Source organism: Thunnus albacares, chromosome 7 (genome assembly GCF_914725855.1).
Source record: "Thunnus albacares chromosome 7, fThuAlb1.1, whole genome shotgun sequence".
In the NCBI taxonomy this organism is placed as follows: Eukaryota; Metazoa; Chordata; class Actinopteri; order Scombriformes; family Scombridae; genus Thunnus; species Thunnus albacares.
In genome coordinates this window covers 19,874,961-19,947,049 of record NC_058112.1, presented here as the reverse complement: position 1 = coordinate 19,947,049, position 72,089 = coordinate 19,874,961, and the positions used below count along the sequence as shown (strand labels likewise).

Genomic DNA, 72,089 nt, shown 5'->3' with positions numbered 1-72,089 from the left:
CTGCTCCAGGGACAATATGGGTTTGAGAAATGAGAGGTGGAAGCCACTGCGTTGCCAGCCACATCCATAATTGGCAAACCGAACACGATGAGAATGAACTCTGGGCTTGGCTCGTCTTTGTTGTAATTAAGATGAAATTCACCAATCATTTAAACTCACAAATGGAGGTTTGACAGGAGGCCAAGAGCCCATTGAAATACCATTGGCTTGCAGTTTAGGTATTTATCTGCCTCTGCAGAACTGGGGAGCCAGTATTTATGTTTCTTCAATACTGTTCAGGATTCCAGTAAATGTTTGAGTGAAGGTCAAATGGTGATACATCAGAAAAAGCAGAAAACATGTACGCTACAATCAAATCGGAAACTAGATGCAGAAGATATCACAAATTAACCTATTTGTGCAGCTGTACGAATCTATGTTAGATAAGTGTCTTCCTGCATTGTACATGTGAAAGAGAAGCTCATTTGCAGAATATATTATTTATCGTCTCTTGAGCAGTTTCAGTTTCCATATAGTTATAGTGTGAAAATCAACGTTTAAGATGCAAAGATCCACAGGAAACAAATCTGTTGAATATCCTGAAAAATGTTTACTTCAGTCTTGTTTTTTTCCTGTTGCATCTCCTCATCTCTCTGTGGATTTGATTCATAAGCATGTCATGTTAGATTCAGGCAGAGTTTGGGAGCTAATGAGTTGAAACAGACCCAGAGACTTGGTGTTCACAATAGCCAGTGGGAGCCACACTGAAAATTGTGTGTTCTCAGCTCTGCTCATCCTTTCTTCAATGCCTGTGTGTGAATCTCACATGGTCATGAGCGGAGCGTATAAACAGAGCTTTAATCAGGGAATTGTTTGGGGAGAGTTCTTTTAATCTGTGATTATAACACCAGATCAATGAGGATTCCTGCTCTGAGCCGTGCCAGTGATAAAACGGCGGATTTACATCAAATATTCATCGCCAGCCTTCCCAGAGGATTCACCACCACAGACAACCGCTGACTTTTATTCTATACAGAGCAGATGGAAAACCAAACCACCAAGTGAATTCTCTGTAAAGACCGAGCTGCTCCAAATTGGGTCTTATGTAAGGAAAGTTGCAAACTGCGGTAATTATCTACAAAGTGCTGCTTTATGTTTTGAGAAAACAGAACTTTTGAAAAAAAGCACTCATACCATCCTCCCCCCGGTAACCAACATTAGGATGGCGAGTCATCGACATGTTAAACATGGTTACACAACAGTACTGTACAGTCAGTGAAAGAAGTCTCCTGAGCCCCTGTGATGCCTTGTCATCAGAAAGTGTTTGGTCTTTACTTCATTATTCCCTCTAAAGAACTGAGGCATAACTTAAGAGTGGACACAGTCTGTGTTGTGCAACAGCGCAATTAATAATAAATGTTCGCTGTATTACTAAAGTCAAACAATAAAAAAGTTTCAGGGATTAGAGCGCTGGAAGTTTCTTGCTAGTCCTTCATGTGCTATCAGCAAATTGCAACTTGTAGCTTTAGATTCAAATGTTTTAAATGATGTAGTAATTTTACATATAAAATTATGCAACAATGAGAAGAACACTTGTTTCACTTATTGGCTATATTCACTAATTCTTCATTATTTACAAGTTATTAATGCATCAAACTGCACCTTTTTTTCCTGAATGACTTTCTCATAATTCCCACAAAGACACATTATTAATATAGAAGCACAACTGGGTGCTAAAATAAGGGCCTTGAAGCCATGTGCCCATTTATAACAAAACAGAAGTTAGAGGAAGCAACACAAGCTCATAGCAATGCAAGCTAGTTTAATCTTTTTTAATGTTTGATGGTATTTGCTTGAAAGCGAAAGCAACAAGTACATAATTATCTGTCTAATTAAGCTGCCAAAACACAAGCACAGTGCTGGAGCACCTCTGAAACAGTGAGTGCACCATTCATTAGCATGTGCTATAAGCTTATTAATCATCTAACAGCCAATTAGCACACTGTTACCATTTGCAGTGGGTGTGTAAATAAATTCCTGGGTTAATTTCTTCCTCTGATAATAAAGGGAACATTATGAAAATTAGCTCTGTGACTATGTAAATGATCTATGTCGTTAATTGCATAGCGGCGATAGATGTTTGCCATGAACCGGGTTGGTGATGCAACAAATATTTCCCGGGCTGTTAGAGAAATTAAACGAGTAGCTGCTGATTCCCTGGAGGAATCCACAAGCTACAATAATGACATTTACCCAGCCCTCTGGCACACTGATAATGACAATGTCGCTGCTTGGCAGCAGGCCAGTGGGAGGTGAGGGCGATGGTGTGGGGCTGGCAATCATCTCCGAGAAAGACAGCACGGACACACACGCACACAAATTATGCACACACACTGGCCACAGTGGCAGAAAAACAGTGCGCTTTAAGGACTAAATCAGCTCTTGTATCACCCACTGGTAATTAATAATAATTGCTTTCTAATAAGGGCCATGCCATTAGCAAATTACCTCTCTACTGAAATGCAACCGCAGCAGAACATTCTGTTATTGGAAATAGAATCTAATGGGATTCACTTGACCAAAATAAACACACACACACACACACACTGAATTCATTGAAAACAACTGATGACCACTCACCGCTAATGGAATTAGATGCATAATGCATTATGGCTGTCAAAATAATGTCATCACTTGTACAGACGATGCTGAATCACTGACAGCAGGCAGGAGAAGAGATGAGGGATTTCACTGTTTATGTTTTACAGTGAGAGATGTTTGGATGTTAGAAAAACACAAAAGGAAGGTGGGCTCTGTTTCCTTTTGCTTTACCCCCTACCTCCCAACCACTCCCCCCACCCCCAGTGTTCTGGCCTTTCAAAAAATGCCTCAAGCTGGTCTTAATCATGCATGTGACAGAGGAGGAAATGGGGGCCAGTGCAGACAGACGGATGAATGGAGCATTTGCTTTCGGGTGGCTTCCATAAAACAGCCTTCCATGCAATACTGCCCCTGTACTGCTGACAATGTCTGGCTACTGGCTGTGCAGCTCAGACACTTTAGCAAATACACTCAGCACAGCCAGACGGATAAAGTTAGGCCAATGCCAACAAAAAACTGAGTATGAATCCACCCTAAAACCAGGAGTACATAACTAGTAAACTCTGTCTTTTTTTAAAACTTGTTAAGCATGAGTATTCACAGTCATGCTTGTTGTTATGTGGTGATTTTGTTGGTTATAAAAGGATGAGGGTTATTGATATTATAATATTACATTTAGCTGTATTGGACCACAGCTTTCTTGTCATATTATGTAAGTGATCATTTAGAGTCAGTGTTTATTCGTCAACTGCTTAGCTTTAAATTCTAGGTGCAAATTCCTCCCTCCCTCTACGGCCCAATCAATTAACACACGGGTAATACCAGGCCTATTAGAGCCAGCCAAAACCTTCCCAGCCCTGTCATCTGCTGTTGGAACAATTGCTTAATATAACACCAGACTCAAAGGAGCACTTACCGGGACCCAATCTTCTGGAATCAATATCAACAGCCAGGCTATATTGTTTCAAACAAGGAAACAGTGGGGGGATGAGAGAGAGAGGCAGAGAGATGGGAGGTGGGTCAATACGAGTGCTTGGGTTTAAGAGACGCTGGCTCAGCCATAAAAAACACGTTGTGCCCTAAAGTGCTGCTGTTCTCTGACATGGATATAAGCACCACTTCCTGGGCAGAGGGGAGGGCAGAGAGTCTACGTGTTGTTGAGGTCTGAGAAAGGACGCCCTTATGACCAGGCCTCTCCATGACTATGAGAAAAGCCACAAGGTTTAACCTCTGAGCAGAAACACAACAGCTAAAGGGCAGCGGCCCGCAGGGAGACGCTGTGCGACCGTCTACAGCTTTTGTCACCAGCTCTGTGGGACACCGGAGGGGAGTGGCAGCAGCCGTGGCATTTAGGGTCAGGGAAGATTTCATTTTCTTGATGATAATTCTTCAGGAGCTGTCCATCAAAGTTGATGAAAATTCAAATTGTACTGCAAGCAGATGATTAGAAAGGCATTTGCCATCCATATAACACAAATGTCACAGCCTCGCTAGCATAACAATGACAGGGCAGAGCCACCCAGCCGAGCTAATGGAGAGCATTTTTCTAGTAAGTGAAGCTGTCGCCTCTCTGGGGCCTGTCAATGTCAGAGCCGCATGGATCGCATCATTTCCTGTGCCAGCAGGGTGAGCTGGCTGGGGACACCACAAGGTATCGATCTGTCTGTAATCACACAAGCAGTTTGGGCTTCAGAAAAACTTCATCCTGAAGTGCTCAGTGCTTATCCAATTTCTTTGCACAGTGCAGGAGAGGAGTGAAGGAAGGAGGGACAGAGATACGGTGTCAGTGATCTTTACCACAGCCCTGAAACTGAAGAACAGATAGATATCGACAGCATGCTGTCTATCATCAACACTGGGAGCCTGACTCTGCCCCTGTATGACCCAGTGGAAACACTTGTGTGAGACCTCATCACCACTGAATCCTTTAGCGTACGGTCCAATAATAATCCCTCACAGTTTTCTGCTGCAAGATCAGTTTGGCTCAATCAGATAAGTGCAGGAATAGTACCTGATGCCAAAATATGTTAGTCATCTAGAGAGCATCAGAGAAGGCCAGTAAATAAAAACCAACTGAGGAATGAGATTCTGAGTCTCCTGTTTCCAAAGAAAGACATATCTTGTGTAAGTGTGCTTGTGCATTTCTGTTAAAAAAAGATCAGAGTAGCTGAGGGGATTCGACAAAACTGAATAAGACGGTGAATTAAAATAACTGATTATGTTTTTTGATGAAGGGGGAATTTGAATATTTGTCTATTTTAGAAGCAGAAGAGGCGGTTTTGACTAACAACAAACGGGTGAATGATCACACCTGCATCTTTGGATGAAGACTCAGTGGACAGAAAAAGGAGTGTGAGAGTGAGGAAGCAGGTGAAGAGGAGGTGTGAACCATGGCGTCCTCCCAGGAGGGGTGTGATCATTTCTGCCTCTCATCTCACTTCTCTTTGATGTATTCACATGAAAGTATCACCAACTCAGACTCAGAATCTCAAGATGAAGGTTTAAATGTTTGCAAAGTGATTGTGAAATTTAAGGGAACATCTTGTTTTACATCACTATATTAGTAATGTGCTGTATACGCTGTATATAAGATCAGATAAGATAAATTCACGTTATAGCAGCACAGAGACAGACTGAGAGGTACGAAAAACAGATACAGAACATTGAGTGAAATAAAAAAGAATTAAAACAAGAGATTAAAGAAATTAAAGAAGCCACGTAAAAAAAGCAATATAAAACATATACATCACAATACCATAGACTATATAAGTTAATTGTGCAAATACTTGTGTGAACTATACGTATTGTATAGTATAAGGATATATGTATAGGTATAAATAATAAGAACAATATACATAATATATACATTATATATATGTGCGTGTGTGTGTGTGTGTGTGTGTGTGTGTATGTGTGTGTGTATGCAGTACAAGTGATATTCACACACAATACTATGAAGTATATATCATACAATTTGTGGAGAATCTGTATGAAAAGGACTTGATTATGGATCTGATTGTGGTCATGCCAGTAAAGCCCTTTGAATTTGAACAGTATGAACATTTTGGAGAGTGAATAAAAAAAGAAATATGATTCCCATCATATTGAATTTTCCCTGTGCATAAAATCCAACAATGTGTTTTCATTCAACAGTGTATTTATAGCAACCTAGGAAAACAAAGGAAGTCTGCAAATGTTTGTGGAGAAACATTCAAATGATGAATTTGAGTGAATATTTACTCTGTTGCTTCAACATATTGGTGCAGGCGCAGATGTGCAGAGGACAGACAGAGAGAGCTGTCTGCTGCTGCACGGCCTGCTATCAAACAGCACACCATGACTTCTTCCAGCTTCCAGCACGCTACCTGCATACGTCCCTCCCAGTTGCCATGGTAATAGAGACTGGCGTAAGTAGTGACGGGCCAACCACAGACATCAGAGCGACTCTTAAGCAGAAACATCAGACGGCTGCTGGCGGAGGTGATTTATTAAGCCCGTGTTCAAAGCCCATCTGAACCATAACAAGCCTATAAGCATGCAACGGATCGAATACATTAAACTGGTTGAGAAAGCCCTTTCCCTCTTCATTATGGCGTTCATATTACATTCCGCCATGCAAGAAAGGCTGAATGAAAGAACAAACAATCATCTGAATAAAAAGATACTGGAGTGTGCTGAAAATCAGGCTCACAATCTTATTTGGAGCATATCATGTTTATGCACAGAGTGAGCCATAATTTGCTTCTAAATAATTGACTTCTCCAGTGTTAAGATCTCAGGAGACCCTTTGGGTTTATTCACTGAATGGCCTTTGCAGCATGCACAGCATATTAGCCTTTCAAAAATGTCTTGTCAGGCCTGACATCAGGCTGTTCGCAGAGGCTCTTCTCCTCCACGCATTTTCCCCGAATAATAACCTTCAACTAACCTTTAAACCACAGTGAATAATTTCAATCCTATTTTCATATCAATGGCTGAGTCAAGCCAGGCAATTATCTTTTATCCTTATAGCTACTTTGCTGTCAGTGGAGAGAATAATAAAGTTTTCCCTTGTGAGGAGCTGGAGAAGGAAGAGAAGAGAGGGAGCCAAAAAAAGCGGAGCAAGATGCTGGAGATGCTATCTAAAGACATTAATGCAGCGATGAATTATTCAGTAATGACTACAAGATCTGTCATATAAAAAAAAGCTCTGCTAACATCTGCACTGTGTTCTGAGGGGGCTGAGCAGAGCAGGGCATTGACGCCAGAACGCCTCTGAAGATAAACATGACAAATTGGCAGATCATCTGTTCAATTAGGATAGCAGAGCAGGTGTGCCGGTGAGGTGCCTGTGCCACAAGATGACACACTTACTAAGCCAAACCAGAGGCATGATGGGAAATACCTTGTTTGTGTGACAGTGATTTAGAGCGATGCACCAGAAGGATACCCCAAGAAAAAAAAAAAAGGATATTCCCCTTGGTACTCATTAAAATTCGACTGCAGACGGCACCCTGCCCCCTCTCCCCCTCCGTTTCATCGCTTCATCCTTCTGCTTTTGGCTCCTCAACTGCCTGACTGGACCTTCCAGGATCATTTCTTATTAATCCATAAAACATACCGCACTGGTGATTGGATTGAAGGGTGCACTGGAGCAGCAAAACAGGAGATATGGAAAAAAAATATCACACATTTCGGCGAGCAAGCAGGCAGGTGGGGGGTGGGGGGTGGGGGGGGCAGAGCAGAGAGGAGAATAAGTGGTGAACAGGGAATGGTGTGAGAGAGATGATGTTGAGGGGGGGTGGAGGCGGGGAACCAAAGGAGGGAGAGGAGGTATAGAGAGAGGAGGGGGAGGGGGTGCAAGCAAGAAACATGTTTTGAAATATTAATCCGTGGTTCTGGCTGTGGGCTGGTGCACAGAGATGAAAAAAAAAGCAGGAGAACCTTTGAAGCGAGGGAATGTTCCCTGCGCTTGTGAAGCAGGCGGCCATGTTAGTGGAGAACAACTGGGGCAGGTGCAATGTGTTCCCCTCACATCTGAGAGCCCTTGTATCCACTCTACCCCATACAGCTTACTGGTGCAGAGCGTATTTAGAGTGCTCCCTTTTCCCAGTCCTGACACAAATGAGATGAGTGTGGTACAGTCTCTTAATCCCCTGTGCCTTGTAAAGCCTTTGAAAGGAATACTTACTGCGGCATAAACTATCGTTCACAGTTTTAAAGCAAGCACAGGCTCTGCGCTCTGAGGGGAAGACAACTTCCTGCGTGCAGCATCCAGTGGTTGTAGCATCATTGGATTTAGGTGAGGAGGGAAAGTGTGTAACAGGATATCACAGGATCTTATTGAACCTTAATGACCTGCTGAAGCCCTGCTGAGGGACTAATGGATTCAGCACTCTGTTGTGACTGCCCCGTGTGCCCCGTTATAACCACAGCCCACTTACTCACAGCTCTGTGTGGCTGAGCGGCCAGCCAGCCGCATCACCTCTCTGCCATCTCTCGGTAGCATCACACATGATCTCACTCCCCCCTGCTCTCCACACACACGCAGCAGCCACAACCACAGCACACATGCAACAGTGTGAAGTCGTCTGCAGTGGCAAAAAAGTGAAGGCTCATTAAACATGTAAGAAAAAACTCATTTAGGTGGATAACTTAATATGCAATCCTCGATTTTACCACGGCAAACTCGTATGCTATGAAGACAATAGGCCTACATTAAAACACTTTGAAAAATCACATTGGGAAAAGTCATCATCATTAAAGCGCACTCAGGCTAAGTATCTTAGATGAATTATGCTCCCTGCATCAAAAGACAGCAGGAATAACATTGAGAGTGTGTCCTTTCCTCTTCTATTCTCTGGCAGCACCCTGCTGGGAAACTTGAAATTACCCTCTGTCTGGCTATTCTCCACTAATAATAATGATAAAGTTTTTTCTCCCTAATTATGCAAAGAACTCTCAATTAGCATAACTCGTCCTCTGTGTCAGTACAAACAGTAGAACACCCTGCGGGCCCATGATGGTTTCATTCTCTGCCTGTTTTTCTTTTTCTCTGCCTGTTATTTCTTTTTTTTCTGACTTCCTCTTGTGAGTTAATGAAGATGTATGTTAATAAAGATAGCTGTGGTAGTTGTTGGTGGTGTTAGTGCAGGTGTAAAAAGGAGCTGGGAGGTGACGCTGTGTTTAGTATGCTGCCCTCTGCAGGACCCCCAGAGGGGCTGCAGCGCTGTGAAAGCTAGGCCTGCAGTGACACTCTCTCCCCCTCTCACACAGCCTGCAGCAAAGATTAAAGATGTATGTTTAGGGCAGATCAAATAGAATGCAGAATCTACAGGCCTACAGAGAGAAAACAACACATTAAAAAAGGTTTTAAATAAAACCATACACACTGTACGCTCCAGGCTTTGTCTGAGCCTGGAGTCGTGCAGGCTGATAATGTCCATCAAGCCAGCCATCATCAAAAGAGGGCGTCCTGAAAAACCAAAGCTTTTGCTTATGATTTGTGCGGTTTAAGGACAATGCCATCCTGAGGGAAAACCATGAAAGAAGCTGTGAACAAATGATGCCTGGCACAGGATTCTCTTCATGTAAATGAGTGTATAATGAGAGTGCATTACAACTCCTTACAGACACAGATAAGAGTCGCCTGGGACCCAAAGGTGTCATATATAGTTTTTTTTGTAATGCAGAAAAGTGTGAGGAGAAAATAAGACGTTAAAAACTGAGGAACACAGGCGGGGAAGTGTGTACTATGTACTGCTGAGTGCTGATGAAAGTGCCTGTAAGTCCTTAAGGGTTTTGCAGTAAACACTACAAACAGACAATCCCCAGAGAGCCCCATCACCCCCCTCCTCTTCTTCCTCCTCCCTGTCTCTGAGGAAGTGCTCTTTGAGAGGGAACACCATTAAGACCACACCGAGGGTGGAGACCCAGCATTTCTTTAAAAAAACAGAATCAAACCAGATGCCAGCAACCCTTGAATAGATCCACCAGTTCTGCTGACTTGCACTCTATCAAGTATCCTCAACACTAGAAAAAGTCACAGCTGAAGGTGTGAAGTGGACACCCAGCCACCACATGACACAGCGATATCCAATCAGTGAACAACTTTTTGACACATCAGCAGCACTCCAGAGGGCCTGTGCCGACTCAAGTGTCCACATTCCTGCTCAGTGGGCGCTCGTCCCAACCAGGAACACACACGCACACACACACACACACACATACACACACACACACACACACTCACAGAAACTGACACATGCATGTACAATGCGCAGGCTGGAGCACTGTTTCCTGTGAGAAGTGGAGATGAAAGGTCACATTATGGTGTCAGATTAGACATGGCTTTGAGTCCGGCCCTCTCGTAGCTCGGTCAGACACATTAGAGGGACATGTTTTCACATCGCCTCATTTGAGGTGTGCTTGTGAGCCTCATGAAATCCTCTCCCCTCCTTACATCCCACTTCCACCGCCTCAGGCACTTACAGAGAAAGAAAAGCGAGAGTGAGAAAGAGAAAGAGAGAAAGTGTGTGTATGAGAGTGTGTCTGTGTGTGTGTGTGTGTGTGAGAGAGAGAGAGAAAGAGAAAGAGAGAGAGGATTTCACGAATGCCTTCATCATTTAAACGGCTGTGCTGTCGCTGGAGCGCAGCATGAATAATTCAGTGAGACTGCTCCTTCTTCAAACAGACAAATAGAACAGGATTACGCCTCCACAAAGCAAACGGTAAACACCACAATCAAAACAACAGAATTAATTAGGTAATTAGGGAGACAAAATAAATGTGAAATAATGATAAACTCTTCTGAGACCACAGCTGCAACTCTGTTACAGTATGCAAATATGCAGATTCAAGAGTTCAGAATACATTACTAGCTCGGAGGATTGTTTGGAATGAATGGCATTGGCAACCATTTTTTAAAACGATGAGATTCAACACATAATCCACATCCAAGCACACGGCTGAGGAGGAATTTCAAAAGTGTATTTGCAAGACAGCTTTGCACAAATCTATATGAAGCCAATCAATCAATGATGGTGAATATTCAAAGCCTTTTTTTTCAGGAGAACATCAGCAAAGAATGTGCTGCTTAGCCTACTAAATGTTTATGTTAGCTAAAACCACTGGGCAAAATGGACTCACGGTCTTATTAATGCTTGTGTTTGAAAGTTGAAAGAGTTTATAAATCTCATCTGTCAAGAATATATTTGTATATACACACTGACACCGTTGAGTAGGAAAAAAACCAGACAGCGGGGGGCTTACATAATTGAAGAATGAACAGCAATCCAGCTCAAGGATTTGTAGTTCATTTGCAGTCTAGAGTTAAGAAGGCATTTATCTCCTTCTCATTCCAGCTGGAGTATTTCACTGCTCTATAGCCGATTAAAAGTGTAAGCAAAGAGAATCCTTCTCATCTTGGAGAAATCCAACCAGAACAAGTGACAAAAGCGTGCAGAGTGGTAGGCCTACAGAGAATTTTGTTTGCCTTGTGATCTGGAAAGGTCAGGGCTAAACCTTCTGCTAGCAGCAATTAATGTCTTCCACTCATGGTGCAGGAAGTGGAGTGATCATCAGCCGACATCCTCGGCTTTCATCGCATGACAGAGCCTGGCACGGGTAGGGGGTGGGGGGGCTTAGGTGAATATGAGCTATCCATTTCAAGCAATATTTAAATCACATTTCCAATTTGTAGCCCTTGAACAGCAGTTTAGAACGGGATGAGGAGGTTGAGGCTTAATGACAGCTTCTCCGGGGTTTATTGAAAGTGATGAATGCTCAGAAGAGGGGATTGCTCAATGTGAATTCATGAATCTGAAAGAGATGATTTAAGCAGAGATCAATTTGAAAGTCCTACAGCTCAACACTGATGTGACGTTTCAAGGGCACAAAAAATACTGAGCACGACCAAGTGAAGAAAAAAAAAAGAAAAAAAGACGTCCCTTCAACAGCCTGAAAAGCTCTTTTGCCGCTGGAACAAATTAGCTCTCTAAATCTGATAATGCTTCCATCCAAACCAGTTTCATCAGCAATATCAGGGCAAGGGGGACACTACATGACACACTAGAGTGGAGAGACACTGTGCAGATACTGTGCAGCCTAATCTACCCGCTGTATATGGTGCTGCAGCATGTAAGAGGATGAAAAACAAGCCTTGATGTCCACCAAAGCAGCAGGGGTCAGAAAAATAAGGAACAATCAGTAGCTGTTATGCCTCAGTATGAGTACAAATTTACCGCCAAGCTGCCTCTAAACTGCTGGGACTATTAGCCATCACTGAATGCAAACCCCTGAAGACAGCATTAAAGGCTCTACAAGACAGACTGGCATACAGTGTTGCTATCAAAGGACCACAGAAACAGATCCCCCGTGTCGGAGGAAAGAAAATACATCACTAATAAATGAACATGAGATACAAAGAAAAGGGAAAATCTGGGACAAAAAGAACTAGGCGAACACATTTCGTGTGAATCCGGGAGTCAAATGGAATAGCGAATGAGGAGCTGCTACTGCTGTCCTGCAGGGGCAGGGCGGCTGTTTTTCTACAGCACATCCCCGTCTCTGCCAGCACTCACTCATTTACTGATCTCATTAATATCCCTACTCTGAGGAGGAGAGAGACAGCAGCCGTGAAACAGCCTCCCCCATCTCCTCCTCCCTCCATCCTCCATGTGCCTGTTCCACTGGGTCCCCCCTCCTTCTCCTCTCATCTCCGCCTCTCTGTAGTTCAGTAATTGGGCTCAGCTCATTGTTATTCAAAACCCTGTAGAACCAATTAGCTGCAGACCTCCTGACCCTGGGTTGCTATGTAATGGTGCAAGCTAAAGACTCTAAGTGAGGAAGCCAAGAGCAAAGGTTTTAAATTCCTTTAGTTCCTGATTAATAATCCTGTCAGGGCGATCAGAGACATTAAAGAGAGACTCTGGTTCGGCTCCTGCTTTTATGGCTTCTCCCTCATTTCTAGGCTGTCCATTAAAGCTTAATGATGCCGGGGGTCGCTCTCTCTCCTCTATCTTGTCAGATAAATGTACAGTTAACAGGATAATGAGGAATCCTGATCCTCCAGCAATCTGGGACAAAGCAGCCCTGTGACCCCGCTGGGAAGAAGTAGGGCAGCAGGGGAAGGATGGACAGCAGAAGCATGTGGTGGCGTGGATGGTGGACCAAGATGTCCGGCTGCCCTGGAGGACAGAGATGAAAGAGACGGGGTGGATAAAACCCGGGGTGGAAGGCAGAGATGAGAGGGATGCAGATAACACCTCATGCAACATAGATGAAGAGACTGAAGGTATAGAAGAGAAGTGGTGGAAGCTGCCTAAACAGCCTGGTGCTACATGTGAGTTTTCTAGAAGGGATACAACGATGCTGCACATGTTCAAAAATGTATTAATTTTGCATAGCAGACAAACATGCCACACACTGAGGCTGTATTTTAATACTAAACAGCTCTCGGTTTAAAGGTTTAAAGTAACATTCAACATTTAAAGAAATACACTTATTCGCTTTATTGCAGAGAATTAGATGGTAAGATTGATACTGGTCATAAATGCCAGTCAAATATGAAGCTATAGCTAGCAGTTAACTTAGCTTAGCATAAAAACAGGAAACCGGAAAACAGCTAGCCTGGCTCTGTCCAAAAGTAACAAAATACATCTTCTAGCAGCACAAACGGCTTTGGAAAGAGCCCAGCTAGCTGTTTCCCCCTGTTTGTGGTCTTTATGCTAAGCTAAGCTAAATCCCTGCTAGCTTTAGTGCCATATTTGACACATAATCTTCTCATCGAATTCTTTTTCCCCAAAATGCCAAAACTCTAAAGTACACTGCTGAACTATCTTTCATGGTAATTCAGTTAAAGTCAGAGCTATTTGTAACCCAAAATGTATCTATTTTAAGCTTGTCAACTGTCTTTCTAGTAGTTAGATTCTGTTTTATAGAGCGAATAATTGTATTAAATCCTCACGAGGCACAAAATCCAAATCTGTCCATATAAGGCCACCGCCTTGTCTTGTTTGTGAATCATGTCTGTAGGCAATTACAATTTTTGAACCACGAGGGCCAGAGGATGCCAAGCTAACACCTGTTTTCTAAAACCTGTTTGGGAAAAGTTGTGGTGTTTGCATTCCTAGCGCTGAAGTGCTTATTTGGTTCAGTTCTTCAGGCTTGGCCGAGAGTTGTGGGAGGATTCACATGCGATGCTGTAAACACTGGCTGCTTCAAGCCTTCAGACACTGATGCATTGCCTCCCAGGCTGCTATAAATCCTTTTACAACAAACTCCATAAAGCTCTTTGGTGCCTAAATATTTATGGTTGCCTGAATTTCCCTTGAGGGTTGTTTTCTGTCAAAGTACCAACAGCACTAAGTCATGTGGAGCGACTCCAGACATCTTATCTGGGAGTCAGGGTAAAGGGCCTGGTGGTCTGGACATCTCCACTAGAAGAAGAACACACAGGGAGGAAGAGCCATTAATGAGTGCTTCTCCCTCCATCACTTCTCCTCACCGCCTTGCTCTGTTAGTGGACTCAATTGACCCAGCAAACAAACATGCCGCCACATGACCTCTGCTGACCAGACAGACAAACAAACAAAGTTTTCCGTGTCAGAACTACCAAGCCCGCTGTCTGTCAGGGACCACAAAGCAGTCAATGTAGGACAAACATGCTGGAAATATCAATGGACAGAAGACAATAACGGACATGGCGGGCTGTAACTCGACCTGGCTGCTGTGTGACTCATGGATCAGGAGGTCAAACCGTGTTATCATGTCAGTACACACAATCACTGTGTGGATATGAGACAGTAGCAGAGACACTGAGTAAATACAGGTGTGCTGAAGGTGAATTTCATAGGTGCATGCCTTCCTTCCTGAAACGTGTTATTTTGCCCATCGCAGTGGCGCTGTCATCTGCTAAACACGGAGGCTCCTTGAAACAAGTGTCTCTAAAAAAGCAGCAGCGGGCCTGATGAGTCCTCAAGCATCCTCCCAGTGCTGTGATTACTGACGTTTACCCTCTTTAATATGTGTAATTCCCATTTTCTCTGATTCATGAGTAAGAGCCCTCAGGGGGACCACACTAAGTGGCAGTCTGCCAAAGCCCTCCTGTAGGAGAGACTCTAAGTCACTTCTCCCTGAGCAGTTACATACAGCGTGATGCTTACAGGTTGTCTCATTCTACCTTTATTATTGTTATTAGCATCTTGGAGCAATGATGATAGCTTGATTATACAATGTGTAATGTTGTGTGCTTCACATGCAGGTGTGACATAGTTTTAGTTCATGACTGCACAGCTATAAAAGGCACTGAAAAATAGTAACATGATGTATCACAAACATTGGCTAATGTATCACAAAGTGCTACTAACTGTATGTCAGAGTCCATATAATGACCAGTGCTTAGCAAAGCCAGCGTAACTGACCACAGAGGACACTAACATGGGTATCTTTCTAATCTATCTTCCAATACAGTCGTATGCAGAGACTCAGTGTCATAAACACCTACGCAATTCAGTGCAAACCAATGCAACATCCCTGTACAAATATTTGTGAGGCTTGTAATGTTGGGTTTTTGTTGAGACTATGTCAGAGATGTGTTTCAACTGAGCTAAACATTTTCTTCCCCTTGGGCTAAAAATAAAAAAAAAATAAATAAAAAAAGAAGAAGAAAAAAAACATGCCCTCCAGTTTCTGTGTGGGCTCAACCACCAAGGTGTTGACTCTGGTCATTTCTGAGGCTGCTGTGTTTGTTTTTGCAATATTAAATGCATTATAATGTAAGTGTTCATATAATTCTGTCCACACGCCTCCCGTTATTGACTCTTGATGATGGCAGTGTTGGAAGAAGTACTCAGATCTTTTACTTAAGTAAAAGCAGAAATACCACAATGAAAAAAATACTCAGTTACAAGTATAAGTCCTGCATTCAAAATCTTACTTAAGTAAAAGTACATAAGTATTGTCAGCAAAATGTACTTAAAGTATAAAAAGTAAGAGTCCTCATCATGCAAAATGGCCCAATTTAGCGTGTTGTATTTATCATACATGTATATATATTATTTGAGTATTATAACCGATTAATTGACATGTACATGTAAGCAGCATTTTACCGTTGTCAATGTAGAGCTAATTTTGACACTTTATACTAGTCTAATCTATAACAATGCACATTTGATCATCTGATCATATGTTTTACATATAAATTATTGATCTGAAAAGTAATTAGAAACTATAGCTGTGAAATAAATGTAGTGGAATAAATAGTGCAATATTTCCCTCTGAAATGTAGTGGGGTAGAAGTATAAAGTAGCAACAAATGGAAATACTCAAGTAAAGTACTATTACCTCGAAACTGTACTTAAGTACAGTACTTGAGTAAATTTATTTAGTTACATTCCACCCCTGGATGATGGTCAGCTCTACTGTGACCTGATTTCCAAGTCTCATACTATAGTGCAACCAAATATCTTACATACTGTACAAGCAAAGACAGCCTGTCATCAAATATTTCCAGTCTCAGTTATACAACTTACAGAAACTCAAAGACAAGTCAATATAATATTGGATTTCTCCCACTTCCTGGCAGGAGGTACTCGTCATCTTCACCAGCAGCGAGGATGTGAGAGGTGGTGGTTTCATTTAATGTCTAGTTAGTGTATTCTTTTCATCTCTGGGTTACAGAGTGTGCTACAGGCCAAACACAGAAGGCCCACTGTTGGAGAACAGCTACATGATGACAGACCCACCAAGAATGTTGCCCTGACCGCCATATGTAATACAGCACCAGAGTTCCCTTATTAAGGAGTGAAATAATTTCCACCAAAGTGGTTGGTGGTGCTGACAGCTCAGATTAATGGTCTTTGTAAAACAGCCAGAATAACAACTGCTCCTGCACGCATCGTGAAAACCAGTACGTTTGGCTGAGGGAAGCCTGCCAGCTCTACAAATTCATGCATATTTGGGTCTGTGAACATCTGCCAGCACAAATAATTTATGCTGTTCTCTCAGCTAAGGGGCAATGAATCCCCTCTGAAAAGTTTTCTCCAACTTCTACGGTAAGCCTGAGCACCCCCACCCCCCACCCACCCTCACCCCCTTCCTCCCTTGCTTGCTGGTGTGAAGTGGTGCAGACACACGCTCCAACCACAGACCAGGCTGAACAAGGAGGATCCTGGAGCGTGTGGGAAAGTCCCAGGCACCACTTCAGTCGACCAAGAGCCAACTGTTTCCTGTCCCTCTCCAGGCCTCAGGGTTAGAGCGCGCTGTCAAGGCCATATCCATAACATCCTCCATGCTGCAGCATGAATGGAGCCTTGCCTTGGGTGGGATCTCCACAGCAGCAGCCCCAGACACAGAGCAGATATCTGCATGCACGCCTCACTGTTGGGGCCCTGTAGACATGTTTCTCCACTGGAGCGGTGAATATCTTATGAGCATCGTGGAGGTGGATCAAAACATTTGAGCTCACTGACACTACTGCACTTCCAACAGCTCTGTAGTTCTGCTCCAACACAATGGTATCAGGTGATTAAACATCTGAGGGGAGTCGTATTGATATTCAAAACGTCACCACTAACAGATGGCATATTAATCATTAATTGATACTCTGCCATTTCTGTTTGATCTACAGCACAAAATTCTGGGCTAATTTAGCTCCTCTATGTGCTGCTCAGTGATGATAGCTAGACTATTTATGAGCGTAGAGGGAACCTATCATTTTCCTCTAAATTTATAATAATACACGTCTCTCTGTTCCTGTAGTCAACAAACCCCGTTGGACATGAAGCCAGCTCACACTCCATTATATTGGCTTGCAAATTAAATAACAACCGTCAAAATATTTGTGTCATTATACACCTGAAAACTAATTATAACGTATAAAAAAAGTACCTGGAAGTCAAAAGAAAGTAGTAATTTAATAAATGAACAGTTTGCCCTTTGACTCATACACTGGAAATGTGTGGGAGGAAAAACCTCTGATTAACTCTGCCAAATGTGTATGCGTGCGAGTATCAGGCGAGGCAAAAAGCTGTCAAGAAACTCTCCTCCCCTCATTACTCCTCTCGTCTTCACCCTCTCCTCCCAGTCTGAAACCCCTTCTTCTCCTCCAGCAGACTGGCAGGAGGTCAGTATCAGGCCAATGCCCAGCAGCCCCAGAAGAGAGCTGCTGTCAACAAGCAACAACGATAGTTTGAACACTGAGGGCTGCGCTGTGGCGCGCCGAGGTCAGAAGGAATCACTCAACCCAGAACTGACCAACAGCACAGTTGGAGAAGATGTAACTGTCACGGTTCAGGCCTCCTAATGAGATATCACCATTACATTCCTACAAATCTGAAGTATGCTGCTGCCAGTTGAAACATCCTTTTTCTATAAAATGCTATTATACAGTGTCTCTGCACTTTTTAGGATTCAAAATCACCCAATTTTAACTTTTATTTAACGCTATTTAATGACTTTAAATTCTGATTTTCAGCTGAATCCACAGTGTAACATTAAATAGTATTTTTTTACCTGGTTGACAACACAGCTTTCCTTTTTGATAAAGCTTTTATAGTTAGGGCCATCCAGGCTTACCCCTAGTCATGCTGCTATTGGCCGCGACTGCCGGGGGAATTCCCATGATGCACTGAGCTCCTCTCTCCTCCTCCTCCTCCTCCTCCTCCTCTCCATCTGTATGCATTCATGTACCATTAATGCATGTTACTAACTTGGCTTCTTCCCCAGAGTTTTTGTGCTTTCTCGTCTCACAGGTTCCTATGCATCATGGTCGTGGACCCCCTAGTTAAGGATTGTGAGCTTCTGTGGGTTGTGGCTGCGGACCCTGTGCTACTGTGATCCTGTTTGACGCCCACGCCTGATATTATTATTATTATTATTGTTGTTGTTATTTTTATTATTGTTGTTGCTGTGCTTCTCTGTGTCTCTCTCTCCCCCTCCCTCCTTCTTTCTCTCTCAACCCAACTGGTCAAGGCAGATGGCCGCCCACCTACAGCCCGGTTCTGCTCGAGGTTTCTTCCTGTTAAAGAGTTTTTCCTTTCCCCTGTCGCCAAGTGCTTTCTAATGGGGGAATGTTGGGTCCCTGTAAAATTAAAGAGTCTAGACCTGTTCTATGTGAAAAGTGCCCTGAGATAACTGCCATGATTTGGCGCCGTATAAATAAAATTGAATTGAAAAAATTTGAATTGAACAAGTACATCATCATCAGTTACCAGTTTATTAGGTACAACTAATGCAGAATAAAAAAGCCCTGCTGTAAATCCTCACTGCAATAAAGTTTTTTGTTGAAACTGTTTTCGAGAGGTGTTGATTCAACTTTATGCTCATTTTGGAGGCTGTACTTTGTTTTTCTTGTTATGAGATGTACTTTCAATATTTAGTCTAGAACATTAACCTTCATGAAGGTAGGATTTATTACAGAGATTAGACTGAATACATTTTTGCCAGGTGTACCCAATAAACTGGCCACTGAGTGTAGCTTCTCCTGCTGTCTGCTCAGCTCAGCTGCTTATTTCTCAGCTAAGTCTGCCCTCTGGAGGTGCAAACATGAAAAGAGTGCATCTTGATTTTGAATCTACTGTGGAAACAGTTATTTTACAATGACTTTTTTTTTTCCTTTTTGTGTTTTAATAGACTGTCATTAAAATTTAGAAGAAAAGCTACACTCTGAGGTATGTGTAACAACAGACAAAGGCCAGTTATTCCACATCATTTTACTACACTGTGTTGAAAATATGGCTGTACCCAAAGCAACACCTCAATAGACGATTATTTCCACATCCTCTGGCTTTGCCCAACAGACCAAAACTTCTGGTCGAAGGTCATGAGGAAAATATCAGAGAATCTCTTCTTGCATATTCCCCTGTTTAGACCCCTCTGTATTACAAATTCCTCCTCAAACCTTTCCTATTAATCTCACTAACCATAACTGAGAAGACGGTATTAAAAAAGTAGAAAAACAGAACAAAATTACATATTAAATACTGGTTAAAACTAATGACAGATGAATTAAATTTGGAGAAACACATAGGGTATCATCAAAAGACAATATCCCCCTCCTTACAATAGCTCCGGATCTGATTTCGCTTCAACCTCTTAGACCTCCGCTTCACCATCCACCAATACACCACATCCACCACATCTACACTAAAACATATTAATCAGCAGTTGTAAGAATGTGCAGTGTTGTGTTTGGTCTTGTCCATTTCTATATCATTGTTTTTTTTTTCTTCTTTAAATTGAATTAAATGCCTCTACCTGTAATACCAATAATGCAATATTATATTTCAATGTTGTGTTGTAAAGTTATGAAAACCCAAATTATAAGAGTAATTTCCTGAGAAATAAGACATTTTTTCATCCACAAGGCTAAATTCTGGGAAGGGGATCCATCCCTCTTGAGAGGTGTCAAAGGTTAAATGACACCTCTGCCCTGCATTTATTTTGTGAAGGAGGTTTTCAGAAATCAGCTTATCAGGAAATCTTAATTAACATGGAGACAAATCCACAGTGCAGAGGTGCAACCATACCCAGACACCCAGGCATGGATCAAAGCTGTGGGGAGACACGGGGGAATAGCAGATGAAAGCGGTACACATTAAGCTGTTTACTAAGGTGACATGAAAAGGTGTTTTAGCTCAGTATTCAGCCTAATGAGGGAGAGAGACGGAGGGTTATCTCATTAGATATTCAGAGCTGCCAGTTCGCAGCCTTTTACATCCTTCCCTTACATCAAAAGAAAACTCAATTTTCTTGCAAGGTGATGTCTAATAATAGCGAGGTCCCAGTAGATTAAATTAACATTTAACTATTTCACTGACAGACACACTTGCACTATAGGGAACTAAGTAGCTAAATTGTGGTCCTTGCACTTAGAGGTGTGTATTGTCAGTCAACGACCTGTGGGTCAGGAACCTCACAAGGGATCACAGGATAAATTTGAAGGGTTGCGAAACATATTTCTTATATTATATACAAACTCTCCTTTAATCTTTGCTTTTTCTCTTGTAGATTACTGCATAAAGGTAGACATAGTTTCCATTTAAGGGGTCACAAGTCAAAAAGGTCAGGCACTACTGCTCTAGAAAATGAATTTGAATGCCAGTTATGGGAAATAGAAAACTCATGGACTTCCCTGCAACAAATATTACCAAATTATTTTTTTAATCATCTACTAATTCTCACGAATGAGAGATTTCTGCTTTATTAATAAATTCCTTTGCCAGATCATGAAATCCAACAAAAACAAGCAAAGATAATGTCTGAAAGAGAATAAATAACCACACATGGTTCATGCCAGACTCTCTGAAAAATTCACTTGCATCAGAATAAAATGACCATACTCTGGGGAGAAGAGAGAGGTTGTAACACAAGATGAACCCAATTCCATGAATTTGAATCCCAGTGTTTGAAAAAATATTGTCAAATCTTTGTTATAAATAAATTAAACATTACGAAGGTTAAAGATTCTCACAAAAGACAGCTTTAGTAAATAATTCCTTAGATTCTTCAGATTATAAAACCCAATAACACAAGCAAAAACAAGGCCTGTAAGAGAAGAAAAGACCTCATACAGGTTCACAGATTCAAGTCCTGCATTCAGAATATTACTTAAGCAGAAGTACAGATGTATTATCAGCAAAATATACTTGAAGTATTAAAAAAGAAAAGTACTTGTTATGTGGGATGGCCCGTTGGACAGTGTATCATAGGCCTATTATAGATGAGCATGTAAGCAGCACTTTAATGTTGCAGCTGGTCATGGGTAGTTTAATTGAAAGCAATGCATCATATCATAAGTACACAAACCACAAACCAGTCTGAAACTAATATTTAGCTTCTCTTTTTCATGTCAAGTAAGACACAACAAAAAATAATATTACTGCAGAGAGGCGAGAAGAGGAAGGGGCTCATCTGTTTTAACATTAAAGTAACTCGCAACTATAGCTGTTTTAATGAATGTATAGGAGTAAAACGTTCAATATTTGCAGCTAAAATATAGTAGAGTAGAAGTTTAAAGTTGCATACAATGCAAAAAATATTCACATAAAGTACAATTTTCATATGAAGTAAATGTACTTGGGTATTCTGCAGCACTGCTCTGGGTTGGGTCCTGTTTCAGCTTAGAAAAAGGCTCATCACACACACAATGAACCTGATGTGTAAATTGAGTAAAAGCCCCAACATGCTCTGAAGCCTCCTCTACGCCGCATTGAAAACAGATGGATCAAACAGTCCTTCCCCTTTATTTGGACTGCTCTCTGTTATTGGAAAGAATTTCAGTAAGAATTACCAAATCTGGCTGCCTTTCAGGAAAACAAATGGACACAGATGTAGTTTTCCATTTTACAGGCTGTTTATGTCTTGCAAATTCCTTCTCCAGAAGAGCGGGGTATGTTCTTTCATGTTTTAATGGCTCGGAGTGACCGCAGCCCTTTGTGGCAAATGCACTTTTCCAATACTAATGACACACAGTCACACAAGGCTCTGGCAGCAGTGTGCTACCAAGACTTCGTGCCCACTGTGTAATTAGTCTACCACTAACTCCTAGTCTGGGGAAACATTCACAACCACATTAAACGCTGGCGGTTTTTCACCTCAAAGAGGCTGAAGCAGAAGAATATGCTCTGAAGGAATCATATTGAGCACAAATGGCTTTCATCAGTCAGTTAAACTGATAACATTTGTTGTCTAACATGAGGGGGGTTTTTCAGCTGTCCCTGTAGGAGTTTCTCTTGAAGCTGGAAGACCCACAAGGGTTGGATGACAATGTTTTTATTGGCATCACATCTCCACAGTAAGTTAATCTCTCCCTGGAGTGACTGTCTCTTGTGCTCCTGTGAGGAAAAATATGACTGAAAGGGAGCCAACAGAGTCGATGACAAAACTGAAAACTTCACAGCACCTCAGAGATATCGCTGTACGCTGCGAAGTCAATTTTGTAACTGAGAGATGCTTTACAGTTGTTCTGGTTAATTCTGCCATCTAGTGGCTCTCACAAAACATTACACCAACAATTTTTTCAGCAGTGGAAGAAGTGTTGAGATCTTATACTTCAGCAAAAGTGGCAAAATTACACATTAAAAATACTACTCCATTACAAATAAAAGTCCTGCATTTAACATTTTAATTAAGTAAATGTACAAAAGTATTGGCAGTTATATGTTCATTAAGTGTCAAAAGTAGTAAAATTATTCTGTTTTTAATGTTGTAGCTAGTTGAAGTGGACCTGATTTTAACTACTTTATACTGTTTATTGTTTCATCTGTAACAAAGCATCACATTTTATAAGACGATCATAATTTTTGTAAGTAAAATCTTAACCTGTAAAGTAACTATAGCCGTCACAAAATATAGTGGAGTAAAAAGTACAATATTTCCCTCTGAAATGTGGGAGTAGAAGTCTAAAATAGTGTGAAATAGAAGTATTATCTTTAAAAGTACAGTTCTTGAGTACTTTTTTACACTACAAATAAAAGAGTAAAGGCTTATTTGCTCTAATATATAAAACAGAACCACATATAAGCTAAAATATTCTCTGTTAAATCCTGTCTGTGATCGTCCCTGAAGGGCAATGAACTCAGGGCAGCGAGGACATTTCTGATCCCTGATCCAGGTGGCTCCTGTAGACCTGTCTGAAGTGTGTCCTTTTAGTTGGCAGACCAGTACAGACACATGGGGAGAAAAACCTGCTGAAACCATCACTCAGACCTGAGCCAGCCTCATTAGCCGCGACTGTATCATGCATATGTCTCTCTCATCTGTGGGGTAATGACAGCACTAAAGGCTCCATGTCACTAGGGTCACATGAAAGCCCTCATACCAGAGGAAGGCTTCTCGGTGACCTGGCCTCTAACGGTGAGTGTGAAGTGTTAATCGCGGCAGTAAACAGAGCCAAGAAAGAAGCCGGCACTGAGGTGTCTCTGAACGGATCTGCAGAGAAGTCCTGTGTGCGTGTCAGTCTTTCTGATGGGCTGTTAAAAGCCATCAGGGTGCTGTGATCTGAAAGCACACTCCAGTGAAAACCCATATGGTCCCGGTTAAGTCTGGGGGAAATTGGATTAAAGAAATTGTTCTTGAAACGCTCTGAATTGTTCTTGTCATAACAACTGCGAGCAGCTGACACCAGCTAAACCACAAATCAGTCTGAAACTAATATTTAGCTTCTCTTTTTCATGTCAACTAAGTCACAACAGTGCAAAAGAAGACGGCCGGAGGGGATTCTGCTAAACATATTTTAGAGCAGAGAGGTGAGAGGAGAGAGGGGTTCTGGCTTGGCTTCAATAGCCTATTATGTTTCTTTCCTCAACAAAATACCCAGACTGCTCCACATGCTTTCTATCACCAGGATGTTATTCCACCACTGGCAGCAGCAGACCCTCATTTGGCAAATCCAAACCATCAGAGCAGGGGAAAAAAAAAGGAAAATCATGTGAGCTAATATAAAAGGAAAAAAGCTGACAGGTGTCTATGTAACCCCAAAGCTTGATCACATCCACCACTTTGCTGAAAATTATTTTTTAAGTGGAGTAATAAAAGCTTTAAGGCAGAAGTACAGCAGACCCAAGAATGTTTCTTTTAAGTGTTTAAATTAAGTCCACACGTCCAATTCGTATTAAGTGAGTCATAATTTATATTTCTTTTTTTTTTTTTTTAAAGAGTCTTGGCTCCACTCACTAAGCCACAATTAGCTGAAATAAAGCAGGCTGCAGTCTGTCTGTTGAAACATCCAAGATTAAATAAACAGTCTAGATACATGAGGAGACACGAGCAGACAGTTTGGAAGACTTATCTTATACTTGTTTATTCCAGCAGAGCTACATTAGAGGAGATGAACAGCTGGAGGGCAGGTTATTAAGAAGAAAACTGTTAAACCACAACAACTGTTAAAAAAAAAGTGACTTGAAGATATATGTTAATGTTTTAAAGCCCCAACACACATAATCCACTGACACAGGTTTTTCCACTTATGTTGCCTGATTGCACCTCTTCTCAGGACTGTGTGAGCAGGTTACCGTTACTAAAAAAATACACGCATAAACTCTCTTTAATCAACACAGCAAGACATATAGACCTATATCAGACGCTCCACTGTTACACTCACAACTGTAAAACAACAGCAGGTAGGACTCATGACGCAAGGGGACGTGAATAAGGAACTTAAATCTTACACATAAAACTAGGATTGTAAATGATAATGAAATAATATATATTGGAATAATAACAAAACTTAAGTCAGCAACAATCCAAAAAAGTACTGTGCAGTGGAATTATTCTTACTAAAGTAAATTATTTACCACAGTTTATCATACAGCCTAAATGACATACTGTAAATGAGGAGGATAAAGTTAAAGATCCATCCAAACATGTTTTTAGACATACAAAAAACTTGGCTTTGAATGATAATTTGTGTCTGATATGTTTCTTCCACAAATGTTCAGTTGCTCAATTACCTGATTAAAAAACTTGAAAATTCATGTACTTCTTCTCCCTCATTGAAAAATCCAGAATATGAATATGCAAATATTTTTCATTTCCAAAGTTTAACTGGTGGACACAAGATGTCTCCTGTTTCACTGAAAGGTCCATTCTCAGCGTTTGTCCACTGGACTCTTTCCACTCATGGTACTATTACCGGTATTACATGTAACTTAAATTAGCATTAGCAATTGCTAACATTAGCTATGCCAGCTGAAGTTGCTGTATAATGTAATTTGAAACTTGACAACAAAATGATAAAATGACTTTGTCTGACAGATGGAAATATAATGTATATGAGTATTTAAGAAGAAAATAAAAACATTTAATGGTACATTGATGAGTTGTCTTGCAGAAAACCGAAAAATCTGACAGCGGAGTCTTATTTAAGCGTTGCTCTCATGTGGTACGTCATCCAGTCTCACAAAGGAATGAAGTGCTGTGATTCTCACATTGGACAGTGAATACCATGACTGGATGATCATTCACTAAAAATGAATCAATCCAAATTTAGTTTTGGAGTAAAAAGACATAATCTCACCTTAAAGATTTTGACTTACAAGACCAAAGAAGCCACAACATAAGATATTTAACATTTGACTGCCAGCAGAACTCACTTTGCTGAAATATATTTATGCAATTAAAGCCCGTCTTTTAGTTTAGTTTTAGTAAGGTTTCATTTTCATAGCAACACTTATGATTATCACTGATAGGTCTTTGACATCTCCAATGAGGAGGACATCACTCACAGTTTAACCACATTCACTGGTGATATATAATTGTTTAACAGTGTTTAAAGTGCGGAAACAGTAGAAACATTGTGGAGCACGATGTAGAACAAAATAACAACAGTAACAATGCAGGAACATAAAATGAGACTTATGTCCATTAATCTATTGCCCCAGTGCATGATGGGAGAATACCCAACACACTGACCTCATTTAATTGCAATCACATGATCAACACTCAGCCAATCATAAGAATGCTGATCATGGTGTCAACTCTCTACCATTGTTATTTAAGACAACTTGATCCAGGATTAACAAATCAATCCTCAAACTGCATTCAAAGAACCAAATTAGCTGGTTCAGAATTCACAAGATTATTTTAGTCTGATAACAGCATGTTATGTCTGAATTAGCGACATTTGTAGAACAGGGCCCTGATCAGCCATATTAACTGAAAACAGGCCCTTTAATTAATACATTAAGAAAACACACTGATGGTAACAAAATTAAATAATTTTATATGGGAGTACTCTTTGTATGTGTGTACCGCATCAGTCTTCTCTCTTTTCATCAGTCTGTTAGATTATTTTTCTCATTAACAGTCATTTTTGTGCTGTGTGGTCCGTTTTATCAGCTCAAGTTGAGGATGTCCATTTTTCCCACTTTCTGTAGTTTTGTTTTGTCCTTTAATTTCAACTCAGAATAAGGATTAGGAATGGGACAGAGATGTTTAATTCATTTATTATTCCGGCTCTAACAACTTATTCTGTTTTATTTTAATCACCACTATGTTGTACACATCGATTTCCTTATGATTCATTTTTAACCATTTAATTGGCATTTACTGTATTTTGCTTCTTGAAATGTGTCCTTTATTCCATTTTCAAAGGTTTAAACATCAAGTGGCTTTTGCATTTTTAATGTTTATCCAATTCTCATTAGAATTTAAGCGCTTAATATTTAATGAGCATTTACTGAAATACTGTTGCATTTTCACATTCGATCCACGATGAACTGATCTCATTTGTTTTGAACTCTATTTGCAATTTTTCAGTTAACCCAGGGTTTAGTATTTGATCTATAATTAATGCAGGAACAAGCAGGTGATGAGCAGTAAAAACTGAGTAAATGGTTCAATTGTCAGTTTCTCGTTCAGTAATGTGAAATTACAAATGGAGTTACATTATACTCTGAACCAGAAATTTTCTTGTGGGCAAAAGTATATTTTGAGCCTAAAAGGCTGAATAACAAAACTGAACAATTTAAATCATTTTGAATAATTTGCTCTTAACGAACTTAAGATGCACACAATACTAACAAAACACAGCTCTTCTCTAAAACATTTTGCTTTTCAGTAAAACCTTAACCTGACACACCAGATGGTTTGTTACACAGAACCATCTGACAAGTCGTCCTTAGAAACTGTTTGGAAAAGGGCAGGAACTTTCAAAAAATACTTTAAAGGTGATTGGATGAACCATCTATTACTGTATCGCTTCTCGCTGTTGTCACACCTGAACCACACCAGTAGCTGCCAGTAGTTCTAGGACGCTGATTGGTCCAAACCACTGGTGGTTCAGCCACAAACGTATAACTTGAAGCCTGACAAAATGGATTCTCGCATGATCTTGTGAATCCAGCTGCCTCACAGGTTAAGTGAAACCTAACCTCCAGGTAGTTTGTGCCAATACTTACATGTTATTCTCCAGTGTCTTTAACAATATTTATATTTAATTTAACAATATTTATATTTAATTTAACAATATTTAGCCATATTAGTTGTCAGAAAACAACTATTTACTATGTAGAGATATCATGGAGTAATGGCATCCTTACCAGTGAATGAAGTCACACTCTCTGTGTGTGTTATCATCTGAGCTTCTCTGTTCTTTGTTTTGGTTGCTGCACCATCCACACGTGCATGTCAGTGCATGTGAGTCCCTCTGTGTCCTCTGCGTTACACATGGCAGCTGCGTCACAAACTTTCTCAAATTACAGCTTAACGGTACACTAAAATATGTTTCTGAAAACATTTGAGGTGAGAAATAGGCAATGCGCTAACAGATTCTTGATCCATATTTGATCAGCTCTGCCTAGTTTGACAGTTTGATCTGAGTTTTGCTTCACAACCGTCATAAATCAGCTTCAAAACAAAGAGAGAGAATGAAAGACTTTTATTAGAAAATGACGACAGCCAACAAGACAAGTTTAGCCAGCATCTGAACCAAAAGGTAAACAAAAAATGAAATGATGAAATTCCTTTTCAAAAGATCTTGGTAAACACCGGGCAAAATGGATATCAAAGAAACTAAAAAGTGGTACTCAAAAACATACCAATACAGGAAGAAAGTACTCAACAGCTTTCCACATGAAAGAAAATGAATTTGTCCGAGATTAGTGTGACATCTTGCTCTGATTCTTCCTTGATAATCGACAGATCTCGCACAATCCGTTCTCTGAAGGCTTTTCGTGAAATCGCATCCTTCCAGCGGGTAAGAACGTCATCTCCAAACTCGCAAAGGCTTCAGATCCTGAAATAAAAAACCTTAAACTGCCTTGCGGTGGTATTCTGGCGGGGCAACTTCATAGTCACTTGCATTGAAGAGCGACGCAGAGTTCTTTACAAGATACCTGGAAGGGAGCAACATTTGACTTATTTCTGCTGCAGATCAGATAATATGAGCCTTATTAAAAAAAAGATTTGTGAATACTCACTTGAGGAAGTCTTGTAGATAACTGAGCAGCAGCGCAAGGCTCTTCTCATCCAGGGGAGTGTATGCCAGCATGGCTCCGATTCTCACTTTCAAAGCCAAAGAGAAGCAGAATTTTACACACCACATGACCTCTGACCTCGTCTTCATTTATAATAGCGCTACAAGTGCTTCAATATTTCTGCTTTATAGATCTCCAGAAGGAGATAATTCAAGTGTTTCAGCTGCATAGAGTACAGGTCAGAGGTATCTAAAGACGAATACAGACCTGTACAAGAGGTAGTTACAAGCAACAGAGTCTATTCTTGTTCCTACTGATGTGCAGTTCTACTTGATGAAGAGTATTCAGTTTTTTCATGTACAAGAGGATAATAGAGAGGAAGGTCAGGAAGCTTTTATGATGGCTTGAATTGTGCACAATTAATAGATTTTTCTTTTTTTAAGTTACTACAAGGAACTTTTATCTGGTTATGAAACGGTCTCATGATGCCTCTATATGACCTACATAAGCAAATGAGACCATCAGCGAGAAGATTGACTTTTTTCTACATAGTTATTCTAAATGCCTGCCATCAGGTCAGAAATCACGATTTATGGCACGCAGACCAGAAGAGTCGATGTTTACATTACATGTAGCATGAAGGAGTACAATGATGTTATTAGGATGAGGGGAGGACATTTCTCTTTGTTTGATAACGTTAAAAGTTAGACTTGTTGTCAGCTTCCCGACTCATTTTAAAAAAGAGAAAGAGAGAGAGAAAGCAGCGGTCGTCGATTGAGCTAGAGAGTGAATGAAAGGAGAGAGAGTGGTCGTGTAGCTAGGGATGGGCATTTGAAAAATTGTCCTTAATCGATCATTGGGAAAATTAACGATCAATTATCGATTAATCTTTTTTTTTATATGTACTAAAAATGCCTATGGCAGAAAATACTAAAAAAAGCCTGTTTTTCCTCAATGAAATCTTTATTCCAAGAAGAAATTATAGACCAGCACCAGTCCTCTTATACAAGGCAGTTAAGCTGTTAAACAGAAAACAAAACAGCCTACTGACTCTTGTTGAGGAAGATGAGCATGTTAACGTGCTCAGGAGTGAGACGTGAACGCAGCCTGGTGACAGTTAATTAGTCTAGCAGCTGAAAACACCCGCTCCGAAGGGACCAACGTTGCGGGGATGCAGAGGTATTGCCCGCTGTGCATCGCAGCTCCTCCGTGCTAACACTGAGGTGATGGTAGGTTGAGAGGAGGAGGAGGACTCATTAACCAGTGTCGGGTGTACGTTGTTCGAGTGGTACATCATTGGGGTCGTTGTTGTGTGGTAGGTAACGATATACACGTCATTGCAATGTTTATAATGAGCTTTGTTGTTTTTTAGCTTGAAATGGTCCCACACCAAACTTCACCTTGCTCTCTTCATGTTTACTTTCGTCTAATCTCTACGGCAGCCCGACGGCAACTGAGTATTCATTTTCCCTCTTGAATTTAAATTGCGCCGCTGGCTGGTTGCAGCACATAGTGAAATTCATTGCAACTTCAAGACACATACATGCATAACATACTTTGATACGAACGTCAAATCGATTTAATTCCACGTGATCGAAAAAATTCTTAACGATCAATTATCGATCATCGATTAATCATGCCCATCCCTAGGTGTAGCAATAACAAAGCAAAGAATGCCATTGGTGCCGTATTTTGTGTGAATGCAGCCTCACATGTAACAAAGGTGTATGAACGGTGCTAAAACAAAGTTTACTTTGTTTCCCCAACATCATATTACAATTATTAATCTTACATAGACACAAATAGATACATTACTCTTATTCGATGCTCCCTGCAAATAGCTGTGCTTAAAATTGAAAAATAGTATTAAAAATAAGTAGCGTCTTTCTTTCACTAGCTTCCAAAACAAATGCACGTGCTAGCCAAGATCTTTACGACACGAGGCATTGGTGCTCATGGGAAATGCAGTCTTCATTCCAGGAAAACACTACTGCTTTTGTCCACAGGGCTGCTAAAAATCAAGATAAAATGAAAGTTCCTTGTAGTATTATGTAGTTGTATTAATGTATTTGTCAAAAAATATAACTCTTCCCATCCATAAGTAGAGGCCCTTATATAAACAGATAATGAATGACGATAGAGTAAAACACAGTTGTAATAACATAAAATATGTCTTGAGAGGAGAATTTATAATTATTGACAAATACTGTACATTAATAATAACTTGTCCTTATATCTGTTGTTATAAAACATTTATTAAATGGGTATTCAGTGATTATAAATGCAAAATAGAGGGACTTAAAGTAAAGTGTGCAATATTGTCATACAGAATGTTTCACTAGTTTGCACCTTTAATTCTACCTTATAAATTTGATTTGTTTTTTGCTTTGTTGCTTCATATCTGTCTCTTCCTTTCTGTCCTCTCTCTGAAGCTACTGATGTTTAAGTCCTTTAAAGCTGCTCTGCTTGATAATAAATTATACAATTGTATGACGTTGTTGTGAGTGTTTTTACCAAAGAGTCTTAGTAGGTGAGGAGCGCCGTAGATCTGAGACATAGACGTGTCAGGGTGGTTGGCCAGGATGTCTGCATACTGCGGCCTCTCAAATTTATAGAGAAGTTGTGTCCCCAGCATGACGTTGAAATATTCACGGATACCAGCAACAACCTCGTTCACAGCAAACTCCCTGAGCAGTGACAAAGAAAACACCTCAATGGCAAACAGAGCTTGGAAAAACAGTTCCACCTGAATATAGACATTGTATGTTGTCCATTTGTTGTTTTTATATGCATTTATCTATTTTTTTTACCCACTTGCTTTCACATAATAGAGACATATTTATGTTTAATTATCTTTGTTTGGCTTGTTGTCCTTGTGTATCTCTCTGAAGATTGTTGTATGTAAGCACATTGAGAGCCACTAGAAACAAGAGTCAAATTCCTGCGTAAACATATTTAGCCAATAAAGCTGATTCTGAAATACATATTTATAACTAGCAAATCAAGTTATCGTCAACAACAGGCTACTGAGTATGAAAAAAACATATGTTTCTTACTTGCTGTCAGAGTTTCCTCTTGATTTTTTGTAGTTTGCATAATCTTCAAGGACTGTATCAACGTTCTTTTTGGCAGGTAGGTGGAACAGCTGAAGATGGAGAATAAAACACACATTGAAATGTTGTAGCATAAATCCATCCAACAAAAGAATAAAATAATTCTTTTTGGTGATGTAAAAGGTTAAATTAATCCACTAACCTGTTTTTGCCGTGTAATCAGGTCCCAGTCATCCACAAGCCATGGTTTCAGCTCCTCAGGGATTTTTACTTTAACCTCCACTCGATTTATGAAGGTCTCCTCCTGCGCAGACAGGAACAGATTTAAGAATTAAGCCACTGGATGCTCAGACACACTATTTAACTTACTCCATTATTTTCAGCACAACTCAATATTATTCATTATTAATGGGCAAATCAAAGACCCACCTATCATTAGTTAAAAAGAAACTTTTAGGATTTATGGACTCACACTTTCGACAGTTGGATCAACACGAGCCCTCTTCTTTCGTGGAGGGTGGGTTGGGTCTCCTCCTGAACTAGTCCCTTCTCCTGCACCAGGAGCTGGACAGACAGAAACACACTCAACTGTCATTTAAGTCATATCAGAATTAAAAAGACAAAACTGATAACCAACAGTGAGTCAAAAAGGTTTTGTTACAGTTCATGTACTTCAAAAGTGTTTATTACATTAAAGGCAAAGTCCACCGATTTCACACAGGTCCTGAGGAGAACTACTGTACATGTGAAAAAAGTTGTATAAAGCCTTTTATGGCTCCAGAGGGAGTCTTATAAACTTCCTCACGGTTGGAGCTGAGGAAGGGGGGGGGGGGTCAAAAAAACAAAGTGAGGTTACCAGCCCTCTGTAGCCAACTCCTCATCTCAGCTTAAGTCTAGTGGCTCAAGGCTACATTAGCCGCTACTAGCATAACAAACCCAAATCTGTACAGTCAATCGAATCAAGTTGCATTGTGAGTAATGTAGGCATGAGGAAGAAGAATGCATGGAATTAAAAAAAAAAGAAAAAAAAAAGATATCTCTGGTTCTGTTGAATCAATTTTGATCCCTTTCATCTTTAACTGTCTACTGTGAGTACGACAATGTTACAGGACAGCAATGTTAAATCAGTGGGGTACTCTTAAATACACAGCATATACTTACTCTTCTGTTTGTTCTTTTTGGTTTTCCTACAAGAGAAAATAAAAGAATTTACAGGTGTTAAAAACAGCAAACAAGTTCAACACCTCTGAAACTATCTGACAGGAAACATCACAGCAGGTGACATGTAGAAAACACTCAGAAAAGTGAATGTAGAGAAAAACGACTTGCACTCACACATCATTTTTCTGCGATGCAGCAGGTATCTTCTTATTCGGCGCAGCACCCCTCATTCTTCCTTCTACATAATGGTCTCTGAAATAGGAAAAGATGCACCAATAGAGTAAGTTCAGTTGCTTTGATAATTTAGGAATATATAATTAATATTTAAAGACAATCAATTTGTTCTGAGAGTGAACTTTGTCTGCAATTTAACTAATGACTCTTTTGTTTGTCTTTCTTTGCCTCTTGTATGGATGCTGGTCACTGAATTCATGGTGGCATTTGTGAACAATTTTGTCTGCAAAAACTGACATAAAGAAGAGAAAATGTACTCACTGATTGGCCCTCTGAAGCTCTTTCTGTTTCTGCAGATTACTGTCCACATACTTAAGCACTCGGCTTTCAGGAACCCATTCGTCCCAACTGGAAGATAAAACATGGAGAAAGGAATCAGAGATTTGTGTAATCTTTACTGTGCAAACCTTTAATAAAAATAAATAAATAAACCAAAACTTACTTTTTATTCCACCCACTATAATGAATGAAGTATTTGATTTGTTTGTCCTTGATGTTTATCTTAACACACTGCAAAGAGACACAATTCATTGTTAAAACACGTTTATATGAGCGACAGAGGAGGATCACATGATCAAAGAGACAGGCTAACTAGTCAGCCTACCTTAGCTTCGTAGAGCAATGGCCCATGAAAACACAGCACTCTTTCACCTGAACAGAGTGTTGATCAATTAAAAAGGTCAGCATGAGAGCAGTCCAAGTACAACAAAATCATACTGTGAAGCCAAATAAACTTTTATGTCTTGGACTCTGACAGAATAGGAACAATTTACATGAATAAAACACCTTAAATTTACATTCTTGAACATCCTGCATATCAGCAACAAACAATCTCTCTCAAACATCCAAGAACAATTAAGCTCTGATCTTTTTTAGCCTATATATAATAAGAATTACAGTACTGTGCAGAAGTTTTAGACACTTTAAATGTAGAGATTCTTATCCATGAAGTAATATTATCAGGGAGGCATCTGATCAGTCCCAAATTTATTCTGCCGCATGACAACGACTCCACCCAAACATCCAGCTAGAGTCATGAAGTACCATCTTCAGCCACAGGAAGAACAGGAGTCCTGCAAAAGATGTTTTAGCATAGAGCCCTGATTTCAACACCATGGAGTCAGTCTGGGGTTACATGAAGCGACAGAAGCAACTGAGATGCCTGGTTCTTCAAGTTCTCCAAGATCTCCAAGATGCAGGAATAACCGACCTGCAAAGAACCTTTAAAAACTGTGTGCAGGTGTAATAAGGAGAACTGCTCCTATTTTAAAGACAAAGAGGTCACATCAAATATTGATTTGATTTAGGTTTCTTCTGTTTACTAAACTTTGTATGAAGTTAATTGATAAATAAAAGTTATTCATGACATTATTTTTTATTTATCCTCACTTTACTTTTAGTGGCTAAAACTTTTGCACAGTACAGTACTTCACAGGTTTGTGATGAGACCTTACAGCACAGCAAATTAAATTAATGATGTTAAAAAAACAAACAAAAAAAACACACTGTAATAACTGAACTCTTCTTCCACCACTGTTAACTAAAAAACACTTAGAGATTATCTAGTATATCATTTTTTCATAATTCACTTGGTGCCAACTTCTGTTTGTTCAAACGTTTGAACATATTTTTAGGTGAAATCTGAGAAAAGTTGATTTGGTCACATTTCAGAGGCCCACTGACTTACATTCAATAATCAATGTACTTTTATATGCAACTGGAAACAATACATATAACAGATATAACAGTAAGGCAGCTAACAATTAGCTGAGGGAGAACAGAGAGGAGGGCGGTGACGTCAGTAAGGAGCCGGCGCTGAAGTTAGCCTCTGATTAACGGTTAAGGGAAAAATTAAGGAAAAAGTTAAGGGAAACATGAATAATGATATTTAGCTGCTGATTCTCTTGTGAAAAAGTGTTAGACATCGTAGCAAAAGCCTTAATGCTGTTTAAACCCACTTTCAGATTTGTGAAACCTTTATTTAGCTTATGAAAACTGAAAATGGTGATTTTACTTCTTTTTTCACCCATCCAGATCACATTTGACCAGGTCCAGATCAAAAACCACTATATTTAAGACTTGTCAAATCTGGATTAGATTACCAAGAAGACTCTAGAGACTCATTAAAACACAGTTTTATATTTATGTAACCTTTATTCTATTTGTGAAAAATTTTTAAGAAATCTGCATTTCATTGGTTATGACCATGTAGAGCTCCTCTTTTTCACTTAAAAACAAAGGTGGAAAAGTTATTTTTTACCTTATGAAATACTCACTCCTATTCTTTTAAATAAAAAATGGTCTGGTCTATTTGAGGAAAGGTGAGTAAGCAACGATTGCTTCCTCAAACATACCAGAAATATCAATGAATTCGCCCTTTTTCAGTTTTCACAAATAGAATAAAGGTTTTACAAATCTGGAACTGTGTTTTAATGAGTCTCTGGAGTCTTCTTGTTAATCTACTCCAGATTTGACAGGTCCAAGTATAGCGGCTTTTGATCTGGACCTGGTCTAATGTGGTCTGAATGAAAAGAGAAAGTGAAATCATCCTTTGTCAGTTTTCATAAGCAAAATAAAACGTGTCGGAAATCTGAAAGTGAGTTTAACTAGAGTTAAGGCTTTTGCTACGATGACTGACACTGTCTTATGGGTGTAAGTGTTGTAAAAAAAACGGAGAACCAGTCGCTAAATAGCATTATTTCAGATTCCCTTAACGTTTCCCTTAACAACGAATTGGAAGCTAACTTCAGCGTCTATCGATGCATGAATGAAGCTAACATCACTGAGGTTTAAATCATGAACTTTGAGTGTGTGTTATTACCAATCTTATGCTATACTGTCAAGAAACACCGGAATGCATAACTAATGTAGCGAATAAAGAGGATGAAGACTTGTTCTGTGTTCATAACAACAACAATGAAAGCTAACAGTTAGCATGTCGGCGGCTACAACAGCGAGCTAACACTGTGCACCTTTCCGGCGGCTACAGCACTGACCGCCTCCTCAGAAGTGTCACACCAGAAAACACACCGCTTGTTACCTTCTTGAAATTTAGGTTTCGGGTCCTGTTTCGGCGCCATTCACGGATTAAACTATCAAAATATGGGAAAAATCGCCAGCTCCCATTCCAGTCTGAAACGGCGCCGCTCTCTAAAAACGTCATGACCGACGCGGTGACGTATTAATACCGGGACAAAGCATACGCCTGAAAATGTGCTGCAAAGATGTGAAATAACATGAATATTTTGGACACATTTCCCCGTTACCTTCTATGTTGAATCCAAACAGTGTTTTCTGTACAACGTTCTCAACCCGTAGCTCTTAATATAATCGTGAAACCAGATTGATTCCACGTATTTTAGCTAATCTCTTTGAAATTGTGCCCATGAGTTCAATCACATGAAGAACCATCAAACATGTACTCAAGTATTATATTTATACTTATATACAGTATATTTGAAGCCTACTTAAAATGAATATTAATGTATTTTGATTTGAAGATACTTTCTACTTCTACACCACTACATTTAGAGGGACATATTTCTCTCCTTACTCAACTATATTTATTTTACAGTTACTAACTAGTTAACTAGTAACTTGATAACTCTTTTCCATCCAAAAATCATTTTATAAATATAATGTATTTCTATGGATGAAATAATACAGTAGTATATGACGTAGTTAAAATTAGGTTATCTCAATTTGTGACAAGTGAATTTTTCAATGCAAAACTAATGACATTAAAGATTTTCCCAGTTCTAATCCTGTACTCTCTGAACAAACCCATATAGGAAAATAGCATTTACAGATTAGTGTGCATTTTATCAGGCAAAATAGCCTCAGACTCCTGGTTTGTCACATCACCATGCAGAGTAATCATCAGATCAAATAGTATCCACAAGCAAAGTGCAACAGATATTCAAGGCTGGCTTGTTACACACAGGCGTAACTAAATACAATAATGATGGCTACATTTAGGGGTCAGTGATATGACAATATGTTAGTATTGCTACATACAATTATATATATCTTGATAAATAATTTAATCCATATTGCCTGCCCCCTATTCCATTTAGCTGTGCATGTTGCTCACTGAACACACCTGAATGTAATGGAGCCATCATTAATGTCATTAGTTACATCTGTGGGTTACCTGCTGTGGAAACACAAAATGTGTGCTCTCAGTCTGTTCTGTAAAGTCTGTTGTGGAGCCTGGAGGGTGCTACTGGAATAATTATAGAATTTTACGGCATTTCATTATAATCAGTTAATAAATTGATTAATTAAAACTGTTATTTTAAATGAATTCATTAATTTGCAGTTAAATTATTGCATTCAGAGTAAAATAATAATTATGAAAAGATCATTAAATTGGCCAATTAATGATTCTATTTCTTTATGAAGTCTTTAAATGAAGAACTAATAATTGTATTTTAAAGTGGATTCACAAAATTAATTTGAAAATGCTTTAAGAATTGTACATTTTATTCTTATTTATGTCCTCACATACAGAGCAGCAGCAGGAGTTCTGATTTGCCAGCTGGCTCTCTGTAGTTCAGACTTTTTTCATTTCATTAACTGATGGGACTTTTATTAGAACATTAATTTTGACTTGTCATAGTAGGAAAATAACAGGTGCTACTAATAACATTAACAATGACTTTGTTCGATTCAAGTGTCCCAGTAAGTCATGACAGTGTCACAGTGACTCAGTGTGCACAAGACCAGGACCCTGAGACTGAAGCAGCTAAATGGAATTCAGCCATCATTAGGTTTATTATTTACACCTATGCTTTTCATGCTGTGACATGTCAAAATGTCTTCTATGAGAAAGGCCTATTATGATTTAACACTGCAGATCTATATAATTATTTTTGCAGCACACTCCAGGATCCAGATTGCATCTGTAAGGTCACTAACAACCTTCATCACTCTCATGAAGCCTTGACAGTAGAGAGTCTGAAGACGGGAAGTTAAAACTCTCTGCTGATTTTGCCATGATTGGCCTTAATTGTAGTAACCTAACCAAGGTTTAGCTCATGTACAATAAGGAGAGTTCTCTGAAATCATTGATTGGGAACACTCGCCAGATGCCAAAATGTTCATGTGTTGTTAAGTGTGCTGAAATGAATGAGTCTCATGGTGTCCACATGTGGCCCACCTCTGAGAGAAGAGTAAGTAATTAAGGTAGTACATTAAGCAGTGACTGAGATGGAGCTGCAATAGCTTTTTTTTTTTTTTTTTAAAAACCCAAATTATTTTCAATATCAATTAATCTGCCAATTGTTCTCTTGATTAATAATTTAGTCTACAATATGTCATAAAATTGTGAAAATTAATCACTATTCAATCACAATTTCCAAAGTCCAAAGTGAAATCCTCAAATGTTTTTTCACTGACCAACAGATAGAGATACAAGTTACAATGATAAAGACAATGAAAGAACAAAGAAACGCAGCAAATCCTCACATCTAAGAAGATATTCCCAGAGGATGGTTGGAGTTTCTGCTTAAAAAATTAAACAATCAATGCCAATTGCCAATCAATTTTCTGTTTGACCAATCAATAAATCGAATACTTGTTGGAACTCCCCAGTTCTAATTCTATATCCTTGTGTTAATTAAGTTACCTTTTGTTAAATGTCAAGTAAATGTTATATATAAATATATATATATATTTAGTATTTTTATATCAGAATCCAAGTCTTTTGTCTCCCTGTAAAACATTTTCTAATAATAATTCAGATCGGCATTGATAATAAGTATCAATCCAAAACCTGTGCTCCTCTTTTCCACAAATTTAAAATCTCTTTTCGTTCCTCGTTGTGTGGAACTTTTTGAAATCATTTCTATGAAGGTAACATGAGGCCGGGGATTGCCTGCCGTGACTGAATGTATATATTATATCATATACCAGAAACAATGAACTTTTATAACACTGATGAAAAAACTGTATTTAATGAAGTGATGTGAACAGTCACATCACAGCTGATATCCAATCCAGTTTATCAGATTAGTGCATCCCTTTAATTAAATAAAAAAGCTTAAAAACAAACCTTATTTTGCACTGTTGATGAAGAATACAGGCAGTTAAAACAAGAGTCCTTAAACTATGGGCCCCCTTGTGGCTAAGAAGCCAACCTTTGACCTCAACAATGTCACCTTCCCTGTCACCTCTCCACTATCACTATCTAATGAAGGCATAAAATGCCCCCAAAAACATTAAAAGAAACTGTGCTTAGACCAACTACAAAGATACACTTTCTTATATCTGTTTAATTCTTACAAATATCAAACAGCACAGTAGACCTTGTAGCGGTTCAAAATGATCAAAGCCTCTACTGAGTTATTGACATCATCTGATAGTAAAACGGACAGAGAAACAGAAAATGTTACAATGCATGTCAAGCAACAATGACATCTTTAAATAGCATTAATTATATAATTACAAAAGAAATATCACATACAATGACAGCAATGCATATCCACGAATCAAACAAATGCTGAAAATATATATGATAATAAATAATCCTAATTGTAAGCACAAGTCAAGAAAAATAAAGGAAGGGGAGGCGTCCATAATTACTTCAATGGATTTTAACTTGTGGGCCAAAATGCATTGTGATTCACTCAAAGACTAAGCTATCACAGTCACCTTATAGGCTGTTGCAAATACACTAAACAACAAAAAGGCTACGTGTCCTGTGGCCTCACAAACGAACAGCATAGCACTCAAACAGGTGAGCTTTCAGGGAATTCGCAGAGACATGCAAAGCTGAAAACTACTCTTGAAGTGTTTACTGCAACTGAATGCTTCACCGCTCCACACAGCCTTTATGTGAAAAAAGCAAGTGCTAAAATCAAACATAAAGACATCTTGAAATGCCATCAATCCACTTGCTGAACCATTTTTATGCCTTTGATTTAAAACAATACTTCAAGTGGACCAGAAGCTAGCCTTGTCATCGAGTGGAGAAGTTGTTTGTTGATGTCGACTGGCCACTTCACTGTAGTTCAGTTAAGTGTAATATGCAAAATAAAGCAGGTGTACCTTAAGAGAAAAATACACAGTATTGTGTGTATTATGTAATGCTAATCTGTATAAAGGTCCAATTGTGTCATGTGACAACAGAAAGATGCTTCTTGGACCAGTGTCATTCATTCACGCACTGGAGGAGCCTGGTCCTACAATACTGACGACTTAGTTCCAATTTATATGCATTTTAAGTCAAGTCTGAACTGACATTTTGTTCATATTTGACTTGAGTGAAGAAGGCGAGGAGGAGGAGAGTGCAGCGTTATGACAACAGAAGGATCTAGCGTTTGCGATTCTAGTGGCAACAGTTCCTAGAGGCATAGGGAATGCTTCTTTAAAAAACAGCATACATCCAACATAACTTACATCATAAATAATTCCTTACAAATAATATGACCACAGCATGGATGTCTTACAGAAAAACCTACAGTGATGGCAAAAAAAATGGCCAGATCTTTCTGCTGTCAAAGCATTTTTGACAGTAATGATGCCATTTAGAAAATAAAGAAAGTGTTACACATCTTCCTGTTTTACTGTGACTTGCCTTTTGTACATCTATAACAATGCCCATTTTCTTTATGTTCTAAATATCATGTTCTATAAGGTGTCACCTCATTAGGGTTCTGTGCACATAACATTATACTGAAATAATGCCTTTGACATGGAATATCGAAACAAAACTGTAAAAACCAAGTACAAAAGGTACAATATAATCAAAGGACCACATGAAGAGGTGTGAAAAAGTCTTCAGTATTCACAGAAAAATATCAACTGAAGTAACTCACCGGACAAGAAGCGTCCTAAGTTTATGTACATATGATAAGTAAAATTGAAAATAGATTTTCCTCTCTGTACATAGCACTGTATTCTTTCATCTTCCTCTTCGTTATTTACAAAGAACTCCTGTTCTCGAGGTCTCCCTTGTTTTTAAGTTCTGTGTGAATCTAGTCAAGAGAGATAACGTCAGATATTCCATAAATGGCCGCCGCTGCTGCAGCTTCCACCGAGGACCGTGACAATCCTGAGATGGAGTGGCTGTCCCTGTCTCTGTCTCGCTCTCTGTCTTTGTCGCGGTCCCGCAGACTGCTGGAAGACACCAAACTGCTGGTGCTGCCACTGTTGCTGCCTCCGTTGGTGGCTGCCAGCGTGCTGCTCCCAGGGGTGCCTGGCTGCTCCCGCAACATCTGAGAGGAGCCGTAGGGCAGGAAACGGTTGAGGAGCAGGTCGTGGTCCTCTGAGGCTGAAGCCGACGCTGCTGCCGCAGCAGCCATCACCATGTTGTAATGCTAACAGGACGGAGAAGAGCGGCCGTTAGACAACAGCAGAGCTAAAACATAATGTAGAGTAGTATGATATTCCCCACTGGCACTGCCTTCAAGTTCAGAGTCAGAGTTAATGTACCTGATTGTCACCTTGGAGGAAGGAGAAGAAATTTAGATCTGTAAGAAAGTAAAGAAGATTCAGTCCATTTACTTAATTCATGGTATACACTCATATTTACAGTTACACTTTGATTTAAGAAGCAACAACCAGCTGTATTTAAAGGATGTTTGGATTTGTCAAGTCTGTCTTAATACAACATTAACAACATGTTTAAGATGGTCACTCTAATCATTCCTCATTCCTGACATGACTACACAGTGACAAATATAGGACTTTATCTACAGACTAACGTAAAGTCAAACATCAGCAACTACCAGAAGCAATTTGATACTAAGACAACTTAACTTTGGAAGTCTTCTTTAGCCAATTCAGACTCTGGAAGCCTCGTATTTGCTTCAGCTGAACGTTAAAATATATTTATTTGCCCAGAATGAAAAGTGGATTTGTCCCTCACTTCTTACAGTGTAGTCTCACCAGACACAGATAGCTTCACAGCCACAGGAGCCATGATTAGAGTGACGAATAACTCTTTCAACTAACAAACATAAATTGAATATTGTATAAGATTTGAGCCTATCCTCGCAGGTAAGTGACAGGCCTACCTGGCAGGTCACTAGTTGTGTGATAATAGTGGCGGTAGTCCTGGATAAGAGGTGGAGGTGGAGGAATGTAGCTGGTCTCCACAGGGGGCATGCTGGGAGCTCTGCTGACAGGTGAGGCCTGGCTGTGTAGGTTCAGTACTCTGAGAGGAGACAATGCCACGTCAGATTAGTGACAAAAGTAAGACGGCACAGATATGCCCAAAATACATTTGTTTATGGTGATGTCACTTGGTTTGGAGACTTACCCCTTGTTTGGAGGTGGAGAGACAGGTGACAGTGAGGGACAGGCCCTTTTAGGAGGCGGCTCATCATCTAGCTCTTCATCTGAGGAGCTATCCAGTGTCAGGTCAATCACATCCACTTTCTTGCTGTTGTCATGAGATGATCCCCGTTTCTGCTCATTGGAATCTGTTCGAGATGAATCTACAAAGACACGGCAAACTCACACTGTGCACACAGATGACAACAAAGAGTACACTTAAAGAATCTGAAATCTGCGAGCTCCATACCGCTGTCTACACCGTAGTACGAAGCAGACACCTCCTGCACCTCTCTCTTTGACCTCATGGGCGACCAGCTTCCATCTTCTTTGAACTGGATTTCATCACAGTCAGAACAGCTATTCAAGATTTCCATGAACAACCTGTGATGAAAGCATGACAACTAAACAAAAATTGGCAACCATGCAACCACAATTACATCCATTCACATCCAAAAACAGCCCTGCATTTAAAGTGCAAGTGCATTCCCTCCTCCAGTTGAAAAAGGCCAGTACATTGATGCAGAGGACTCATCCGGCACGAAAGTTGAACCTGGCTAAACTTTAACTACAACGTGACATCCTGACTGCGTTGGCCAATCAAATAGGTGCATGCACACATTTCTGGTTGACACATTTCTTACATCACATCGCAGCCAAAGTTGAGTCAGCTTCTTTTTGCTGGAGCCCTAATTATAATAAACATTCAATAATACATCCATTTAAAAAACACTACGGATTTCAGCTTCAAGGCAAATGATAAAAAACATCTACTGTTTGTTTCACATCTTACATTCTGAAACCAAACCATCATAGGAATCAAACAGTAGTGCCGAGCCCTTGCTGATGCAGTGCTGTGCTCACCCGTCAATAATGAGATGCTCGTACGGTGCCTTCTTGTCACAGACTGGACACACCCAGGTCGGCTTCTTCTCATTCATTTGGATATAAAGCGTAGCATCAAAGCACTGCAGGTGTGAGCATGTCATCGCTCGGCAAGCGATTGTCAGCCTCATCTTTCCCAGCTTTAAAACAAAACACAAAAAGAGACACAAAATACATGTCATGACCTCAGTACTGCATGAAATACCAATTTAATAACAGAGTATTGCAGGACAAAACAGCTCTTCTAATACAGTACACAAAGAAGCAACATGCCCTTCAACCTCTTCTTTCTTTTCTGGTACATTTTGTTTCTCTGCAACCTAAAAAATTACTATGTAATCAGAATTGTTAATTAATATCTTGTTGGTCAACTATTACTATTATCCTGCAGCCTACTAGCTGTGCATCACATGACTTCACCATAACACCACTAAATTAAGCAGAAAAGTTGAGTATTTACAGGACACAGCAGAGACACTCGTAGACTGGTGGTGGCAATCTCACTCTCCGGATCAGCCGTCAGTTTCTCTTTGACTGTAAGAGAGGATACGCAAAGCACAAACAAATGATACAAGAATGTAGAGCGTAGTGAGTAATATGTTGTTTTGTTTCACAGGAAACCACAGACAGTCCCTCAAAATAAACAGACTGCACTCATCTTTCATCTGTAATCCTTGGTGCAGAGAACTTCAGACGGACAACAACCAGCCTGTTTTAAAAGGCCCAAAGAAACATTTCCAGTAACAACTGAGGAACTTCGGACCTTATTCAGTTCCCGAATAAGTTATGAATTAAGTTCCTCCCAGTGTGCTCAGACTATCTGGTCAAAAGGCAAAGGATCTGTTTTGTGTTACTAAAAGAAGGACGGTAACCTGATTTCATAGACATTTTCTACTCCCTTAAAGCCATAGTGGCGACGCATGCTCTCTGTTTTTAGTTGGGGTGGGAATCTTTGGTAATCTAACAATTCGGCTCAAAATTGATTCTCGATTTAAAACTGATCCTCAAATGAATAAATAGAGAGAGGGGCAACTATTTTAGGCTTACTCCAGCAAACTGTGTGCAAAACCATTCACTTGTACTGTACTGAACTGCAATATGAAACAAAACTGACAGGTATGTAAAAGGATCCTGTGTCTGACAAACACGAAAAAGAGGAAGCTGGTGAAAGCTTCCAGCTTTTTAATTTAGAAATGTTAACTGCTTTAATTTGGAAATCTTACCTGCGATCTGCAGGGGGGGAATCATAGAGGATAAGAATCATGATTCTCATGTGTATCGTACCCTACTTTATACAACAAAATAAAGTGGCGACTTACTCAGAGCTCTTGAGTGGTCAGGGTTCCTGATTCCTTTGGCCCGTAGTCTTTGCAACAACACTGCAGACGACTGCTGTCTTACCAAATAAACAGCCATGGAAAAACTCTGACAAAAGAAAAAAAGAAGTGAAAAAGTCAGGCAGATGTGATTTATATCCTCATCAAAGCTTTAGTTTAAATATACTATGACATTCATTTCATGAAGCTTTGCCAATATTCTCATCTGGATCTCCTCACCCTCCCAATTTCTGAAGTCCATGACACCACAATTGTGTTGGGGACTGTGGTGGACAGTCGGACAAGAGAGGTTATATTGATGGGGCGACTGGGCCTTTTTGGTTCAACTCCATTTTTGGTGGGAGGAAGATATCCCTGCAGACAACAACACATCAAACATCAGTGCCTTTGATTCTCACTAACTGGTGGAGTGATACACTGAATATACGACAACACAGACTAACGATGGACTGTTTAGACTCACCGGGAGATTACAGGGCTTTCCATTCACCTTCACACACAGATTGGGAGGGAAATGATCCTCCTGGGGACAGCTTGTCTCTGATAAACAAAATCTGGAAATGAAGAAAACAGGTTACGTAGGTGAGAAGTTCAAATGTTGAGTGACAAATCTCAAAAGCAATTGTTTCTGTTAAGTTGCCACGCTCAAAAAAATAAGGTTGGCTTGCTTGCTTATTTTACCATTTCAGTTGTGTCAAGTACAGCCATCTCCATCTATGATATAGGAGAGCATTTCTTAATGGATGGCATTCATCCATACAGTGAATTTATATTTCAGCAACTATGAAAAAAGTCATTTTTATGTCATGAGGTATTCTTTTCCAGGTAAAAAAAAGAAAGGTTGAAGTTGTTTAAGATTGTTTTACCTGAACTAAAAGATATATTTACACTGACTTGCCTGTAAGACAAAATACAATTCTTTCTTTCCTTTTTAAGAAAAGAGTTGGAATTTAATTTAACACATTTTTAGGCATATTAGTGGAAATGCCACCAGTGCTTTGAACTAAGATTAATTAATAATTTATTAACATTGTATTTTGCTTGTTTTGTCCAGTTTGGTAAAACTTATCCACACACATAAACACTATTTTTTTATTAACGACTTTTAACAATAGCTTACGTTCACTGTGAATAAAAACTTGGAGCGTGTGTATCCCAGAGATAAGTGTCCCCTGCATCCCTCGTTCCACAACTTGTTCTCAGTAATTTATTGTGATTTCTATTTTTGTCATTTATCATTATTTATAATTGTAAGCTAATAAAAAATAGATAAAAGGTAAAACTTAGGGTGAAGGTTTTAACTTCTCACCACAGAGAAGTCTCAACAATCTGCAGATATGTTTTAACACTAACGAAAATATAATATGACTGAGGAAACATTTCTGGGTACTTCAAATCTGAGAGAGGGTAAACACAGATCCACTAATCTGCCACTAATCAGCAAACACACTTCCTGATTGAAAAAGAAACTTTTTATGCTCAGCAGAAAAGTTGTTGTACATACCTTAACTGAACTTGAACAGCAAAGTCACATTTGGTCCCAGATATGTCCCTAAAAAATTAAAAAAGGAGTCAGGTCAAGCTAGTCATGACAGTTCAACACACTATTTAACAACAAATTTGTTTACTCAGATTGATAACTGTGTCAAAAATAATAACTTGCTTCCTAATAATGTAAAGACAAAAGTTTGAATTTGTTTGCTAGTTTCGATACTTTAACAAGATATTTTCTGCCTCCCTTTTATCATTTTGACAGCGAAGACAAGAAGCACCAGAGAGCTTTGTCACTTACATGGAGCTGCTGATCTGTTGAACTTGTTGTGGTGTTAATGCGAAGGCATAACATGCTTCCTGGAACCGTTGACTGTTGTCTGAGGCTACAAAAAAGAAACCAGAAACAGAGCATAGCAGTCAAATGGGAACCCTACAGAAATCCCTGTATCCAAATCTGCGTCAATTCATAATGAACTTCTACAGAGCAGGAAGTGGTGGACTCACAGAGGCTGGTTGGCTTAATGAGCTCATCCAACATGTCGTAGAATGGCAATCTCTGGAGCTTGACATCAGGATGTACGGGGTGCAGGGCGGAGGGGAGGTGAGGCAGACTGAGCTCATGTTTAGGCCCAAGCAAAGAAACAGGCAGCAGAGGCGACGGGGACCCGTGGCTGTCAAATCCCAACTGTGCGAGGCCGGCGGGCAGGCTGGAGGCAGAATGAACACCAGGCAGGGCTAGGTCCACTGGCGAAACCATTTTGGTTGGGAAGCGCCGTCTGTATAGCTCTTTGATCTTCATCTGCACTGCAGGACTACAACCAGCTTTGAGTAGGTGGAGAGCTTTGGTCAAAAGTTCGTGTTTGCGCCCGTGCTTATTCCGTCCTGCATATCCCAACAACACTTGGAGCTCTGAAACTCGAAGGCTCATAACCATTTGCTGGTGAAAGATAAAGAGTGAAATTACATCCTGGGAAAACACTTTTTTTCCTATGCTGATGATGATATTTATTATTATTAACACATGTCTGATTCATTTTTTATATCATTGAAAAAATATTAAAGGTATTTGGTTTGTAAATTGTCCACATCCCTGACATTTCCATTTTTGACATATGCTTGGAGCAGAAAGATTATTTTGTTGGCATTTTCCCTGCTGCACAAGTAGAACAATACAAACAGTAACAAGAACAAACACAGTCGCACTGAGATGAGTTTGGCAGACATAGCCCAACTAGAGACTGCAGACTAAATGCTTTTCAACTTTTTCAACGCTTTAATCCATAAATCTTCACAAGATGCTGTAAGTGATAATATACAATGTGAACACAACATGATAAAGGTAATAAAAGTCTTCTAATATAATTCTATACACCAGAGATTTATTCCTCAGACTGTGTCAGAGAGGTGTTAATTCAACTTTAGTTTGTTTGTTTAGTTTGTGATGTTGCATTACACTACAAGGGGTTCTTCATATGTAGATGTAGGGCTGCAACGATTAATCGATTGACAGAAAATTAATATACAGCTATTTTGATAATCTATTAATTATTTCAGTCATAGTTCAAGCAAAAATACCAAAAATTCTCTGGTTCCAGCTTCTTAAACATATTTGCTGTTTTACTTTGACAAATACAACAATCAATTGAGTATCGCTAGATTGAGGACTGTTGGTTGGACAAAACAAGCCAATTAAATGTATCACTGTGAAATGATGAATGGTATTTTATTCACTATTTTTAGCAGTTCACAGACCAAACAATCAATTGAGAAATCATCAAACAAAGGGGCTTTTATTCTCAACAAATATTACACATCCTACAATATAATGCAGTCAAATAAGGTTACGACAATCAATTACCGCAGAATTGGATCTACAACTTCAATCTGTGAATCAACTCGAGAAAAGGTTGTTTTTTTAATACAATCATTGCATTATATTATATTATACAGTTGGTTGTGTTCTTATGTCTATCCTATAGATATACAGTAATCAACTGTTCCTACTTGTGAATAACTTATAACTCGTTTATTGATAGCAAAGCAAACGAAAACACTGAATGTTGGCATCAAAAGGCGATCTGCAATAAAGTCCATATGCATATACAATTGGCACAAATGACTATAGCTGATAATCAAAAGGTCATCTGTGTTAATCAAAGAGCCCAGTTAGCACTCAACGCTGCAACAGGTAAAGCTACAAACATCCTGATGACACTTCTGGCCTATTGAGTAAAATGTGGTGGCACATACCACAAGATATAACTTGTATTTATATTTATTATTTACAGAGCAGCTGAACTCTTTGAGGCAAACGTGTTAAATGCATTTTCTGCTTTACAACCCGCATCTACGGTCCCTGTATAGCAATAATACAGCTCATGTATGATAGTCTACAGTAGAAGAGGAGTGTCAACAACGCAGATATTCATTAGAGAAGGGAGCACACCATTAGAGAAAACGTTTAGCAGTCATATTGTGAGTGTTTCTCTGCCAGTTGTTAAGTAAACACCAACAGCAATAAGATAAGTTAGTAGAATGTGGAAGCAGACAGCGTAGATTTAGCCTGAGCTAGCTAACAGCACCTGACTGTTGGTGGTGTAATTTGATTGGAACTACACTTAATGTTACATTGCTTACTTTATCTCATGTTTGAACATTAATCGCCAAACTGGGTAACATTACAACTACCCACACTGTAGACAGTCACTATATTCCGTTATATAGTCAGAAATAACGCTACTTAATAGCTTATCGGCGCTGGTCTTCCAGGGAATAGACAGAGCCCGCTTTTCAAAAAAGATATCGCCGTCTGTCAGGTGAACTACTGACACTGTCAGTTGGCTCATACTAAAGAGACGTTAGGTTCAACACGCTGACATGAGTTTGTTTTTCATCTTTTCCTACAGGTGATATCCGGCCTTATCTGCAGGTGAACCGCAGAAACAGAAACGTCGGCAACAATAACAAAGCTAATGCTAGCGAGCTAGCCAGCCAGCTAACAGTTTGTCTGGGCTCCGCTGCTTTGCTTTTTTGTTATTATATGCTTTGATAACAACACTTCTCGGTGCTCTACTGTCAAGTAACAATGGTGCTACGATTTGCAATTCAAACCTGACTGTCTGAAGCGTCTATTTGTCAAGCTAATGTTAGGGCTCGCTTTACCTTCAGTTCCGCACTCTCCGCCATCTTGTTATATTAGGTGCGCAGGCGCAATAGCCATCCTCAAGGGACAGAGCAGATTCAGCAGGTGGCGCTGCTGCAGTAGCCGGCAGGGGGAGCTGCTGTGTAAGTTTAGTGTAAGTTTAATGACATGAACAAAAGAAATGCAAAATGGATAAAGAAATCTCATTTATGTTGGGTTTTTTAAAGAGAAAATTAAAAACAGGCTGTAAGTTTTTGTGTCCCACTTTCAGTTGATAATTCCATTTCATAGTGCTTGAAAAAAAACAACCAAGCATGGAGAAAGAAAAGCCCGAGGTTGCAGATTGCAACCAACTGAATACCGTTTGGTGCCAGTGTTTGGTTTGTCCGTTCTGGGCTACTGTAGAAACATGGAAGAGCAACATAGAGGGCTCTGTAGAACATGGATGTATAAAGAGAACTGGATACAGCGCCGGGCTTTGAAGCCAATTTGACATAGCGGCCAAACCGTGTAATTACAACGTCACGTGATGCACACTGGCCCCAAAATACTTTTCCCCATAAACTTACATTGTGAAAGAGATGTCTGTAAATCAGCGGATGCATTTTTCTTAGCGTCACAACCCCCGCGAAATGACTTGTCTCACTATCAGAATTAAATCCGTTTGGTCCGATCACATTTCAAAAGCCTAGAAGAGCCACATGATTGAATTGTTTTATCCCTATTCAAGTTAGCCAGAGGGCTAAACCGGAAGTAGCCGACTCGGCCAGCGAAAGTCACTAGTGCGCATGCTCTATGGGCCGCACAATCCGGAAGATCCGGGTACTTTCATACTGAGAAGTCGATTTATTTTTGGCTTCATGCGCCACTGAGCAACTTTCATAAGAATGAACGGGGCCCCGTCTCCAACGCTGTATCCAGTTCTCTTTAAACATCCATGCTGTGGAAGAGGACCGGCTTCCTATGTAGATATAAAGGGCTGATGATTTTAAGGTAACGAAAACACAACAGTTCTTATTTTCAGGTGATTATACACAAATTAAAACATACTTGTGAATATTATATTCCTTCTCTGCCTAGTCTGTTCCTCTAGATGCCACTAAATACTACACACTGCACCTCCACTACAGTGGATAGCTCCCTGCTGCAGCAGCCGGCAGGAGGCGCTGCTGCAGCATAAAAACTACACACTGTGTACTTCAACATCACAGAATCAGTCTGTTTATTAGTCAAGTATGCAAGCATGCGAAGAATGTGTTAGTGTTTGCTCCCACAAACGTAGCATAAAAGAATAATAATATAACACGAGTAAAGTAGTAATAATAATGAAATAAACAAACTAGTGTTAACATTAAATGAATTAACAGGGTGGAAATAGTTTTGAGATTGGATATATAACTTGAAATGAAATATTGGCCGTACAAAAGAAATATGGACTGTGCTACAGACCAAGAAATGGTGACAAGTGCAAAAATTTAATGTGACATGTGCAATAAATGTAACAGTGGAGGTTGAATGCAATGTACAATGTTAAGTCCAGTTTGATGAAATATATATAAAAGTGACCAGTGCAGGGATTAAGAGGGATGTGAGATGTTAAGTCCAACTTGAACTGTATACTGTTGATATACCACTAAAATCACATTACATTACAGTTGTTTGGAGGATTTAGTTTCGCTCTCACAATAATAAAACCGACAGGTTAGTTAGGCTAAAGGCTAAAGATGTAGCTAAATCGGCTCTGCTTGTGGTGAACTACTTTCCACTCTTTCTAATATTCTGTTGTCTAAACAATTAATCTATTAATCAAACAAATATGCATTTAAGTAATCAACAATGAAAACTAGTTGCAGCTCTAATTTTTTAAAATCATGTTTTAGACCTTACAACCTTGATTATTGTGTTTTCAATGCTTCTTCTTCATGGCGCTAATCCAAAAGGTGCCTCTTAACCTCCAACATACAACAAGCAGTCCAACACACAAAGATGAAAGTTACACTCACATGAATTTAAATGCAGAGACAAAATCTTTGCTTCTCGCTAAAGGACAAATGAGTGAAATTAAGATCAGCCCCACAGAAGCAACTGTTCTGAGGAAAACAATTAAATGAATGAAAGACTGTTGACCAAGCCTACATTGAGTGCAAGAATCCGCATTTCTTTTAATAAAATGATTTATTCATTAGCGATGAAAACAAATATTACATGAACAAATAGGCTACTCTTAATAGAATATGTGCTATACAAGATCGCGGGTGTACTAATTTAGCCTACTAACTTCTGTGTTTGTTAAATCTTCAAAAAACAAACAGGCATGTGTTTGACTGCTACAAATAATTATATTGTGGGCCTATTTCGATACTTTTTGTGGTTAATTCCATCACTCGTGTAAAGTGCATAATATCCAAAGTTATATAAGCTACTGGCCTGCAAAGAAGAACACAGCAAAAGTAGTAGGCTAATTCACAATACTGAGAGGATAAGGAGCAATGAATTGGCTAGTCAAAGCTGCTATTGACAACAGAAAACCGAAATAACAACCTCTAACTATTACAAGATACATACATTGTCATTGCACTTTGCCACAAATAATAAATATCATCAATGGTATCATTTCAGTAAAACAAACTTCACCGTAATGCAAGATGGTTAAATAAATGCTGACAGTAGAGATACACTTTTTTCTTTCTTTTTTTTTTTTAAATAGGCTATTACAAGTAATTACAAGTGTCTATTTTCAGATGATTCCTCAAAGCGTCCCTGGAGGTTTTAGGGCCATCGGACAGAAGCTGTAGAAGTGTCCTTATGATCCTCAGCCATAGAAATATGAAGCAGTTTGATTCAGGGTGGCAGCAGAGGAGATTTGAAGGAGCAGGAGCCGGTGCAGTGGCGAGGAGTTAACATCTTACACGAAAAATGGTGCAAAGCGTCGTGAGCTTCTATGAAGAAGGAGATAAAACAATCAACAGTGTACGTGCATGTGTAGCGAAAATTATACAAGATTCAAATGTTACATAAAATAGCCTATAAAACAGTATAGGCGATATATTTGCATCAAGCGGTGTAATGAAGATCAATTGAGGTAAGGCCATGATAAAAAAAATGTGAAACAAGTTTGGATCCGCCTTTGGTTGCATAAATATAATCTAAACATCATCAAGGCTGCTGTTGCACTTGATTTTACATCAATTATCTTTTAACTTCTATCACTTTTTTTTTTGATCCAACTCAGAAAAGCAAAGCAAACGGAAACCAATAATTAATTTATATTCGTGGAAATAAATGTAATGTTTCTTTGTCAATTGGTTCAATTTTGCGTATCAAAACAGTAAATGACACCCTCAGACAAACCCACCATTCACCGTATACACACACACACACACACACACACACACCCACAGAGCATTATTTTGAGCAAAGGTTGTCATCAATCAAGTCGACCAATAAGCCGCAGTAAATCTGTAAATCCGCGGCAGAAATTGAAGGCATGTGGCAGCTCCGGCGCGTCCACTCTCTCCTTCTGCTTTATTACTTTATTTTTCTCACCTCTGACGATGTGAAGCTGCTGAACCATCTCCTCCCTGTAGGAAAGTTCCCTTTTCATTTGATCTTGAAAATTGTCTGAGGAACAAATGGCAGATAGAGATTTTAGTGAGCCAGTAACAACAAACAGAAACTCGATTTCATAATCAGAAACACGCTAATTTTGCCAGTTTTGTTTGAGAATAGTCTGTATATTATTATTAGTTATATAGTTTGTTGCTCTGATTTTTGACTTTAATATGAGCCCAATGTCAGCCTAAAAAATAAGGAAAAATATTTAGCATGTATTAAAGGATAAAGTGGGTTTCGATGGAAGAAGTCTTCTCAATGAAGTATTGCTTTTAGGAGTTTGATTACATTCATAACACTTCATTTAATTTAAGTGGTGGGTTCGCAGATCTGTCAGCCTCTAGAGGGCGATGTTTTAAAGATAAAGCGACAAACAAGGTGCAGACAGTCAAAGTGTGCAAATATTTACGTTTATTGTTTATAGTCGAGATTAGAAATTAGCATTTTAAGCATTTTTGAAAATAATTAAATGCAAATTATTTATACTTATTATAAAATTCAATCTCATTGCTGCGTTTCAGAAAATTAGGATTAATTCACTCCCTTTTTCATTTTAATAAAAATACATTTGAAGAAAAGTCTAAATGTGTCGTTTGGTAGAGCTTGTTCAGACATTTTATTAATGTTGTACTTTGAATTGTTTTGGAAGTATTTTAATTATATCTTGAAAACTCCTTCACATTTTGTGTCAAGTGGAATAAAAAAAAGTGGAATCATTAACTGTCTAATGTTAGAAAAAAAACAGTTATGCTGTGTTGTCATTAGATTATGGTTTGTGTTCCTCAAACCAAGAATAGTTTATTCAAACACTATATGCACAATAAAATAATGTCTTTATGAATTGAAGTATTCTGAGTCCACCACAAAGCTTAAAGTTTGACAAAGAGGCTTCACTGGGAACTTATATTTGTTAGAAAGAGATAAATAACTAATGTGATGAGACAAAAGGGCTCCGACATACAACTTAAAAGTGTTGAACCAGTGATTTGCACACTTTACAATGATTTTATAATTCTGGATTAATTTCCACCCTTTAACTGATGTGAGGTTAAAGGTGAGACACAATAAATGTAATTTTAAACATAAAACAACAGGTCATATTAGAGTTGTTTTTTCTAGTAAAATTATCAGTATTGAGACGTGTGTAAAAAGTAGATTTGCAATCAAACCATCATTATTTACCCACAGTACTGTCTGTGAATGATGCTTATTTACACCCCAAACTCCAGACTTGGGTGACATGTGCTGCTCCTCAGTAATGTAACCATTTTCATAAATACTTTTTAATCACATGACAGATACCCTTGTTTTTCCTTTTCTGGAGATCTAAGATTTTTACATTATTACTGTAAATGAAAATGTGCCCATTTAAAATCTCTTGTAAGGTATGCTTTTTTACTTTTTTTCATCTTTATTTTTGTGCCATGTAGCACTGCTCTTATAGTTCAGAGCAGCGCATCCATTCTCCAGTTTATTCTCAAATAGCTTTCCAGCAGAGCAGAGTGTGAGAAGAGTTGAGCGGATGATAAGTTTTTAAGCAACTATATTTTGGAGAGAGAAGATGGAGGCTGTCCAGGAGTTACTGTCAGCTAAAAAATACATGATGCTTCTTCTGGGCATGAATACAGTTTCATAGTCAGAATTATACACGTTAGAGTAGCAATATGGGTTTTTCTGGTGCTAAATGAATACTGTAAATCCACATGCATTAAAAATATATGTATTTTATTGTGTTGCTAAAACAACCTAATTCCAATACTGACTTGTATTGCTCCTCAGCATTTTTTAATTATTCTAATTTGCTTTTTTTTTTCTTTTTTTTTTTTTTAATTCATTTGGCATTATAAAAAAAAACAGTGCCCACATACATTACATTTTTTTGTCTTATTATTTGTACTCAGTGTATCAGTGTTTCTCTAAATTAAATTGAGCTCCAAAACTGGGTGCTATTCAGCTTTCTGTCCTACAGAAAACCATTTTCTGGAAAAGGGTGGATGGATGTTATTGGACAGGAAGGTTAAAATCATAATCCTCTCAAATCAGTAAAAGAGATTTTGAAAACACTTCTTCCCAGGGGAGCGTGTCCCTGAAGCACTTAGCATATTTTTGGAAGAATGGTGCCCTTTAGTAGATCTGTGCTCTGGACCGAGAAGCACATGCGTGCCACTGTTGAGGTGGATTTGGTCATGGCAGGACAAAGGTCATGTTTTGACCTGAATCACAAACATGGCAGAAGAGGAACACTTAACATGCATCAGAAAGACTTTTGAGTCTCTGTCTATAAAATCCCTGCTATGGTGATAAAAACCAAAATATAGTCAATAAGCACTGTGGCAGAGTCTGGCTTACCTTTTAAATGCTGAAATTCACGTTCCAGTTTTTTCCTCAGCTCAACTTGTTCCAACAGTTGCTTCTGTAGTTCGTCTGAAAACAGACAAAAATAGAGAATATTTCAGGTGGAAAAGAACAAGCTGTGTGTACCTTCTAGGACAGTTTCCTGCTTGTAATGACAGTGATGAGGGCATCATCATCATTTACACTCAAAATCCAGAGCAGATTCTCCTGGGCCTGCAAAAAACATGTATCTCTTATCCTTTTTTGGGGGGGATTGGGGGTGGGGATCCCAAAAAATCTGTCTCAAGGCAATAAACATAAATAAAAAAACTGAGGGCATTGTGTAGTTTAGTTTAAATTCAGTAAGAAATGGTTTTAACTTTTGCAAGTGACATGTGATTAAAAATTGCTCAAATTCAGGAATATAGTGAGGTTTGCAGGGTTTTGGCCCCAAGGCCTTAACAAGTCCATGAAGATGAGTGAAGGGAAGTAGCTATCTGGCTAAGCCTGATTAAAAACAATTTGTAAAATAAAAATAGTCAATATGACATCAAGAAACCGACTTGCTTATTATCATTCCTTTTAAAAAATTGAAATAAATTAAATAAAATGGATAAAATGTAAATAAAATGTGAATTCTTATAGTCTAATTGTAGCCTACTGGATAATAATAATAATAATAATAATAATAATGATAATAATAATAATAATAATAATAATAATAATAATAATAATAATAATAATAATAATGTTTTTCAAATATCCCAAACCTCCTTGTTACCTGTCAATCATTTTATCCATCTTACCTTTTGCCAGACTTTGAATGTCTCTTTGTGTTGGCTGAGCTCTGACTGGCGCGTCATCGCCTAAATACACAGAAAATACATTTTTTTTATTTCACTGTCTGCAAAAAAGATAGAGACCCGTATCCCATAAAAAAAAAAGATAATTACAGTCTAATATTAATAAGTCTTGCTCGCTGATCTCGGAGTAACTCACCCTCATCCGGCTCTCGCTGGTTTTCATCGCTGCTTTGTTCATTAAAAGATTTCGTTTCGATCTCCACTGTGGAAGACGGCTCCTCTTTACTCGCACTCTCATCTTAAGAGAAAATACATCGATGTCAATTTCCCCCCTTTTTTCGATTTTGTTTTTACAGCGATTTTTTTTTTTTTTACAAAAGCAACAACAACAACAAAAAATCTCTAACCATGTGCTGTAGTCTGGTAATTCGCAGGTCTGAGCTGATACGGACTGCTCCTTTGTTGCAGCTCACTTCTCTCCGGTGTGTAAACCTAAAGAAGACACAATCACTTCCTTGAGCTGCTTCAAATGATGGAGGTTTGATGAAATAATTATGATGAAGCAAAATTAATATCTAAAATTAAAAATATACTCTAAGTTGAAGTGTGTATATTTTTATTTAATATTTTTTTTTCTAAATGATTTGGACATGCTGGTTGTTAAGTGCTGTTACACTGTTTCAACATATAAGACAAATTTCCCCACAAGGACAAAAAAAAAATGATGTGCATAGAAAATACACACAAGCCAAGAAAAAAACTCTTTTTGTGCAAATATTACAGCTTGTATTATCGCCAGTGTTTCTCAGTTAATGTCACTCACTTCAGTGAAAGACGCAGCTACGTGGGTCTCTGATAATTGCTTGCTCTGCAGTTCTCTTTCAGAGGACTGGGCCACGTGGAGGCTCATTTTCTGGGAGTCAACCAGACTGCTCTCCTGCACGCCCTTGGAGTCTGAATCGTGTGGTGAAACACTGTGAGCCAAACCGGGAGGAGTCCGAGGACACACCGAGGAAAGAGGCCGGGAGTCCTCGTCCTCTGGTGTTTTATTTGACTCCACGTCCACGTCCGGCTCGCCCTCACTGTCCACGCAGGGGGACATGGACCGGTAGCTTGAGCTCTCACTTAAAAAATCGGGCGATAAATAGCCGGTGCGACACCCGTTGTAAGCGCCCCTGTTGCCGTACAGCTTGGCGATACACTCGGCGTCTTTGATAACGGGTCTGAAGGCGGAGACGTAGCTGATTTTCCGGGGCGCAAGGGTCATCCCCTCCAGCGGCCTCGCCTCATCCCCTGACTTATCGTCTTCGTTACGCGTGGACTGGGTGCTGGAGCATCGGTCGTTATCAACCAAGCTGTCTTTTGAGGTGTTGGTGCTCCGGTCGCTGTGCTCAGAAATGTCCATGTCAGTCTGTCTGGGTGGGCACAGCAGCTCTGTTGGGGGTTTGTGCTGAGTCTGGGGGTACGGAGGCATGGGCAGCGCGCCCGCCGCCGGCCAGAACATGGGGAAAGAGTGATAGGCGCTGTCCTTGGTACTAGGCCAGAGGACACCTGGGAGGCCGGCTTTGCTCTGCTCTCCCATCATACTGTCTTCTTTTTTCTGGCACAGGCCGAAAGCTGGGAACCCGTACGGATGAGCGAAGAGCGGCGGTGGGATCTTCTGCAGCATCCCAAAGCCTTTACTGGGCACAGGGATGACTGGGTAGCTGCGCGTGCTCGGCATGCCGCCCCGGTTGTCCTCGCAGCTGAGGATTTTTGGAGGTATCTCAGGTGAGTCTAGCCTTGGTCCATGTGATTTTGACGAAGAGCTGGACTCTGACCCACATCCAGGCAGCGTCCTCTTGCGACTGCCCCCGTTGAACATGGCCTTCACATCTTCCCATGCGTGTAATATGTCTGTCTGCGAGCTTTTATCTGTTAATTTAAGGTGTCGCCTCCAGGAATTAAAATTTGCCGCATCTGGCTGTGTGTACTTCGACTCCGGTGTGCGATGCGAATGAAATATGAATTTATTAGGAGAAAAATACATGTTGCAGTAGGTGCACTTGATGCACTTGGCCCTGGAGCTGTTGTATCTGGCCGGGATGAAGCTGCCTCGACTCCCCCAGGCGCATTCATGGGACACATCAAAGGCAAAATTTTCTGGAAGTTTTGGAGGCGAATGAGCTCCTAGAAACGACTTACAAAGTCTCTCGGCCTCGCGTTTAGTGATCATCCCGCAACGCCTGGAGGAGATCGGCATCGCTCCGGCTCTCCGCAGGATCTCCAGCTGGACAGGGGTGCACTGGACGCAGGTGATCCCAAGCGCCACACGCCTGTTGTGTATCTCGTTATAGCTGTAATTCTTCAACAGGGTGTTAGATATCTGCGCAAGGCAAAGTCTCTCCTGGCCATCTATCACCAAAGACACGATGGGTATTCCGTACAGCACCGTCTCTCCCACCTGGTTGGGTTTCAGGCTGGTGGTGCTCGGGTAGGTAAGTTCTTGTTTGGAGCTTGGCGAGGAGCTGGAGTCTCGCCCCGCAGGTACGGAGTCCATCCTTGGAGGCCTGGAAGCTACGGAGACGACATTTGACATGAAAGATGTGAGTTTTGGTCAAAGCATCAAGTGCAGCTTTGATAATCAGTCTTTAGTAAAGAATATCAGTCCATTAATTCAAAGTAGTTCACTCTGCTAAACATAGAAACAGCAGAAAGGATAATTAGGCTACCGGCCTATATTCTAAATAAAGTTGCCTGAACGTGATTTTTATTTTAGTTTTAATGGCCAAAGAATAAACACTGACCGTCATTAAGCAATATTGCTAGAACATAATTCCGATGGGTAAATGATATATTCCATGCAGAAACCAATGTAAAAATGTTTTATTTAGCGTGCTAATTCAGCCTTTTATACAGTTAACACGATCGTCTACAGGTTTAATTTCGGCTTCTATCTTATTAATTCATCTTTTATTTCAACAGGGTGTAAAAAAAGGTTGTAATAGATAGATTGAAGTCATGATACTTTAAAGCTAAAACGCGGAGTGTATCACAGCTACTGTCGAAGTCACTTTTCAAAACTCACCTCTAATGTTGGCGCAGCTCCCCTTCCGTCGTGAATGAGAAAGCTGTGATCAAGTGAATGACGGCGCGATAAGAAGGGTTTTTGTTGTTGGAGGATGTAAAGATGTTTGCTTTAGGAGTGGGACGCAGTTGTCCGTGCAGCACCGCCTCCCTCCTGCTCGCCGTCCTCCTCTCTCTCTGCTCCTCTGTCGGTGTGTGCGCCTGGTTTGTGTTGCGCCAGCAGCAGCATCAGCAGCAGCATCAGTGTCCACATGGCAGACAGACTGTAGTACAGCCCCCTCTACGACACCGACAGCAATCAAGTGACGGCAAAACTTATGGCAAGGCACTCCCACTCACACAGGCAGCATGCCTTAACTATGGATCCGTGACCAATGAAGATGATGGTTTGGTTTGAGTGTTTGGTCTTCTAGCAGCCTACAGGTATATTAAGCAGGTTCTGGCTACAAAGAGAGGAAGTGAAGCCAACTAAATATTTGGTTTAATGCAGCCTGTATGTTTAAATAAATTCTACATTTAAAAAAGAAAACATCCACATTAATCTTTCATTACTCTGTCCTTTTGTGTCGACCATAATGCATTTAATTAATTCTTTTGCACTCTCCTGTTGGGGAAAAAAATCCCCGCAATGTTATTGACATTATGCATGGAGGAGGCTGCAGTGGGATTTGGCATTCCGCTAACAACAGCAGGGACCCAAGACACATTGTTGTGTGCATGGAGTCAGGGTCCGGCGATGAATACAGCGTGCAGGCCTTCGTCATGTGCTGGGTTCCCACGGATTCACAGTTTACAATCTACTCCTCGCCTACACGCGTTTTGACAATAACCAGCTGCTCTAAAGGCCACTGTCTGTGATTTTTTCCCCTCCAAGCTGAAAGAAAGAAGATCAGACTGAGGAACAATGCGGGCAGCCTTGCGCCATAAGAGACGGGCATTTAACTTTTTAAAGTCAATAAAGCGTTGGGTTAATCATTTCCATTTGGCACGAGCGCGGCGTCAGTCACTGATGTAATATTGATGAAGGTAACAGGACACGTTTCTGTTGGTCCTATTGACTTCAGTGGGACAGAGCTGGACAGCAGTAATAACAATTTGTCCATAATTATCTATTTAATTTGAAGGAGAAAGATGCATTGTTAATTTCAATATAAACGGCGTCCAATAATAATAATAATAATAATAATAATAATAATAATAATAATGTTATTAAAACAATATTTTAATCTTTGAACGGTTACCAAAATACATTAATGAATTTTATTCCATGTTTTATGTTTTTGATCACATGATAGTTAAAAATGGAAATTGAAAAAAACTTATTCAAGGTTGACTTAATGGCTAAAAAATTTTACAGTTTAACCCTGACTGCTTTTCTTTGGAATCAGATACGCAGGTTTTATAACTGAGATCAATATGCAGAATAAATCTATATTAAAATGTGTTTTGTTTGAGAGGAAAAGTCCATACAAGTCAACAGACCAACTTCCTCACGTTAAACGAGACTCGGAATTAAAATCAAGTAGCGAGACAATCTCCTCCATCTGCGCAGCTATTGATCACTGATCGGGTATCGCCTGTTAATCGCAAACCTCTTAATAAAATGTCATCGCTGCCATCAGATAAATTCAAAGTTTTTTGACACTCAACTGAAATGAACTAAAACGCATTTTCAACTGTTCAAAAGACTTCAAGTAAACCTTAAAATTTCTTGACCACATTATTATCATCATCAGTTTATTTAAAACCCATATTTTCAAACTGAATGTAACATCATCAGACACATTCAATACAGGAAGCGGTGTAACACTAGTCCACTGCAACCAAACCTGCTGGCGGGGAAATGAGAAAAGTGCCCAAAAAGTCAGTGAGGTCATTATCTGGCTCGTGCTTATTCTACCTTTCTGTGCAAGAGAGAGCAGCTCATTTAAAAGTGTGTCTGCATTAATCACAGTGCTGCATCAAAGTATGATAATCACCTGAACACTCTATTAAAATAAAAGTGCCAGCCCAGGGGAAATCTTACCTTACTCTTTAATTGTTTTGAGGCTTTGATAGGCTTTTTAATCTAAGATTAATTTATGCATTCTTAAATAACTCTACATATGATTAATAAGCTTGAAAATTAAAAGGAGACTGAAGCAATTATAACAAGTGGTTGGTCATCACCTCATTAGATGGCATTAGAAAGATGCAGTTTGTAAGTGTGTGTGTGTGTGTGTGTGTGTTTGCCTGATTGTGTATCACAAAAATCAACAGTGGAGGGGTGAGAGCGAGTGTGAAATGGGGGTAGACTGTTTGATGAAAATCACTGGAAAAAGTGCTGCTGGCTGCTGGCTAATAATTCTGGATCTTTCTTGCATGCTCTCCACGAGCGAGTGAGTCTGAGTCATTTATTAAAAACTTGATACATGACTTTTTTTTTTTTTTTTGTAGGCGCACAGGTCCTAATCCAGATCAAGAAGTTAGACAGCTCAGATCACTCACTGTTGACCACAGTGTAGATCTCAAATAGACTCTGAGCTGGAAGGACAACAAAAGAGGAGGATGTTTCAGGGGCCACCTGAGAGACGCAGTGAAAACAGTGAGACTTGCTAAATGGTTGCTAATGTGTAAACAAGACATCACTCCTCTCCTGCTCTGATGTTTATTTGTCTCCTAAAAGCCCACCCCTGGGTCCTGACCCCCACATCCTCCACCGCTAAACGGAACATTTCTTCTCACAGGAGGTGGTGTGCAACGCTTGTGTGTGTGTGTGTGTGTGAAAGAGAGAGGGGGGGGTGGTGGGGTTTGTGATGGTGGTGGGGGGGAGTTCATCACTGCATCAAATGAGGCTGAGCGCAGGGACCCTTTTGTCACAGACAGGGACTCATCTGCCAATGGTGAGCTGTGAGGTCCTAGGGGAAGAGAGGAACAAAGGTGCTAAAAGGCTGTGTGACAATGAGGGTGCTCCGAGGAGAGCCTTCAAGTGTGGGACACAGGCTGCATGGGACAAGCTGTGCCAATCACGCCGCAATTACTTTTTTGTGCAATCCAGAGGCCTTGTGTGGGCATTCATGGAGGAGTGCAAGGACACGAGCAGCCACGGCAAGGTCCGTGTCTCTCTGTGCCTCGCCTGCTATGTAGAACTGACCTGAACCTCATCATGGCACCAATGTATCGTGAATCACCTGCTCTGCTGTGGAAAACCTGATATGAAAACCACTGGAAAATTCAGCCTGTGACTGTGGATCCTAAACCATCGGAGAAGATGATGAAATTTTACATCAGAAGGACAGATTCAAAGGTTTATTAAAGTTTTGTAGTGTGAAACGCAATGAAAAAAGAAATGTAAAGGATAGAAATTCAAGGTTGAAAAAATATATATGTAAAAAAGTGAAAAGATAAATTTGACACAAGTGCAAATATGTACTGAGCAATGCAGTGCAAAGGATCTGCTAAACATAATGTGCTAGACAAGGACATACAGACGACCAGAGTTCACCATCCTGAAGAGAGAGGCTTTTTGAAATTTTTGTGTTGGACAAAAAATGCACAACGTTGTCATAAAAGTATCAAACTTTAATTTGATATCTGGTATATCAAGTCATATCTATAACTAGATCTGGGCAATGTGGCTGAAATCATTATAACAATATTAATATGAATATTTTTCTGGTGCTGATATTTAAAAAGATATGGCAAACATATGCAAAATTACATATAAAAAAACAGATGTTCAATGGAATAAACTTTCACACCGTTATGCATTACATCAGTAATAATTATTCATACATGTAAAATTAAAACCACAGTAACTCATTTTGTTGAGATTAAAAGCTCATTCTTGACCTTGGAAACAGCAGTTGACAAAAACATCTAACAGCAAGGCCAAATGTCAGTTTATTCATTCAGTTAGTTATTAATTAGGTCAACAGAGTTTTGTAAAATTAACAAGATCTGATCACATTGTCATGATGCAATGACACTGGAAGTCAATATACAATAATATTGATTTATTATTCAGCCCAATCTACAACCAAGCCCAATTAAGCACAAATACTACAGAACTTCTCTGCTGTTCTGCTAATTCATAATGACAACTCTTACACTTAATTGTCATTATATCAACTGCTTCACTATGCTCACAGTCTATTTCAGGGAGTTTAAGTTTTGTATATCGACACTATGCTACAGTGTAATAAAGAAAGATGCAGGAATTTGTCTATATCCAACCCTGAGCAGTTTCAATGGTGTAATGAGGAGTCAAGTGAGAATGGGAATTATCGTAATGATAACAAAGGTCTATGCGCCATAGCTTGGGGCTGTATTGTAGGGCATTACCATAAAGATGTGATGTGCTTGTATTGCAGGGTTTTTGTGAGGGAGCAGGCCAAAGAGATAATAACTATTAGTAGATGACAGTGCTTTGTGGGATTCCAGCTGTGGAGCCCAAATTTCCATACAGATAGAATGGCTCTGGGTGGATGATATGCGTGTGTGGGGGGAAGGGCTGGGTGACTCCGTGGACTCATCTGCACACACACACACACACACACACACAAACACACACAATCATGGTTTGCAAGTGGCAAATCTCAGTGTCGGACTCCATCTTGCTGTCCCCAGTCAGACTTTGGGGTGAGGTGAGAGCCTCCGGTTTGAACACTCTGCAGGTCTCTGTGGAGGAACTGTCCAGAGTACTGAAACAGACCGCTGTTGCTCTGCTGACAACTTTCAAAGTCAGGAAGTGCAAATAGCTATGGCTCTGTGTCCGTGTGTGTGTGTGTGTGTGTGTGTGTGTGTGTGTGTGTGTGTGTGTGTGTGTGTGTGAACAGAGGACCAGAGATTTCCATCTAGATCACAGGCAGGTGAGGGGGTCTGCAACATCCTTGTCAGCACCAGGGATCGGGGGAAACCTTACCTAACAAACGAATAAAATCCCCCCTCCAAAAAAACCTTTCAAGGTTACAAACTCACTTTATCTTAGAAACCCAGGATGTGTCTAACATGTAGAAGGGTAAAGATGTACTGTTTAAAGGAAAGGAAAGAAAATAGTCTTATTTACTTTCTTGCCAAGAGTCAGATAAAAAGATTAGCTTAGCATATACATACACAGGACACAGTGGGAAGCAGCTAGACTGTCTCTGTCCAAAGGTAACAAAATCAGTCTACTAGGACCTATAAAGCTCATTACTTAACACGTTATATCTGTTTGTTTAATATGTACAAAAAACAGTCTTGTGGTGTTTTTACTGGACTAGTTCACTGCATCTGCCCAAGAAACATTCCAGCACATAATCCAAACCATGAATGCTGGACGGCGTATTTGACATTTTGGTATTTCCCAAAGTATTCCTTTAAAGGATATAGCTGATGATTTTCTGGATTTGTACTAGATTATACATTGTAAATTTCTCAAAGAACTTTAGTACAAAGTCAAGAGGTTGTGATGTGAAGCACAACAAGCTAGCAAAGCACTGTAAACGGAACCACGTATCTGCACATGCTCAGTGGAATCAGCCTTACAAGGAACTACTCTCTGGAGACTGAAAATGTGGTCGCTGTTATTAGTCTTTTGATTTGTTTCTAAACAAACTAACATGCCCAATCTTTGTGGTGAAGGAACATGTCACCCAGTGCAACGGTGAGGCTCACTTAAGTGTTTTTAATAGTTTTTGGACAACAATGGAGGTCTATGGCACAGAGGATTAAGATATATCAGGTTTTGGATACACAGACAATACTTGTAAGTAGATCAATTTACTGTTGGTTTGGCTCTGCACATGAAATTTGTTGACAACAAGAAAAACATTGAAAATCGGCAGCCTTATCCTTTAAGGGTCAAAAATGGAGCCAGTTTTACATAATAATTAATTTAACTGGTGTTCCCTCTGTGTGAACTTGAATAGCAGCTTGTGAGAGTGTGTCATTATGACCCAGAAAGGAAATGTAGATGTGAGATTCAGGGCTGACAGAGACAGAAAAAGTATGCAAAAGGAAGGTAACTGTGATGAATTATCTATGGGGAGAAGGTTAGGTTAATAATAGCAATAGACGTACTGGTGGAGAATTAAAGTCTGCCATTTCCTGCAGTCAATCCACTGGTGTAAATAAGTCCACAAACATCTGTAAAGAATGGTGCACATGTTTTCTATCAAGCAAACACAAACGGGGCCCCGGAGATCAAACAGGTAAGAGGGCCCGGGTCCCGGGACTGAGCAGCTTTTTGGTCGACTTCCAGTGGCAGACATGCTGTGTGCGTTTATGTAAGGGCAAGGCTAACAGAGAGGAGACAAAGATAGTGAGAGCAGAGAGCGTGAGGACACCAATCACCCTGTAATTATCCCCCCGGTGTGTGAACTGCCCAACTCTCCGTCCTTGATAGATTCACCTGACCCAATAACACAACACACGGCCACAATGGACTGGAGGCAGGATAAAGACAACACCATAGATCAGCCAGGGATCAGCAATGAGACGAAGACCTAACATCTGGGAGCCGCGGTGAAATTAAAGAACTGAAAGACTGAACCAATCCTGTTACAGCTTTCCATTAATAGCCTGGGAGCTGCTTGAGAAACGGCACAAGTGAGGTAACGCAGGATTCAATTTCATTTGATATTAAAGAAACACCCCTTGGCATCTCTCTCCCTCTCTCTCATACTCTTTTTTTTCTCTCTGCTGCTCACATCACTCTGTTACCTTAGAGTGATGTATTAAGCCATTTAAATTAACAATGGAATGACTTATTCTAATATGCTCGTCCCGAGGAGAGCCTCGGATGCTTGCTGGAGTGGGACATCAACATCGCACACCACCTCTAAACCTCAGGCTGGGTGGTGATGCATGACGCTCCTTCCAGATAGCCCAAACAATCTGGCCAGCACTCAATCCAAAAGCAGACATTCATATGGTCATTATGATGTGCAGAGAGTGAATAACACCACTGAGCCTGTCATTACCCAACACGAAAAACGACATCTCCCCAAGAGGAGTAAATACATGTCATTTCCACAGTGGAACTGGGAGAAAGAGAATCAGTAACTACACCAGAGTCTAATAAAGAAGATGACTTTGTTTGGAGTTAAAGGCAGGGAGGCATGTGTTGTAGTCTTAATGAACTTCAGCAGTAGCTTGTAAATCTCATATTACTGCCTCTCATCCAGTCTGATACAGAGCTCTGAATCATTCATACTAAGGCCTTGGTCAGCTGAATACAAATGAGGATACAGTGGGTGCTCCGTCTGTCCCTGAGGGGGTGTACAGGAATAGATCTGAGAAAAGCACAGTTTGATTGATGCTGCTACACTCTGAATAATGATTGGTTCAGAGGTCAAACTACTTCAGTGGCATGCATTATATCATTAATTACAGACATCAATAAACAATAGGACACTGTCCATATGTTTTAAGTGTGCTTATGCCACCACTTTCCCCTGCTGGATCATTTCACAATTAGTAACCGTTACATGGTGACCTTAAAAGTACAGAAAAGAAAAAAAGACAATCTGCACTCATCAGCTATTGATCGCAACCTCACACACAGCACACTAAAAAAATGTGGCATAGTAATTACACGTGATGATAGAAGCACATTTCGATCTCACAGTTACATATGCAATTAAAATATTATTCATTACCTCTTAAATAAAAGCCTGGTTCTGAAATCCCATTAAATTTGGGATAATTGTGTGTGTTTAATTATAAGCTGTGGCAGGGAGGAAGGAGGGAAGGAAGGAAAGAAGTTTCGGAGAAAGTGCAGCACAATGCGCTGTGACCTAGATAGCGGAGGAGACATTTTGTTTTAAAAGTGACCTTGCTGTGAAACCTCAGCTCAGAATAGCTCAGATAGTTTTGCACGGACTCTTGGTGCACAGATCACTTCAGGTTCTGGTTAAACAGAGCCTTGAGCAGTGAACACGGCCTCCAATCCTCACAATTTTCGCTGATTAAAAGCTTAACATTTTGGTCAGAATATGGCACTTTAATTAGACTGGTTACAGCTACAGTGCCAGTTATTTAAAGTTTGATGTGCTGCAAAAACAAATGCTGCTGGATGGTTTATACTTGCAGAACAAAAACTGCTTTTTAGTGGTGGAAAATATTTAAGTGCATTAACTCATGTACTGTACTTTTGTACAATTTAAAGATAATTCTACTTTAATTCCAGTACTTCTATTTTATACTACTTGTATACCTTTTACTCCATTATGTTTATTTGACTGTTATAGCTACTAACTTTGCAGATGAAAGGAATAGTTCAACATTTTGTGGAATACACTTATTCGCTTTCTTGCTGAGAGTTTCATGGTAAGATTGATACTACTCCCATATCTGTCCGTTAAATATGAAGCTATCTTAGCTTAGCATACAGACTGATAAAAAGAAACAAATAGTCCCATGCATAACTCCCTGTGAATCCACAACTTGGTATTTTTACACTTCAATTCTTTTTAAGCTGTAAACAATTAAGACACAATGTGTTAATTAGTGAACTTTAGAGGTGTTAGTAGGTGGATTTTGTATCCTGTGGACAAAGACAGGCTAGCTGTTTCCCCATGCTTCCAGTCTTTATGCTATTATGCTAAGCTAACCGACTTATATTGAGCCTCATATTTAACAGATAGCTTAATGTTATGTACATGGTATCAATCTTTTGGTCAGAATATGGCACTTAAATGCTGTGATATAGTCAGACTGGTTACAGCTTCAGTGCCAACTTTTTAGTTTGATGTCCTGTGAAAAATACTGCTGGCTTGTTTATACTGGCAGAACAAAAACTGCAGATGTTGCTAAGCTAATCAACTGCTGGCAGTATATACAGACAAAAAGTGAATAAGTGTATTTTCCAAAATGTCAAATGATTCCTTTAAAATTTAATATACAAAATGATGATGAGTTTATAATATGTGATGCATTGTTACAGATTAAACTACTCAAAGAATATAATGTAGTTAAAATTAGCTCAAACATTAAAATATATCATTTACAACAGCCATTCAGCTGCATAATGGCTACACTTTTGATACATGCAGTACATTTTCTGATAATACTTTTGTACTGTTACTGAAATAAAATTTTGAACGCTGAACCTTTACTTGTAGCCTAATGGAGTATTTTAAAATGATTGTATTGCTACTTTTAGTTAGTAACAGATCTGAATCCTTCTTCCACCACTGCCATTTTTCAGATTTTTGTCTACAGTTTTTCTGTGTATAAGCTGTCTGCTGCCCCGGCCCAACATCCCCTGCTGGCTCCCTCAGAGCAGCTCGGCTCGGGCCGGTGGCTTCAACCTGCAGGCAGCCACAGGACAGCCCAAGCGGAGCTGTCTGCCACTCCTGTGCTTCATTAGGAAACAAAATATAAGGTTTCCACTCCATTAGGAATGACTTTAGGAGTGAAAGCACATAAGACGCCGACTCACCTCATCAACAATGCTTTGCAATAACGGCTGAGGATGAATGAGAGTGAGCAGAGAGGGGAGAGAGAAAACAGCATTAGCCTGTATACAATGTCTTTACAGCAGAGTGGAAAGGAAAAAAAAATCATTAATGCAATAAAATGTGGTCAGATTAATCAAACGCCTCAAACTCTTATGAAAATATTACAGGGGGAGAATTTTCTATTACATCTAATGGTATCTAATCTAATACTGGCAGTTAAAGGCTTGGGCATCTATTTATTGTGAAACACAATTTAGGAAGTTTAAAGGGAGGCACTGAAGCATGGGTGCCACATAGCCGTCAGTAACATAGGCAGAGATCTTTTCATGCTATTTTCTTTCCTCCAACTCATAAAAGCTTACCATTAAGACTGCAGGTCGCTCTGTGTTTGGGGGAGAAGAATACAAAGAGAAAAGGCAATATGTAATTAGCGTGTCATAATCAAAATGACCCACTCGGACACTTTATGATCAGCAAGACAAAATTACTGCACCACTGGTGGCAATCTGTGGGCATGTGTTAACACCATTAACATAATGAAAATACACAAATGTTAATAGTCCGCCTCTACAGAAGAGGAGATGAAGCACAATGTTAATTTCACAGTGCATTTTCACTAACCTCCAAGTTGTGGGGGAAATGCCAGGCTGAGAAAACATACAATCTTTTTGTAAATGGCTTGGAGAGAGAAAAAAGTCTCCTTGTCTCTTAAAACAATCTATGAAAAGTATCATTCCCCTGCCACACATCTCCAGCGAGAGACTCTATGGAAGATCTCATTTTCAATTAAAATCTCATTTGCTTGGAAGTTGAAATGAAATCATGTTGTGAATTAGCACATGAATTTACATACTGGGATGCCTGCCAGAGTGCACGGAGACTAATTTACCTTAAAGATTGATTTTTTTCAAAAGGATCTCAATGATGGCGTGAGAGCAATGATGCGTAAGTGAGATCTGAGGAAACATTTACCAACATCCAGCAGCAATGAAAAAAACTGGATTGTAAGATGTAACTAGTGAGGAAAAACAAATTTTGCTTCTACTCATGCACAGCAGAAGAGCTTTTCTTAAGAGAGGAAAAGAGTTTCTGCAAAGTTACAAATATAACAAGAAAAAAAAAATACTTTAAAAACTTTTGAAACCTTCACAAACACACACACTGGAAGATTGTTGGTTAATAGCTGCATCAAAATGAAAAGGACATGTTTAAACTACTAATTCTTAATTATGGATTTAAAAACATTTATGCACCTCAAGATACGACAAGTAACAAAGAAGTGCAGACTGTTTTTGTCATCACCCAGCAAGGAGACAGTATTGACATATTATTTCCGTCACTCTTCAGCACTAAAGCTAACCATCCAATGGAAGTGCTTGTCCTTGTAATGTGTTCAGTTTTTTAAGATACTCACCTTAATATAGCGATACTTGATGTTCAGCCAGAATACACTGCTTCAATCAACTATCCACTGGGCCTCGGATTGTCCACAGTAAATTACTTGCTCATTTGGCAAGGCCTTCTGACAACGCTCTACAGCTGTTATTGATTCAATCTTTCAATTAAATAAAGCTTTGCTCTCTCCACTCCTTGTAAATACCTAGAGACCCCCTATCCAACACAATATCCATTCTTCTTCCACTGGTAACATTATCAGTCTGCACGCAAAATTAATTCCCCCACTATTGCTGAAATAACTATAATTGCAAACTACACAGAGAGAGAAATTGGAAAGGGGTTTTAATATACATTTCCAGGTGTATTCTCCATTTGTTCAAGTCAATAACATTTTTCATTAACATTTGTAATAAAGAAGAAAAAAAAAAAAGCAAGTTCTGTCCCCTGCTCATTTCCTTTTTAATTCAGGGACGAATTCACGGCACACTTTCCAAACTGCTATGTGCTACACTTTCTCATTTAATTTGGTTTAAGACATCCAAATGAGATTAATGTTGGCTATCAACTATAAAACATTTTAATTTACATATTTATCAGTTGAATGAGCCATGACTCACAATAGGTAAGATGTATTAACATGATTGTATGTTGATGCAACACTTTAATATAATAGAAAATCAATACCTGGATGAAAATGGATAGCAGCTTTAAGATTGCAATTCCTGTCATTTTAGATATTTATGGAGTTATCTCTTTTATAGACGTAGAAGTGTTTGTAGGGCTGCCTTGAAAATTCAATCTCCTACTTCAAAAGCAGCACACACTGTTATGTGAATAGTCATAGTCCTTTGAGCATGAGTGAAGTAAAAGCTGAGAAACGGTCAGTGTGCAAGGACACTCAGGTGTCTCCACAGACAGGCCAAGAAGAAAGAGAGACACCCGTCGCTAACCTCTACTTCATTGTTATCCCATTGACGATCCTGCAGGTTGGCAGAAATTGGTGTGGCTCGGCCTCAGCTGTACTGAGGTCAGCTCTCCGCTCGTCTGGGCTGGAATTATGGGCTGGCCTGCCCGCGGCACACAGATTTAGCTGTGACCCTGAGCACCGCCTCCCCCAGAGGTTGACAAATTTTATCACATTTTCCCAACTTTGCTCAGAAAACCAACCCTACTCACCAACCCACAGCCAATCCAGCCCCACCAGTAGCTCCCCCTAACCTCACATCTCATCTCAGACATAATGGAAAAATGAGACCTCTGTGAGCGGGAATCTTTTAAGATTCATGGAAAATAGGGGCACACAGTAGTATGATGAGGGACAGCAAGCGCTCACAGCCTTTATGGTAGGAAATTGATATAAAGACTCAAATAATTATCAGGTTGTAATTATCAAATGATCACTGATTTAGAAATAGTTTTCACAAAGTGAGTAAAGTAAAGTAATTTAAAGAAAAATTATAAATTAATATGATGATTATTATTATGATTAGTAATATGATTTTTTGAATAATAAAAAATCATATTACCACCGACACAAATTAAGAAATCTTTATTCTCCTCTGTTGAAAAAAACTGTTTTGAAAGTGCAATGTAAAATAATTACGATTTGAGTGGCAGGAACTTTGCTTATTTAAATCTTATAAATCTTTGTGTCTCTAGGCTTACCAAAGGCTTAAATTTTGAAATACAATATAACTGTACAAACAGAGCATAAAATATAGAGCACCTGTCTAAATATTTCAAGATAGTGCAGTTTAGTTAAAAATATATGTCTCGGGTCCATCTGTAAATCTAGTATGTAGAATAATAATCAGGACAAATACAGTACCAGTCAAAAGTATGGACACAGTTTGTGAATGGGAAAGAGTGTCCAAACTTTTGACTGGTGCTGTATATTAAGAGCCTTCCTGGTGTTTGCATCTCTTCTCGCTCCAAACCGTCTGAAAGCGCACAGTCCTACCCAAAGATAAGGAAGAGGAAAAATGAGCTAACACAACAGACATAATAAATCAGAAAGCTCTTTGCTAGCGGCTGCATGCACATTAGACCACATCTTCAAGATTTTCAGAGCAAACCGTAGAGCAAAACTCCATTACCTCCTGACACAGAATGCAAATGAATCACAACATGGGGTGGGATGGAATTAAAGACCCTTCTCTAATCAATGACAAGCCAGGATGAAAGCCTCTCTTCCATGGCTCTGCCATAGGCAAACTTCAAGCCCCCTGAAAACACACACACACATACTGACAGACACACACATGCACACACACACGCACACACATTTGGCATGAACTCTTTGGCTATTTTCCAGCTTGACTTTTCCACACTGGTTGTGAGAACTGCCTTGTCTTAACCAGCCACCGCCTTTACATTTCACTGTATTTCAGA

At 39.6% G+C, this 72,089-nt stretch overlaps 3 protein-coding genes across 4 annotated transcripts; all 3 read right to left on the bottom strand.

Moving 5' to 3' along the window:
* Nucleotides 1-27,922: 27,922 nt before the first annotated feature.
* Nucleotides 27,923-36,095, bottom strand: morf4l1 (mortality factor 4 like 1). The gene is made up of 12 exons (XM_044357544.1): nt 35,964-36,095; nt 33,528-33,574; nt 33,366-33,433; nt 33,185-33,271; nt 32,864-32,941; nt 32,690-32,715; nt 32,001-32,092; nt 31,731-31,832; nt 31,532-31,620; nt 30,990-31,162; nt 28,479-28,563; nt 27,923-28,394 (listed from the first exon to the last, which is right to left on the bottom strand). Exons 1-12 carry the CDS (start codon nt 36,001-36,003, stop codon nt 28,310-28,312), a joined length of 972 nt encoding a protein of 323 aa, XP_044213479.1. The 5' UTR covers nt 36,004-36,095; the 3' UTR covers nt 27,923-28,309.
* A 3,085-nt stretch (nt 36,096-39,180) lies between these two features.
* On the bottom strand, nt 39,181-49,185 carry pias1b (protein inhibitor of activated STAT, 1b). Its single transcript, XM_044357062.1, has 14 exons — nt 49,081-49,185; nt 46,423-46,855; nt 46,217-46,301; nt 45,929-45,976; nt 44,888-44,978; nt 44,644-44,778; nt 44,407-44,512; nt 43,548-43,621; nt 43,067-43,227; nt 42,453-42,586; nt 42,189-42,366; nt 41,944-42,083; nt 41,360-41,397; nt 39,181-41,244 (listed from the first exon to the last, which is right to left on the bottom strand). Exons 1-14 carry the CDS (start codon nt 49,102-49,104, stop codon nt 40,903-40,905), a joined length of 1,989 nt encoding a protein of 662 aa, XP_044212997.1. The 5' UTR covers nt 49,105-49,185; the 3' UTR covers nt 39,181-40,902.
* Nucleotides 49,186-51,222: 2,037 nt separating this feature from the next.
* Nucleotides 51,223-59,851, bottom strand: skor1b (SKI family transcriptional corepressor 1b). 2 transcript variants are annotated; one of them, XM_044356233.1, is made up of 8 exons: nt 58,877-59,851; nt 56,633-58,365; nt 56,217-56,301; nt 56,006-56,107; nt 55,813-55,872; nt 55,022-55,096; nt 52,607-52,681; nt 51,223-51,999 (listed from the first exon to the last, which is right to left on the bottom strand). In XM_044356233.1, exons 2-8 carry the CDS (start codon nt 58,346-58,348, stop codon nt 51,902-51,904), a joined length of 2,211 nt encoding a protein of 736 aa, XP_044212168.1. In that variant the 5' UTR covers nt 58,349-58,365; nt 58,877-59,851; the 3' UTR covers nt 51,223-51,901. The 2 variants fall into 2 exon arrangements, with proteins under 2 accessions (XP_044212168.1, XP_044212169.1); XM_044356234.1 differs by having other exon boundaries at nt 51,223-51,996.
* Nucleotides 59,852-72,089: the final 12,238 nt, after the last annotated feature.

What these genes read in the sequence shown, in the direction of transcription:
- skor1b (XM_044356233.1), bottom strand. Translation starts at nt 58,348, where the DNA reads ATGGACTCCGTACCTGCGGGGCGAGACTCCAGCTCCTCGCCAAGCTCC. An exon ending in CCAGCGAGAGCCGGATGAGG is followed by an intron (nt 55,873 to 56,005) that starts GTGAGTTACTCC and finishes CTGTGTATTTAG; the next exon opens with GCGATGACGCGCCAGTCAGA. An exon ending in CATTCAAAGTCTGGCAAAAG is followed by an intron (nt 55,097 to 55,812) that starts GTAAGATGGATA and finishes GTCTGTTTTCAG; the next exon opens with ACGAACTACAGAAGCAACTG.
- pias1b (XM_044357062.1), bottom strand. Translation starts at nt 49,104, where the DNA reads ATGGCGGAGAGTGCGGAACTGAAG. An exon ending in GCTGTTCAAGTTCAGTTAAG is followed by an intron (nt 44,979 to 45,928) that starts GTATGTACAACA and finishes CTTCATTTCCAG; the next exon opens with ATTTTGTTTATCAGAGACAA. An exon ending in TGACCACTCAAGAGCTCTGA is followed by an intron (nt 43,622 to 44,406) that starts GTAAGTCGCCAC and finishes CCTCTCTTACAG; the next exon opens with TCAAAGAGAAACTGACGGCT.
- morf4l1 (XM_044357544.1), bottom strand. Translation starts at nt 36,003, where the DNA reads ATGGCGCCGAAACAGGACCCGAAACCTAAATTTCAAGAAG. An exon ending in GCATCGCAGAAAAATGATGT is followed by an intron (nt 32,716 to 32,863) that starts GTGAGTGCAAGT and finishes TTTCTCTTGTAG; the next exon opens with GAAAACCAAAAAGAACAAAC. An exon ending in TTGATCCAACTGTCGAAAGT is followed by an intron (nt 31,833 to 32,000) that starts GTGAGTCCATAA and finishes CTGTCTGCGCAG; the next exon opens with GAGGAGACCTTCATAAATCG.